Consider the following 72,089-nt stretch of genomic DNA (forward strand, 5'->3'; position numbering starts at 1 on the left):
GAACAAGAGAGTTTGTGTAGCCTATAATCAAATTCACTGAAAGGTATCCTTTAGCTGTTCCTCACATTGAGCCGACACGAAATTGAAGCGGATTCGAAAACGCGAATACTATTCCCTACGTTTGGGAAATGTATTAGTGGTCATGTTGCAAACTAACCGAAGGCTTGTTTAGCAGTGTAGGCCCTGTCTAGCTTTTGATGGCGTAGTGGGAGAAAAATCAAAAGTCTTATTCATGGTCCCAACATCCTTGCTTTCATTTCATGTTGATATTTTCGTAGGGATTTGGAGGTAATATCTGATAGGCCTAAGTAAATTCTTTGTAACAAAAAAACAATATATATTAATAAAATCCGTCAACCCTCCCCCGGGATACTGCTGTCTGCCTGCAGTTTGGGCAAATAGGGGCCCTTACTGGTCAACACCAATAGCCACTGGCGCGAATTGGGGGAATGGGATTGGAAAATTGTTAAGGGGTTACCTGTCTGGCCATGGATTACCATATGACACTATAGAGGGCGATGTAGGCATATGACTCGTAGTCCTGCAAACAGGACATCCAAAGTAGGTACTCGTGGCTTACTGGTGTGTTTTTTTCTCCCTTTTGAGTGTCAGTGAATACATTTTGATTGGGGATAATATATCCCCATCCCACAGAATTCTCACTCATGCCAGTAGCTCTATCCTGGAGAAGCCGAAGCCATGCTGGATTTTACAGTCATTTGCAAAAGTTGAAGGCCACCTTGAATTTTATCGGTATTTCTGTCACTGGGCCTACATTACACTGTCTCACTGAATGATAACTTAACATAATTTTACAGTGGTGCATAACATCAGTGTAGTGCTACATACCAACTTGAATGAAATGCTTTTGCAAAGGCAGGTCTTGTATGACATTTTGTCTGTAAGGCAGCTTGGGTAAAAAAAAAGCAGTTTAAGCGAACAGAAATAAGGGAGGGCACACTGAATATTAGACTGTTAACATGTCAAATCATGGAAATGTAGTCAAAAATGATCAACCAAGGTACCAAGGTTACACATTGAAAATAATGTATGTTTTGAAAACCTCCCTTTTTCAAACTCTTACTTGGTGTTTCAGATTTTTTTTTAACTTCAGAAATCCCACGTACAGACTAGGCTCAAAACATGGTGAGTGGGGCGTGAGCTGACTCCAGAGAATTCTACTCTTATAGTGAGAAACTTCTGTTCATCCAACCAAGCCCTTTGCATTATCCAGAGCAGTACCTTGGAGTAATGATCCACGGATTTTTGCTCAGTGCAGCTTGGGGTAAAACAAGACATTTGGATTTAAGTATTGCAAATCTGCTGTTTTATATGATTCAATTTAGGAATTGACAAGTTTTGAGTCGGCGTTAACCCTTCATGGATGAGGGTTATCCAGGAGTAGAGTAGTAACTTCAACGTTTAACTCTGTAGCCGTATAGCCGTCAGGTCTCTTATTTGCCATTTAGGCCTACTGTGGAAACTAACCAGACTTGACAACAGGTGGCAAAACAGCAGCCTTGCCATTACACAGGCTTGGCCGTTGGGCCATTATTCAGTCAACCATGTAGTGGAAGTAGTAACAGTTTGCCTTTAAAATTATTGACTTTGTTAAACTCTGGGGGTGAGCTTGCTGTTTGTCCGTATGCACATTTCCTGAAAAGACGGTTTTGTACTGACGTCAGTCAGTTTTTGTCTGGGCCAAAAAGGTGGCTGCGTCCTTGATATTGCTTTCAATTCAAAAGGTTAGATGCCTTCTTGTTTCAGATTAACACAATTCAGTATAAATATCCGACAAATTGAAAACACAACTAAGAGCCACAATAATGTTATCTATTTCTACTTTGATGCGGCCTATACTCGGCAAGGTTCAAGAGTCTATATTTAATTCCGAGGAAATTGATTACTTATAATTATAATGCTTATTATTAAGACCTCTTTTTTATAATACTTCTTAGTGACGCCGGCAACATACTGCGTGAATTAAAAAAAAAAAATACTTTTTGTTCACAACATACGTACAGTTTCAATATATGTACCAATATTTGGTTATACACAGTAACACACTGGACTTTTAATTCAAATTCATACGTTTCTTTGTCTTTAAATTATCCATGCATGCGGCATCTAGATTTTTTGCCGACTCTCCGAGTATATTTACGAGGAACATTATGCCACTTCATTGGTTCTTTAGAAACAAATGCCCGAATAGATGGAATTAAGCCAGGTACGAACAATGGTAATTCTTCTGACTGTCTTCTTAATCTGCTTTAAACAAATGCATAATTGTCAAGAGATTTTTTTGACAAGCTGTTTACATGCTAGCAGTTTTGATTCCACACCCCAACGACATGAATCGCCTTCAAAATGGGTTTTTAAGATACAGTAAATTATCTCAATACTGCCTTGCTCACTTGTTGCGATAGATTCAAAGAGTACTCTTGTGTGACCGTTTTTTAATTATTTTGTTTCCTACTTGTTTTTTTCAGAAGACTGTGCAGCACAATATACCATCATGCGTCACTCGTATTTTAATATCAACACTACTGTTACCATTACAAGCTTGAACCCACACAACATTGTGTGTCCATTCCGGGGGGGAATACATCCCCTATACACATGTTAATGTGGGGGATGAGCTATTGAATCACACCCCACTTTTGTGGTGAGCAAAAAAAATAGTAGAGTGTAAGAATTTTTCAGACTTCCAACGACTAAAATGCATTCAATATCACGCAAACAATGTAAACAATTTCAAAAGTCATAAATATACCATTTAGAATACATATTATAGATGTACATTAATATCATGAACATATCAACCTCTTTATGTGTCAACCCCTCCCTCTTTTCACACTTTAATGCCACTTTCCTCCCCACAACTTTCTCCTTCTCCAATCCCTCCCAATATCTTGAACAGATCTACGCCACTGCAATACAGGAATTAATATCAGTTAACAATTTAAATTGGTTTCTAATATAACTTAATCCAAAGATTATACAATTGTAAGTACATACAGACAAATCTGGGGAGTCGTTGTTAAGACTCACGCACGGGTTAATAGCTTCTGAGCTGCCTAGTGCTCGTGTGTTTGATGTGGAAAGTATTATAGCAATGCCTTCTAATTCTTGTCAACGTTTGAATTTATACTACAAGCACTCATTAATTCGACTCCTTTGGACTCAAGCTCATAAGCTCACGTGCATCCCTCGACCAGAAAAGGTCGTAAAAGGCCAAATCTCATCTTGAAATTTACAATTAACATCAGCACCCTCACTGGTAACAATTCCATCCAACCCTTAGAGGCCACTGTTCCCTTTTTCTTCAGGTAATGCTTTTTCGTTTACCTCCTACAAGTGCAAAAAGACTGAAAACTCGATGTTTGGCATAAAATGCAAAACTCTGAGTGATAACACGTGATGACAATGCATGTGCTACGCATATGCAGTGCATGTGCTCAGTGTGCCCCGCCAAACCATCCGTCTGAAAAGGGAGATCCATAATGTACTTCCAAGAAAGAACTGAGAAACATGATGTTTCAAGCATAGAAAGCTTTACACAGACCTAAAATGAATGTCTCAGTGAAATCATGTCCATCTACACGGCTGGCTTCCTTGTTTTCTTTGGACTGGCCCCCTCTTTTCAGATAATGCAATGAGTGTTTAACAGAATGGCTTACACAAGTTAGGGTTGCAGTAAGAAATTACATAATCTAACTTATGTAGGGGCACAAAGAATGCGGGACAAGTGTGCTGGTATCCAAGCGACATTTACATATTTGGTTACGTAGTTCTCCACTGGTGCAACTTTATGTTTTGTCTAGACTATGCCATGCTGCGCGTGGTGTAATCGGTGTCTGGCTGGTGTAGCCTGGCCTGGTGCGTGAACAGCGCTGTGTGTGTCCGAGAGAAAACGTAGTCTAGGAAAATCTACTAAAACGCATGACTGCATTTTGTGTACAAACAAATGTTACACTGAGGCTTCTTCCTGAGATGTCATCACAGTTTGGTCGTGAATATGGAAATACTCATTACCATAAAAAACCAAAAGGCATTAAAATACCCTTGAAAATAAGGTTTATTGAGGAATAAAGGTGAATTTTAGATGTTTGTTAATCAAAAACACTGATTGCAGCTACCCTTTAAGTAACCGTAACGTATCCGCAGTAGTTGACTTATTAGTCACGTGTACTGTTCTTAGTATCGGTAAGAAAGGATCGTGAATAGAACATCACTGACGTGTGGGTAGGGTTGTGGGCAGAGTTGCAGAGGTCTGCCCGAAGATCACCGTCTAGGAAGGTGGTGAAATACTGGACAGCCAGAGTGTCAGCAAACGCCAAGAGTTACCCTTTATGTTGACTTAGTTAGCACCCGCAATTGGCGGATATATCTTGTGTGCAGTCACCCGAGTGAGGAGTGCCCAGTTGCGGATACATGTTATAGGTTGCGGAGTGCGAACTATTGGCGGCACTCTGCGATGTGTGGAGTGCCGGTTATTCAAGTGTTCTTTTGTAATTGTCTTTTGTGTTATTTTTGTACAATATAAAACAAATTTCAAGTGTTGAAATATATTGGTTATATAAGATAAAGAAAAGTATATTAAATAAGTTCAGTTAAACTTGCCGTTATTTCATTTGCCCAAACATGCTCATTGTGTCAGTCGACCAGGTCACCCAACCAATTAACAATCGGTGGTATAGTTCAGCCAAAACGGCCCCTAACTCTGGACCTTAGATTGCTCGTCAAACTCATGGGCCAAAGCTGATAATTAAGAGTTAGGTCAGGTGACCTTCCTGTAGTCAGTATACGAACATGTCAACGCAACGCTCAAATAGTTGCAGACTTGAATTGGAGAGTGGAGAAGGACAGACTAAAGACATTTTTCAGTGAGAGTGCTAGTGCTGCACTCTGTAAAACACGCCGGTCAGATGGGAATCAGGTCAACTCGCCCCCTCGTCAAATCGCCCCCTTACCATCTTGCCCCTTTGCCAACTCCCCCCAACTGAGTCTCCCCCTTGCAAACTCGCCCCCTCAGAGGAGAGTCCGCTGCTTTGGACATCTACATTTCTATGTGTCCTTCAGAAGGTGGGATATTGAAGAGTTCACCTTGAGAATTATTCAATAAACTTGCATTCAGATGAGTCAGTCGCCCCCTTAGCGAAAGTCCGCGATTTGACCTACAATCGTTGACCCACAAAACCATCTAAAAATCACCTGAAAACAAGCCTCTGCCAGCCCTCTGATCGATAAACTAAATGGGGTGTCTCACGTTCTACTGAGTTCCTTTAGAAAAATGCCTAGAAATGATCGGAAACATTCGACTGCAGGTACAGAAGATCCAGAGGATCCAGGAACCGCGCCACTAACATCACGTGATCCGCTCGACCAATCACCAGACGCTGTGCGGTGCGAGTCTAACGCCATTGCAGCGCTACGACGAGAAATCAGAGGGCTGGCAAACGATCCAACTTCCGAGCTTGACAAAGCAATCCTCAACCAAGAAAAACTCATGAGTAGAATAACTGTTACTGAGAACTAACCGAGGGAAATGGAGGAATCTCTGTCTTCTCTTCCAAATCTATGGAAGAACTACAGGCGAAGAATGAATCCTTGATAGACAAGATGTCCAAGATGACTGTCGAATTGCAAACGGCGAGGATAAATGTCACAAACTTAAAGGAAACAACTCTTAGGCTGGAACGGCATTCCCGCAGTCATAGGCCGTGTCCAAAACGGGATCTCAGAGCTACGGATAGGTCTACTGTCTGCGCGTCTCCACGCATTTCCAATGGAGTGAGGACCTAGACCTAGCTCTAGACAACAGATTCGGATGCAGCCATAATCTCCGATTTGGTGGTATCCTCGAAACCAGATCCGAGGATCCCGATTTTTAAAAAAATTCAATATTAAGACGAAAGTTTAACAAGCTTTCTGCGTAACTCATGGTCTCGGAAGGGTCGAATTGCACGATCATTTTTGTAGGTTAAAAATGACCATTTTCCGAACCGTTGATTCCGCCTCACTTTGATATGATAGAAATCTGTTTATTCTGTGAGTCTGAACTTCTGCTTTGTACACGTGTTTGTTCGGGTTTGTTTTCTGCGTGTTTTGCTTACACTTGCAAGTTGTTTGCTTTGGATTTAGCTGCGCAACACACGGTGAAAAACGTATACAGGTAAGGATTGAGGGACGAGTTGATTGGCACAATCAAAACCGCGGTCCACGCGTAAATGCTAGATGATAGTTTGATCCTCCCTGTTTGAGACAGAATCCCCATGATTATTATTGGCATCCAACAGCTGAAATCGGTTAAAATGATCGACGACATCTTGATTGCCATTTTGATTTCACGTTCCCTGTGTGCATTTACTCGGACAGATTTTGCCGTCCGCTTCACACTGATGAAAATGGCTACGTAGCAAAATAGCACAATCAGGAAAGCAACCAGATTTACGCCAAGAAAGAGAACGATTGACAAGATCCAAGATGGTTTCTCTCCTGAAGGTTTAGGAATGTTTTTTTCAAATGCCCAAAGCCAATTCACGTCAGAAATAGGTGGGGGCTCAAATCGGACGTATGCTGCCTTAGTGCTGAGAGGAAGGCCGATACATACATCCGAAAGTCCATATACGTCCGAATTAGTCCCAACAGAAAGTGTTGGCACTAAACTCAAACAAAGCGCTGAACACCATGAGACCACAACAAGGATTTTAGTTGTTTTGTCCTTGAAACCGATTTTTTTAAACGGAAAGGCAATGCCAAGAAAACAGTCAATGCTGATAAGTGTAACAAAAAACACCGAAGCCTCACTAGACAGAACTGACAAAACTCCAGCGACTTTGCACGGTATGCTGACGCGCCAGTCTGGGGCATAGAGATAGTACTGGTCGCCATATATTAGATCTGCCCCTGCTACGATTAACATGTACACACCCATCAGAAAGTCTGCTGCGGCCAGATTGCAAACCATAAGCGACAATGTCTTTTTTGTCCCTTCTTTCCCTTTCCGCTTAAGCCTCCAAATCAGCACAGAAAAATTACCGATGAGGGCGCTTATTCCTAACACCCATAATGCCACTCGCAATATGACGTTTGGCATAAGGCTGTCGCACAGGTTCAAAGTTGGTTTAACCTTTGTTGTCAGGCAGTCGTCCTCGATGGAAAAATTCGGTAGCTCAGAAACGACACAGCATAGGCGGTAATCATCAACGATCGTCAAACTGCAATGTTGATCAAAAAGACACACCTTAATGCACTTTGAAGAATTGTAAACATAAGTCGTCTTAGGTTTGATAAGAAAAATGAAAAAGTACAAACAAAATAATATATAAGCACCAACATCGTCTGAGGAAAACACTACTGCTTCCGTTGATATTAATCAAATTAGCAGTCACTCCCAAGGAAGCAACAATTTGTCTTGCGCGACACAGAAAGCAGTTCGTATCAATGTTTAATAATTTTAACACTAAAAGAGCCGGGTTACCAGTTATGTTGGCCCCCTTTCATAGCTGTGTGGGGGGATCCCTCCCATCCAGTTGAGGTACCTTTTTGAATCCTGGCATAAACCTACAGATGCTCACCTCATTGTAAATCTGAAGTTTGAACTCGAGCAGAAATAAATCGTTTTGTTGTTACGATTCCTTAAAACATTCAAGGATGCGTGCCACAGCGCGTGCAGTGAGCACCACATACACTTTTGGCTGACCTGTCTCGGAAAACGGGTACTGCGCCACATTCATGTGTTTGATTTTCACAAAACTGGTGTCGAAATACCCAAGCACTTCGACAATATTGGTAAAGGTATCATCATGGATGGTGGATTCCTCCCCCAAGGTCCTTTAGGGTTAAAACAGTTTAGACAACTCTCATGGCAACTCTCTAACAAATTTATCCTATCTTCTAATTCAAAGAGCAAATCCATTGATGAGCATAACCCAGATATTCCATGACATACTGTGTCATTCAAATCCATTTCTGGGCATACTTTATGTCACATGGGTGTTACCTAAGTAGACTGAAGCAGTTATGACCTGTTGTTTTTAATGGTAACAGATCGCAATTTTATCGGTTGGGAAGTGGTCACTTTGTATATCACATATTACAATATGTTCCGGATCGCAAGAACATAAGCGACGTCCACCGTGGTACATGAGAAATTACCTCATGCACCTTGAAACTGCTGTTTCCAAGGCCTTTCAAAGGGATGTCACACACTGTTTGCTTTTACACTTTACTTTTCTAACTGATCCGAAGTCTACATTCTCTCAACAGAAAGCTTTGATATTTGTATGAGACTTCCATATGACCACAAACTGTGGAAGTTTACGTAGGCCCTACTTCAGCTTGGTGGGAATGGCGCATCCTATTTTATGGAAAGGATTTGAAAAAAAAAATATAACAAAGCCAAACAAATTAAATAATCTGCAGTATTCAGCTGTTTGGGTGCAAATCGACCTGGAGCTTTTTTCCATTCTGCTTTTCTTTTTAAGTTTCGCTGATCCAGGAAAATAATGTACAAGCCTTGTCAATTTTTACTGTAAAACCCTTGTCAATTTCACGAAAATAATTGATTCCTCTATATGTTTACCACAAGTGGATCTCATACGGCTAAAACATGCGCGCCTGAAACAAATCAAAAAGGCTGAAATTAAACACAGGGTCAGCAAAATTATTACATTTGATATATTTCGCACAGAAAAGAAATTTAACGACTCACTTCAGGTGTGAAGTCCGTATCCCTCCAAAAGCACCCTTTTCGATGTTTGAAATTGTCTCGGTCTTGGTCTTTCCCGACACATTGAACAGCATACTGAATATATTGACATGATAGATCAACATTATTTTTAAGCAATTGCAGAAATAACATAGCAAGTCACATTTGTCGAAATGACCATTACGAGCACCACACTTTCCAAGTCATTGGCAATTCTTACCAAACCTTTCCCTGCATTTTTGTTGTTTTTTTTCGGCTGTTAAAGCAAGCAATCGGAGGCAAAAGTTGTATCTGCAAACGTAGTTCCACATCCAATATTTTTTTTGTCTATAGGGTAGGAGCTTGAACCTAAATTCATCCCTTCCCCTCGTAAAACAGCTGCTGATACACAAAAACATCAGCGGGCAGGTTTCAGCCCCCCCCCTACTTCGGTTTGCCACTGCAGCTCCAAGGTTAGAAGTCTTCGACCCACAAGAGGTCTTTTGATGTATTATGCGTAATGAAATAGGCAGATTAAATATTTACCACAAAAATATGTAATGAAACAGGCAGATTAGATATTTACCACAAAGCAGCATAAAACTAACACAAAACAGAGACAACCTCATACTTACAGCGACTGGAGGTTGGAAAGTCCGCTGAAGGCGTTGCGTGGAATATGATCAATTGTCAGACTTGCCACCCAACTGTCAAATCAAGTGAATAATAACTTAATAAATATTCTGTACAACTAGCTATAGATCTTCAAGCATTTTCCGCACGAAGACTTCTTTAAGGGAGAACAGTCAACAACTGACTTTCTGACAGGTTCTGAATGGGCCTGCTGACCCTTAACTTTGGCTTTTCAAGGGAGAACACACAAATTTTTATTAGTCATAAGAATGCAATTGGAAACATTAAACAAGTGCATCAAACTTACTAAAAGTCAAACAGTATCAAGGGTGTAAATAAAGTGATTCTGCATGTCAACCCTTCCCCTTTCATATTACAAAACCAAGGTCAATAGGCAGAAATATACGGATACTTATCCCATTTCGCTTGTCGGGGTATTATTGATTTAAATAAGTATGACTCTTAAGCATTTAATTTTCACATTAAAACGATGACCATAACTCGTGAATTTGTAAACGGTCAAATAAGTGATAAATTACCCTTACCTTTCTTGAAACAATGGTAATAATAATAATTTTGTGTGGTTCATGGTTTGTTTCTTAGCACTTAGTTGAAAATGTTTATCAAAAAAACTTACAGCTGCTGGAGATGTGAGAGATTACTGAAAGCATGGGATCTGATGGTATTGACGCTACCATTGTCTATGGCACTGTTAAATAAAGGGTACAGGAAACACATGAAATACACTATGCACTGTACGGTTTAGACAGAAGTTGGAAACGGAGGCTATAAAGCGCCACCAATAGTTTGGCACGGGAGGCGCTTTTTCATGTTTTCGGTAAGAAAAGCACGACCACCTTGCCCCAACTTGAATTTGAGCCTATGTGAACAGAAAACATGGCGAGTCTGAGGAAAATCGTTTAATATACATGTATTGAAACATTTCGTCACATAAAGGGAGAAAATAGAAGGATGACTGTTTAAATTCCTCGGACTGTCGGCCTAACCCTAACCCCACCTATTCAGTTCACATAACGTTGGGCCTAATCATAACCCTACTCTAACCCCTCCCGTTAGATTCATCTTCTGATCGACCTAACCCTCATCCCTACACAATCAGCCTAACCCTACCCGTTCAAGTCATTCAAAGGTCGGCCTAGCACTACCTGGCAAACTCATCCCACATTAGCCTAACCCCACCCATTAGAATCATCTAACGATCAGCCTAACCCTCATCCCTACACAATCAGCCTAGCCCTAACCCATCCATTAGATTCATCCCATGGTCGGCTTTGCCTTACCCCTAAACCTATTCGTTAAATAGATTCAAAGGTTGGCCTCACCCTACCTGGCAAATTCATCCCAAATCAGCCTAACCTTAACACTCCCCGTTAGAGTTTATCCAACGGTCGGACTAGAATTAACACTAACCCTAATCCTAACCCTAGCCGATTCATCCCACGGTCAACCTAACCCTAACCCTACTTGGAAAATTCAACCCACGTCAACCTACCGTACAAGTTAAATTCATCCAACGGCCGGACAATCCCTAACATTATCCGTTAAAAAGATCCAAAGGTAAGCCTAACCCTAACCCTAGCCCTAACCCAACAGTAAAATAGATCCAAAGGTCGACCTAACCCTAGCCTTAACCCTACCTTTCAAAGTCATCCCACAGCAGCCTCACCCTAACCCTATCGGTAAATTAAAACACTTCAGATTCAATGACATAGTCATGATGACGATGATGATGACTTTAGATACCGGTAGTAGTGGTGGGAAATCCTAGACAAGAGGGATTTGAATTTAAATCCCAAAGAAAAAAATTATACCAGATAAACTGATCTAATAGGATGGTTTCACAAGAGCGTGCCTCCAAGATGCCCGAAATCTGTCGACCCAATGTGCGTTTGGAAATGGTCGACAGATTTCGCGCACTGTGAGTGGCCAGAGCGTTGCAAATATTGATGGTGGGCTATTGTGAAACGCCCATATTCAGTGGTTTCGTTCGCGGCCCTCTTCAAAATGTGATTTTCACAACAGACTGCGGGAAAATTTGATCTCGCGATGTACCTCCGTCGTCCTGTTTCAAAATAATATCGAAACCGCCCGGCTTATTATTCACTGTTACATTCGAAGCCACCCTGCAATGGTTCTTCTTTTTATAAAGATGTGATATTGAAACCTACGTGGACGGCAACCCGTGCAGTGAAAAAAGACTGCTGTTACTATGCAAAGCACTAACGTTGCAGCCTTTCCATGAAGTTGGATCTGTTTACCGTACTTAATTGTCTGTGGCTTATACACCCACGCTATACGCCACGTACACGTGTAGCCCCAACTGGGAGCTGTTTTTAGTTATTTTATGGCATCCCAGCTTTGCCTTTTGCTGTTAAAAGTGTTTTTACAATGTTCTTTCGAAGTTTATTGTTGATTTCAAAATTTGCATATTGAATTGGCTGGGGAACCCCTGATCATGTATACCCAGCGATAAAAAAAACAAAAACAAAACGAGTGATACTTTCTGGTGTGCGCAAAAGAGGGCAGGCATCTGTATCAAGCCGAAAGGGGAATTATGGCAGCTGATGGACGGGGGGAGCAACTGCAAGGATTGAAGCTGTCAGTTCGCTAGATCGAATGTGTCCACGTGAGTAACATTGTCAAGGGAAGAGAGCATGACGCGTTCTCTCTGACGAAATAAATATATCGGGAATGTTTAACAACTCACAGCCTATTGAGTTTGGAGAGCCCACTGAAGGCATTTGACTCAATGTTACTGATGTTAAAGTCCAGGAGGTACCTGTCAAATGAAGGACAAAACAAACACGATTAAAAACATCAGTTAAAAGAAAATAAAAACAATATTTTAAAGTCGAAAAAAATTAATCACTTGAAGGTCACTTTCAAGGGTTGGACCTACCACTAACTGCTACGAGAAGAGGTTGACAAGACCTTGGTTTATAAGTGCATGCTGAAAACGTATCGGTAACAAGATTTCCTAAATACCCTCAGCTTACCTGTACAGGGCTAATTTACATTTCCATATTCCCGTAACAGCAGTTTCCATTCCCATGCGAGTTTGCGCCAATAGGATTTCCAGAGTACTATTTATCCTGAGCGAAAGATTACCTGACTCTTTTCTCTTAGGCAAATAAACCGTAATTTCAAGTACAGTCAGGAAACCGAGGTTGAGCCATTATAAAAGATAAAAATTGCTGTTCGTACCATCTAGACTGAAGGCACTGGATATTCAGCTTGCAGTGTTCTAGATATGACAACACGAATTAGACAGTACAAAAAACCTACAGTGTCTGGCGATTGTAGAGCCTACTGAACGCATTTGCCTCAATGCAACCGATGCTAACGCCTCTCAGGTGACAGCCAAATGAAAGGAAAAGTGTATAATGGTATTTAAAGTTGGAAAGAAATAAGCCGCTGGTCAATTTGCCAGTAAACATTTATCTATAACCGTTTGGTGAACGTTGAAATTATTCGGTATGAAACGATCTCCAAAGCTATCAAACTTGCTAAATCGACTGGAATCCGGCTACTACGTAATTTTAACTTGTTTTTTATGGGGTACCCTTGAGTAATATGTAAAGTAAATGAAACTCTCTAATTCCCCAAACATTTAGTGGGGGCTCTCTTTTTCCAGATGACGTCGTTTCTGTATGATTCATTTACATCTGGAAACCAGACAAACAAGATGGCTCTTATGTCCTGTGTACAAAGTAAAAAGTGTGGGGGTCAGTCTATTTTAGCGGCAGGCGTTACGTGCGCAAGCAGTTGCGATGGACATTGCGCGTAGTTCCAGGAGAAAGTGAGAGTAAAAAAAAGGCACGTGGCCACACCATGCTTGGAACCAGATCCTGACCCAAAACCGGAGACGTTTGGGGGTGGGCTAACCCAAATGGATCAAACTAGTGCAGAGATTAAAATTTCAGCACGAACTCCAACTTCCATTTAAGCAACGGCCACCCATGCACTCATATGGCATTAAGTTTCCTTTGCATCGTTTCACTAATCGATCATGTTTAATAAGCTCTGCCCCCGTGGGATTCTTGAACAAGAAACCAAGTCGATTACTCGGGTCAGGCCCTAATAAACGGGACACATCGTGCAAAAGTCAAATTAAACTCAGTCACATGATGAAGCCTTTTCCAAAAAATCTGTCTTTATAGCATGATTATTAAACGTTAAGAAGATAGCAGTCAGAGAACAGCGTTTGCGCCCAGGCAAACATCCATTCTTAGCACTCAGGTATAAAAGGTCAATTTAATTCAAGACGTAAAATCAAATTTTGTGGCACTTAGTTACCTGATGTGATACATATGTGACTGAGCATGATGTTTAATATTTGTTGAACATCTATTTTTCTTCTGTAGTTACGTAATAGGGGCACAAGGATTCAAAGAGTAATGTGTTACAGTTGGAAGTTGGGAGAAATGTCTGTATGATGTAATCAGGGGTCCTTGGGCGTGATCTTAAACGGTACATAATATTTTAGTGACTAAAAACTTTGAGTTTGATTGGGTTTTCTTTTGGAGTAAAGGTAGACAAACGGTGATGAGGTTTTGATGAAAACTGATGTTACTTCATTATCACATAACGACGCGTGGCTTTATCTTAACGGTACATGGCGACTCTTTAATCAGAGAACTGTCTGTTCGAATGGGTTCACCTTTAGAAAGTGGATAGACGGGAAGTGTTGTAGGTAAATATTAAAATGAAATTGTGATGACGTCAACATAGTAACGTTACGTCGGTTTAAAGCTGCATATTTCAAGGACTTATAACGAGATAATTATTTACAGTCCGATCTGGTTCAGAATTTTTATGCTAATAGGCATCAAAGGTGCACTTTCAGGGTGTTATAAATTGACAACTAGCACAGGTATGTCATGATTAAATGGATCACTTCTTGTAAAATATGGAGGAATGACATAAAACTCATCTTCCAGTAAGCAGTTGCAATGGACATCGCGTGTAGTTCCAGGAGAAAGTGAGAGTAAAAAAAGGCACGTGGCCACACCATGCTTGGAACCAGATCCTGACCCAAAACCGGAGACGTTTGGGGTTGGGCTAACCCAAATGGATCAAACTAGTGCAGAGATTAAAATTTCAGCACGAACTCCAACTTCCATTTAAGCAACGGCCACCCATGCACTCATATGGCATTAAGTTTCCTTTGCATCGTTTCACTAATCGATCATGTTTAATAAGCTCTGCCCCCGTGGGATTCTTGAAAAAGAAACCAAGTCAGCGGGTCGTGCAAAAGTTAAATTGAACTCAGTCACATAATGAAGCCTTTTCCAAAAAATCTGTCTTTATAGCATGATTATTAAAAGTTAAGAAGATAGCAGTCAGAGAACAGCGTTTGCGCCCAGGCAAATATCCAATCTTAGCACTCAGGTATAAAAGTTTAACTTAATTCAAGACGTAAAATCAAATTTTGTGGCACTTAGTTACGTGATGTGATACTTATGTGACTGAGCATGATGTTTAATATTTGTTGAACATCTCTTTTTCTTCTGTAATTACGTAATAGGGGCACAAGGATTCAAAGGGTAATGTGTTACAGTTGGGAAAAATGTCTGTATGATGTAATCAGGGGTCCTTGGGCGTGATCTTAAACGGTACATAATTTTTTAGTGACTAAAAAATTTGAGTTTGATTGGGTTTTCTTTTGGAGTAAAGGTAGACAAACGGTGATGAGGTCTTGATGAAAACTGACGTTACGTCACTATCATATAAAGACGCGTGGCTTTATCTTAAGGGTGCATGGCGACTCTTTAACCAGAGAACTGTCGGTTCGAATGGGTTCACGTTTAGAAAGTGGATAGACGGGAAGTGTTGTAGGTAAATCTTAAAATGAAACTGTGATGACGTCAACATAGTAACGTTACGTCGGTTTAAAGCTGCATATTTCAAGGACTTATAACGAGATAATTATTTACAGTCCGATCTGGTTCAGAATTTTTATGCTAATAGGCATCAAAGGTGCACTTTCAGGGTGTTATAAATTGACAACTAGCACAGGTATGCCATGATTAAATGGATCACTTCTTGTAAAATATGGAGGAATGACATAAAACCATCTTCCAAATTTACTGCAATGTATTAGTTTGTATGAAAAATAAACGTTGGAAGGACGGAAACCACAGAGTTTCTTTGCTTTTTTGAAAAACAATATTTGTAACACAAGAATTATTAGTTTTGACTACTTAAAGACGTCAAGGAAGACGCCACGTATATAATCTTGCAAGTAAAATCTACAGAGATATGTCGCTCAAGACATTGCATTTATGCTGAACAATGACGTGAACTCACAAAGTTTTTAAGTCTTTTTCATTTTACAAAGATCAGGGCAACGTTATTGATAGGGCACCTGATGTTGTTAATTCATACAAGTTGTGGCATATATCAAGTTTACGGTGTTCTCTCTGACAACAAAACTGGTACCCAAAACTCCCGACTCGACATTGGTATAAAATTACATAGCTTGTCATGGAAAAACAGCTTGCAGTGCTCTCGGTGACAACGCAAATGAGAAATTACAGAAAACTCACAGTGTTTTGAGACTGTAGAGCCCACTGAAGGCATCGAATTCTAAGGTGCCGATGCTTACACTGTTCATTATCCTGGCAAATGAAAGGGAGTACAAAAATGATATATTCAAAATTCGAAAGAAAGAATCATTTTATAAATTGATCAAATACTTAATTAACATTCAATCAAGTAATATAGCCGGTGGTACCTATGCCACCAATAGATATTTGGTAAACATCGACCTCTGTCTACAAATAATGTTCATTCGATGTTGATTTCACTGAAAAACACTGGTGCCCGATCAATGCGCTGCACCAAAATTTAAATGTTTATTGGGAAATGATACTGCAGACGCTTTTTTACGTGAATTTTGCAAAGTCACTTTCAGGTGCTTTTGAGGGCTGTAACTGATAACATTTATAATGATTCGCTTTAAAAGCCATCAAAACAAAGCTTTTCCCGTGTCTTGCATGAAAATTCCCACACAGACCACGAGGTACCCTTTGCCTCAAGTCTGCAAAGCAAGAGATCCAGAATGATAAAGTTAGCCTTGAATTGGTGATAAAGTGAGGACATGATGTAATGATGTAATTCCATTTTCCGGGAAATTACAGCTACTGACTGACCACTTAGCGACCTTTGCCCCCTGTTCTGGCAGCAAAACATATTTTCTATTACCTCCCTGCTTCAGGTTTGATTGTTTTTTTTTTTTTATACCAGAGATAAACATGTATGTCGGTTCCTAAGCCGCCAACCTCTTCCATAGCACATTGACCAACTGGGGAATACGAGTATTCATCCAACTAGTTTGAAGAAACAGCACAGCCCCGACCAGCCGGAGTTTTGAGGCTTAATCAATGGAGAAAAATGTTGCTGGCAAGTTTGGAATTAAAGAACTAAGAACAAACACGCACCAAGCGCACTCAGGATAGGGCCCCACCAGCAGCGGTCGTACGTCAGTCCTGATTTCGATAATAGGACGATACAACCCTGCAAAACTCCTATCGGCACGCTATCATCTTACGAGGTCCCGGCAACCCACGCGCGCAGCCAGCACCAGGAACTAAGATAACGCGCTCTTCTGATTAGTTGCCGTGCAAGTTTAATGCATAATTTCCACGGGCATGAATTATTAATAGCCCAGACTTAACACAAGTCTACACAGTTACCCTATTTTGCCACAATATTTCCGCATATGAAGTGGCAAATCTGCACCTATAAGTTATTGCCAAACCTTGGACTAAAGAGCTTATGTCTTAATTAACAAATAGAAGGGAATGAGATTGCTTATATTACATTTGTGGACACCATGACCCCAATCTCTAAGAAATCAACACATTCGCTGTAGAAACGCATGGGAATGTTCAATTTCTCCAAACCGAGGCATTCGCTGCAGAAACCCATGGGGATGTCCAATTTCTCCAAACCGAGATATTTGATGCAGAAACCAATGGGAATGTTCAATCTCTCTATAACCGGGGCATGCGCTGCAGAAATCCATCCATGTTCAATTTCTCCAAACCGAGACATTCGCTGCAGAAACCAAAGGGAATGTTCAGTCTCTCTAACCGAGACATTAGCTGTAGAAACGCATGGGAATGTTCAATCTCTCCTAATCGAGACATTCGCTGTAGAAACCTACGAGAATGCTCATTCTCCAATATCCCATATCCAACTAAACTTACTGTAATACCCACTAGACATGTATAATGAAAGGAATAGCCCTTGGCCAATTTGGAAGCATTTCCTATCTTTTCCTAGCATTTTCCTATCCTCTCCGTCTTTGTTCACGGGCTTTCTTTGATGTCCCAAAGATCGTGAGCGTTGCGCCTGGCTTCAGCAATCGTGCAACTCTGACCCCAAACGAGTTATAGATATTCGGGAGAAAACACCGTGGCTCGAAATGTAGACTGAACAGTTTGGAGCTCGCTGTCGGTCCTGACCATTTGGCCCTGGTCACCCTGACTTCCAATCGCCAATTTAGCCTAAATTTCGCTTATAGTTGGAAAGTGAGGCATTCTTGTCCCATCTTTATAGGTGTTGCCACAGGCTGCGCCAGCAGATCTGGTCGGCGTGATCTCTTAATTCACAAAAAAGCTAGAAGGAATGTTCTAAACTATACCCATGGCAAGCATTGACTCGCTTGCGGCACACAACTATGTCTTCTCAAATGAGCGTCACAGATATGCAAATTGTCTATGTTATGTGATACGTCTCCATGGACCGTTTGTTAAAAAAAAAACTTTACATTTTTTCCCTCCCATTTATTCATCAAAAGCAGCAACTTTTACATACTGAATATCGTTTTAAAACGGAAATTTTTCGAATTTAAATAATAAAAACCTCTTTTCATGGGCCCTTTGAAACGTATCCTCTCAAGGAGATGTTGTTTCCGACGTCAGCTTATAGAATCCGCGCATAATTGAAGAAAAGGCATTGAGACTAAATGACGTGGAATCACATTTCTAACAGTCTTAGTTTGACGCGTCATGATATCCTGCTTTTGTGATGAAACTGATTATTTTCTTCATCTTTCCTGCGTTTGTTCACCTATTTCGTGCAAAGTGGCGGATTGAATAGCATGGAGTTTTCAAAATTTATTTTGGACCAGACACGTGAGCGCAAAACTGTAAGAAAAAAATTGTAGTTGGCAGAAGATCTTGGTTTCTGAAAGCCTGCCGTCAAAAATCAAGGACGCAGCAAATTTAGAAATGCAGCAGTTTTTCATCAGCGTTACATGTTTACAGCCACGACACTCGCATGATTGTATACTCCTCACTGCAGGGTTCAATTCGCTCAGAGTTGGAACAACTGACGCTAATATTCTGTTATAATTAGCAAGTCCAATCAGCATGAGGAAGCCGCTCCAGACATTTCACCAAATGACCGTTCGTCACCGGTAGGTAACGTTTAACTTAATTCTATGTAAATCCTACACGAGGCTTGGTCTATGGTCTTGGTCTATGGAACTGACCAAGTTTGGCTGACAAAAAGACGAAACACTCAGCTGACATAACAAGTGGATGAAATAGTGAACAGCGGTTCATGATGCGGATGCATATATCTGAATGTATTTCACTACAGGCTTATGTGCGTGAACCTTTCAGGGCACATTTTCTAGTTTTTCGCAAAACAAAAACACAGGTGCCTTGATTAAACGGGCCACCCCCCTTTTCAAAGAGAGGGGAAAGATGCATGTTCAATCAACTGGATTTGCAAGTGTATTTGAGAAATTAATCGTTGGAGGGACGAAACACTGTAACGTTTATGTCGACGAAAAATTTCGTATCGATATTGGTATTGACTTCAACTTTGCGGAAAATACGAGAATATTGAACACAATGGCATTTGCTTTTAAACGCTTTTAAACAACAAGCTTTATATGCAAGAGGGAAATTCCATTTAACTTGGAGATGATTAGGGGCTTCAACATTAATTGGTAGTTTAACGAGAATAATCTCCTAAATTTTTAGTAAAGAGGCATCGTGTTGTGTCTATGGGGCATACAATGTCGTATCTCAGCCTGCAGGTTATGATGTTTGACCGGAATATGCATAGCGCCGTTTATGCTAATTGTGGTTCCATTAAAAAACCTAATTCACTAAAACTCGATGAAGACACCAAAGCTCAGAGAGAAAAAATGATTTTAAATATGTTACCTACGACAAGTTACATTTCCCGGCATAGAGTACTTCAGCAAAACACAATTACTGTGAGAACAGAAACCATTTCATGCGTTTTTATCAGAAGTACTCCAAACCGAGATAGGACTTTTTGCACTGAAAAACGATTGGCTCGTTGTGGAAAGAAGCATACACCGGGTTTCTCTACGACAAAAATGACAAAATACATACAAAAATCGCAGAGAACTTACATAAATACGAGAGAAGACATCCCACTGAACGCATTGGACTCAATGTTACTGATGTTAGCGTATAGCAGGAACCTGTCAAATTAAGGGGTAACATCATTGAAAATTAGTGAAAAAAGTATTAAATGCAAAGTTGGAAAGAAAATTGATATTTTGCAGGCCATTTTCCGTAGAGAAATATTGCAGATAATTACAAAGCTCATCCTCTTGGGAAAAATAGAGCGGAAATGAGCACCTTTAAACAAAATTTATGGAAAGAGAAAGCCACTTCCGTTGCGCTGTGATGGCACAACTTGGTATAGAAAGGCGCGTCGAAGGGCTGAGGCTCCAGGCTAAGTATCTTAAGACAGGGCTGGGCCTCAGCAATTAAACATATTTTTTGGTATACGGGATGCATTGTCGGATCGGTTTCTAAATTTGTATGCCTTTTTTATTTGTCTGTATTTAATCTAGAAATGCTCGCAACTCCCTTCCGTTTTCAAAACACAAACAGTGATGAATTCCTCTTCGTTACTTCCCATCCCATTTACACGGGCCAGTATTCTTCCACTCTGCTCTCTTTTGGTTCGAAGAAATAGATTCACGATTGATATGCCAGGGTCTCCCAAAACAAGTTTCCTCGCGTAAAGGTGTCGAATGCACCAGGGAATGTAAATAACATTTCTAACAATATTAATATAGAAGTCATCAGTGACACCAAAAGTATATGTAAACAGCAATTCCTTGTGACTTAAATGACATTTGGACATTTGCAAAAAACACAGACAGATCCACAACGTATGAGAGCCAGGGGAAGGGCAAGCCAAAGGCCTTTAATTGCTTCTGGAATAGGACGAAAACTAACATTACGTCTTAAAATAACGCAAGGTAGGTTATCTCTACAAAGGGATGGACTGTGTTTAATATATAACCGAGAAATTTCCACGTGTGCTAAAAAAGGCACAACGTCACTCATGTGATGTTCTGATGTACACGTATGCGATGTAGATTACCTGTTCGTTTTCAACTTCATTCGTTAAAATCTGTCTGTGTGAGAAAGACGTCATCTCTAACAACGAAGTTGGAGTTAATTTCTGTTCTTGTTTTCAATATTCTATTGTTGACTTTCACTGTGCTGTTTATGCCATAATATTTTGGGCTGTTTTCCAGGTTAACGGCAAAGATTTGTTCGACATGGTCTGCTCATTAGCGCTTCGCACGGTGTGGTGTTAATCGCTGGGTGTGGGTGTGAATGGTATCCGATGAGCATCTCCGGGATGATGGTGTTTCCCTAACTCATCTGGAGACGGGCGATCTCCTGTGCTTTGTTCAGCGACTTCGTGACATTTTTCAGCTTCTCTGTTTACTCTGGCATTATCCACTGTAGATCTAGGCTTGGAAAATGCGTCTTCGTTGGCAAATTCAGAAAGTTTCGTGGAACAGAAGAGGGGCCCTTTGTCGCTTTCCTTCAGCATTGAGGCGCGTCGATACAGACAAATCTAAATCAAAGTCTGTAGACCTCCTTTCGGGTTACGAATGAATAAAGGTAGGTCCCCTTGTGGGGTTTTTCCAAACTTAAGCGCATATTTTTTGGTCGCAGTTTCTGGATTTGTTTTCTTTCTTTCGTTTGGTCAATGACAACTGCATGATCTGCTTCTAGGACTTTCTATACCATCTTCTTAAGGCCATCTGTTCCAGTCTCCTGCGAGGGGTGTCTGGAAAAGTGTCAAGCAGAGCTGCTTCGTCTAGACTGGTTCATAGACCACTTCAAAGTTGACATCTGTGTCATGTTTCCCACTTCTTGATTCAGATAGAGAGTTTGGCCGCTTTATCCCTAACACGGGTATCTGGGGTTTGTGACAGAGGTGGTAGCAAGTCAGTATTTGTAAGTCCAAGCGTGATCTCTTAATTCACCAAAAAGCTAGAAGGAATGTTCTAAACTGGACCCATGGCAAGCATTGACTCGCTCGCAGCACACAACTATGTCTTCTCAAATGAGCGTCACAGATATGCAAATTCTCTATGTTAATGTGATACGTCTCCGTGGACCGTTTGTTAAAAATATTTACATTTTTTCCCTCCCATTTATTCATCAAAAGCAGCAACTTTTACATACTGGATATCGTTTAAAACGGAATTTTTTCAAATTTAAATAATAAACTACTTTTCATGGGCCCTTTGAAATGTATCCTCTCAAGGAGATGTTGTTTCCCGACGACGGCTTATAGAATCCGCGCATAATTGAAGAAAAGCATGAGACTAAATGACGTAGAATCACTTTTCTGACAGTCTTAGTTTGACGCGTCATGATATCCTGCTTTTGTGATGAAACTGAATATTTTCTCCATCTTTCCTGCGTTTGTTCACCTATTTCGTGCAAAGTGGCGGATTGAATAGCATGGAGTTTTCAAAATTTATTTTGGACCAGACACGTGAGCGCAAAACTGTAAGAAAAAAATTGTAGTTGGCAGAAGATCTTGGTTTCTGAAAGCCTGCCGTCAAAAATCAAAGACGCAGCAAATTTAGAAATGCAGCAGTTTTTCATCAGCGTTACATGTCAACAGCCACGACACTCGCATGCTTGTATACTCTTCACTGCCGGGTTCAATTAGCTCAGAGTTGGAACAACTGACGCTAATATTCTGTTATAATTAGCAAGTCAAATCAGCATGAGGAAGCCGCTCCAGACATTTCACCAAATGACCGTTCGTCATCGGTAGGTAACGTTTAACTAAATTCTGTGTAAATCCTACACGAGGCTTGGTCTATGGTCTTGGTCTATGGAACTGACCAAGTTTGGCTGACAAAAAGACGAAACACTCAGCTGACATAACAAGTGGATGAAATAGTGAACAGCGGTTCATGATGCGGATGCATATATCTGAATGTATTTCACTACAGGCTTATGTGCGTGAACCTTTCAGGGCACATTTTCTAGTTTTTCGCAAAACAAAACACAGGTGCCTTGATTAAACGGGCCACCCCCTTTTCAAAGAGAGGGGAAAGGTGCAGGCTCAATCAACTGGATTTGCGAGTGTATTTGAGAAATTAATCTTTGGAGGGACGAAACACTGTAACGTTTATGTCGACAAAAATTTCGTATTGATTTTGGTTTTAACTTCAATTCAGAGATGCCCCACACAAAACAAAGCAGATATTATTAACAACATTGCATGCATGCTGCAGTGGTGACAAAATTACACGATCTTAAGAACTTCCGTTTTTTTGGGATTCCACATTGTAAAAGGCTATATTCAGCTTTCTGAACGTGGAGCCTCATGCTTATTCTTTGTGACTACATTTAGCACCGAGGAAATTCCTATGAGAGCTGGTGTTCGGATTTCATTGTCTTCTATAATAGCACAAATCAATCATCACAGTAAACTTACAAACTACGAAGCGAGGAGAGCCCACTGAATGCATTAGATTTTATGTTACCGATGTTCACAGCTTCCAGGTACCTGTCAAACAAAAAGAGTGTAACACAATCGAGAAATCAATGAAAAGATGTAACGTATATTTTAATTAAAGATCACACTGCGGGGGACAGCCAACTAATAGTTAAGAAAAGCAAAAACATCTCTGATCCGTGTTGCATTATATCAAAACCGTAGATAAGGAATATAAGGGCATCCAGTCCGCTCAACGAAACAAGGCCTGTAGCCGTTGTGTACTCAACTTACAGATAAACCGAACAAAATCAAACAACAGACAAATCAAAATATAAGAATGAATCAAGTAAAATCCACTACGTGGCAGACATTGGAGCTTATAGATTTGTCCCTGATAGTAAAATCGGCAGCCAAACGAAACGAAACAAATCGCTATGGGACTAGTGTTGATGTTGATACGTCGTCAGAGCAAAAACATCATAACTCCATTTCTTAAGTTAAATGTGTGGTTTTCAAGATTCAGCCAATGATTACTGGCGTATTTCATTGATATATACTGATTACAAGCCACAGAGAAGGCATTTTTTTAATCTTATTCCCTGAGATTTATCGTATTCAATGTAATCTATTACAGTGGGTTGGTGTCAGGCTATTTGGGAATCAAAATCTCCCTTTTATTTTTTTTTATAAGGCTTTAAACATTCAGAAATCATTGAACACAAATTCTAAATTGTTCTAAACAAAATCTGGCATGAATTTGTATGAACGTTTACTGCGTTGATTTATTCTTATTCTCATCATGTTCCCGAACTGAAAACTTCTGCATCAGTTTCAATTCAAGGTAGCCTGATACATGAATACAGTCTATTTATGTTCAAAAGTAACTCGCCTTCCAGTTTGTGCTAAAACGTCGTTATCTGGGCGAACTTAATGCAAACTGCCATTTAAAGCCTTCTTTGTTCAAAACGTTGAATCTTAAAATTCGTCAGAGTTCATTTCTTTGCAGTGAGACAACTTGAAGAACGTTATTCGAAAAGCCCCTAAGTCAAGCCTATTGATCAAGGTTAAATACTTGCTTAATATGGTTAGTTTTTTACAATTGAAAAATGCTCAAGTGTAGAGAATATTATGAGAAAAAACGCAAACTTTGCGGAAAATACGAGAATATTGAACACAATGGCATTTGCTTTTTAAACGCTTTTAAACAACAAGCTTTATATGCAAGAGGGAAATTCCATTTAACTTGGAGATGATTAGGGATTCAACATTAATTGGTAGTTTAACGAGAATAATCTCCTAAATTTTTAGTAAAGAGGCATCGTGTTGTGTCTATGGGGCATACAATGTCGTATCTCAGCCTGCAGGTTATGATGTTTGACCGGAATATGCATAGCGCCGTTTATGCTAATTGTGGGTTCCATTAAAAAACTTCATTCACTGAAACTCGATGAAGATACCAAAGCTCAGACAGAAAAAAATTGATTTTAAATATGTTATTTACCACAAGTTACATCTCTCTGTATTGAGTAATTCAGCAAAACACAATTACTGTGAGGACAGAAACCATTAAATGCGTTTTTATCAAAAGTACTCCAAACCGAGATAGGACTTTTTGCACAAAACGATTGGCTTGTTGTGGAAAGAAGCAAACACTTGTAATTGTCTTCTCTCCGACAAAAAAGACAAAATATATAAAAAAAATCGCAGAGTACTTACATTGTTTGGAGATGAGACAGCTCACTGAACGCATTAGACTCAATGTTACCGATGGTAACGTTTGTCAGGTGCCTGTCAAATTAAGGGGTAACATCAATGAAAATTAGTGGAAAAGGTATTACATGCAAAGTTCGAAAGAAAATTGATAATTTGCAGGCCATTTTCCGTAGAGAAATATTGCAGATAACTACGAACCTCATCCTCTTGGGAAAAATAGAGGGGAAATGAGCACCTTTAACCAAAATTTATAGAAAGAGAAAGCCACTTCCGTTGCGCTGTGATGGCACAGCTTGGTATAGAAAGGCGCGTCGAAGGGCTGAGGCTCCAGGCTAAGTATCTTAAGACAGGGCTGGGCCTCAGCAATTAAACATATTCTTTTTGTATACGGGATGCATTGTCGGATCGGTTTCTAAATTTGTATGCCTTTTTTATTTGTTTGTTTTTAATCTGGAAATGCTCACAACTCCCTTCCGTTTTCAAAACACAAACAGTGATGAATTCCTCTTCGTTACTTCCCATTTACACGGGCCAGTATTATTCCACTCTGCTCCCTTTTGGTTCGAAGAAATAGATTCACGATTGATATGCCAGGGTCCCAAAACGAGTTTGCTCGCGTAAAGGTGTCGAATGCACCAGAAAATGTAAATAACATTTCTAACAATATTAATATAGAAGTCATCAGTGACACCAAATGGATATGTTAACAGCAAATCCTTGTGACTTAAATGACATTTGGACATTTGCAAAAAACACAGACAGATCCACAACGTATGAGTGCCAGGGAAGGGCAAGCCAAAGGCCTTTAATTGCTTCTGGAATAGGACGAGAACCAACATTACGTCTTGAAATAACGCATGGTAGGTTATCTCTACAAAGGGATGGACTGTGTTTAATATATAACAGAGAAATTTCCACGTGTGCTAAAAAAGCAGAACGTCACTCATGTGATGTTCTGATGTACGCGTATGCGATGTAGATTACATGTTCGTATTCAACTTCATTCGTTAAAATCTGTCTGTGTGAGAGAGACGTCATCTCTAACAACGAAGTTAGAGTTAATTTTGTTCTTGTTTTCAATATTCTATTGTTGCCTTGCACTGTGCTGTTTATGCCAAAATATTTTGGGTTGTTTTCCAGGTTAACGGCCAAGATTTGTTCGACTTGGTCTGCTCATTAGCGCTTCGCACAGTGTGGTGTTAATCGCTGGGTGTGGGTGTGAATGGTATCCGATGAGCATCTCCGGGATGATGGTGTTTCCCTAACTCATCTGGAGACGGGCGATCTTCTCTGCTTTGTTTAGCGACTTCGTGACATTTTCAGCTTCTCTGTTTACTCTGACATTATCCACTGTAGATCTAGGGTTGGAAAATGCGTCTTGGTTGGCAAATTCAGAAAGTTCTGTGGAACAGAAGAAGGGCCCTTGGTCGCTTTCTTGTAGCAATAAGGCGTGTCGATACAGCCAAATCTAAATCAAAGCCTGTAGAGCTCCTTTCGGGTTACAAACGAATAAAGGTAGGTCCCTTGTGGGGTTTTTCCAAACTTAAGCGCATATTTTTTGGTCGCAGTTTCTGGATTTGTTTTCTTTTTTTCGTTTGGTCAATGACAACTGCATGGTCTGCTTCTAGGACTTTCTATATCATCTTCTTAAGGCCATCTGTTCCAGTCTCCTGCGAGGGGTGTCTGGAAAAGTGTCAAGCAGAGCTGCTTCGTCTAGACCGGTTCATAGACCACTTCAAAGTTGACATCTGTGTCATGTTTCGCACTTCTTGATTCAGATAGAGAGTTTGGCCGCTTTATCCCTAACACGGGTATCTGGGGTTTGTGACAGAGGTGGTAGCAAGTCAGTATTTGTAAGTCAAAGCGTGATCTCTTAATTCACCAAAAAGCTAGAAGGAATGCTCTAAACTGGACCTATGGCAAGCATTGACTCGCTCGCGGCACACAACTATGTCTTCTCAAATGAGTGTCTCAGATATGCAAATTGTTTATGTTAATGTGATACCTCTCCGTGGACCGTTTGTTAAAAAAAATTACATTTTTTCCCTCCCATTTATTCATCAAAAGTAGCAACTTTTACATACTGGATATCGTTTAAAACGGAAATTTTTCGATTGTAAATAATAAAAACCACTTTTCATGGGCCCTTTGAAACGTATCCTCTCAATGAGCTGTTGTTTCCCGACGACGGCTTATAGAATCCGCGCATAATTGAAGAAAAGCATGAGACTAAATGACGTAGAATCACTTTTCTGACAGTCTTAGTTTGACGCGTCATGGTATCCTGCTTTTGTGATGAAACTGATTATTTTCTTCACCTTTCCTGCGTTTGTTCACCTATTTCGTGCAAAGTGGCGGATTGAATAGCATGGAGTTTTCAAAATTTATTTTGGACGAGACACGTGAGCGCAAAACGGTAAGAAAAAAAATTGTAGTTGGCAGAAGATCTGTGTTTCTGAAAGCCTGCCGTCAAAAATCAAGGACGCAGCAAATTTAGAAATGCAGCAGTTTTTCATCAGCGTTACATGTCTACAGCCACGACACTCGCATGATTGTATACTCCTCATTGCCGGGTTCAATTCGCTCAGAGTTGGAACAACTGACGCTAATATTCTGTTATAATTAGCAAGTCCAATCAGCATGAGGAAGCCGCTCCAGACATTTCACCAAATGACCGTTCGTCACCGGTAGGTAACGTTTAACTTAATTCTATGTAAATCCTACACGAGGCTTGGTCTATGGTCTTGGTCTATGGAACTGACCAAGTTTGGCTGACAAAAAGACGAAACACTCAGCTGACATAACAAGTGGATGAAATAGTGAACAGCGGTTCATGATACGGATGCATATATCTGAATGTATTTCACTACAGGCTTATGTGCGTGAACCTTTCAGGGCACATTTTCTAGTTTTTCGCAAAACCAAACACAGGTGCCTTGATTAAACGGGCCACCCCCTTTTCAAAGAGAGGAGAAAGATGCATGCTCAATCAACTGGATTTGCGAGTGTATTTGAGAAATTAATCTTTGGAGGGACGAAACACTGTAACGTTTATGTCGACGAAAAATTTCGTATGGATTTTGGTATTGACTTCAATTCAGAGATGCCCCACACAAAACGATGCAGATGTTATTAACAACATTGCATGCATGCTGCAGTGATGACAAAATTACATGATCTTAAGAACTTCCGTTTTTTGGATTCCACCTTGTAAAAGGCTACTTTCAGCTTTCTGAACGTGGAGCCTCATGCTTATTCTTTGTGACTACATTTAGCACCGAGAAATTCCTATGAGAGCTGGTGTTCGGATTTCATTGTCTTCTATAATAGCACAAATCAATCATCACAGTAAACTTACAAAATACGAAGCCAGGAGAGCCCACTGAACGCATTAGATTTAATGTTACGGATGTTCACGGCTTCCAGGTTCCTGCAAACAAAAAGAGTGTAACAAAATCGAGAAATCAGTGAAAAGATGTAACGTATATTTTAATTAAAGATCACACTGCGGGGGGCAGCCAACTAATAGTTAAGAAAAGCAAAAACATCTCTGATCCGTGTTGCATTATATCAAAACCGTAGATAAGGAATATAAGGGCATCCAGTCTGCTCAACAAAACAAGGCCTGTAGCCGTTGTGTACTCAACTTACAGATAAACCGAACAAAATCAAACAACAGACAAATCAAAATATAAGAATGAATCAAGTAAAATCCACTACGTGGCAGACATGGGAGCTTATAGATTTGTCCCAGATAGTAAAATCGGCAGCCAAATGAAACGAAACAAATCGCCATGGGACTAGTGTTGATGTTGATACGTCGTCAGAGCAAAAACATCATAACTCCATTTCTTAAGTTAAATGTGTGGTTTTCAAGATTCAGCCAATGATTACTGGCGTATTTCATTGATATATACTGATTACAAGCCACAGAGAAGGCATTTTTTTTATCTTATCCCCTGAGATTTATCGTATTCAATGTAATCTATTACAGTGGGTTGGTGTCAGGCTATTTGGGAATCAAAATCTCACTTTTATTTTTTTATAAGGCTTTAAACATTCAGAAATCATTGATCACAATTTGGCCGCTTTATCCCTAACACGGGTATCTGGGGTTTGTGACAGAGGTAGTAGCAAGTCAGTATTTGTAAGTCAATGCGTGATCTCTTAATTCACCAAAAAGCTAGAAGGAATGTTCTAAACTGGACCCATGGCAAGCATTGACTCGCTCGCGGCACACAACTATGTCTTCTCAAATGAGCGTCACAGATATGCAAATTGTCTATGTTAATGTGATACCTCTCCGTGGACCGTTTGTTAAAAATCTTTACATTTTTCCCTCCCATTTATTCATCAAAAGCAGCAACTTTTACATACTGGATATCGTTTAAAACGGAAATTTTTCGAATTTAAAATAATAAAACCACTTTTCATGGGCCCTTTGAAACGTGTCCTCTCAAGGAGATGTTGTTTCCCGACGACGGCTTATAGAATCCGCGCATAATTGAAGAAAAGCATGAGACTAAATGACGTAGAATCAGTTTTGTGACAGTCTTAGTTTGACGCGTCATGATATCCTGCTTTTGTGATGAAACTGATTATTTTTCTCCATCTTTCCTGCGTTTGTTCACCTATTTCGTGCAAAGTGGCGGATTGAATAGCATGGAGTTTTCAAAATTTATTTTGGACCAGACACGTGAGCGCAAAACGGTAAGGAAAAAAATTGTAGTTGGCAGAAGATCTGTGTTTCTGAAAGCCTGCCGTCAAAAATCAAGGACGCAGCAAATTTAGAAATGCAGCAGTTTTTCATCAGCGTTACATGTCTACAGCCAAGACACTCGCATGATTGTATACTCCTCACTGCCGGGTTCAATTCGCTCAGAGTTGGAACAACTGACGCTAATATTCTGTTATAATTAGCAAGTCAAATCAGCATGAGGAAGCCGCTCCAGACAATTCACCAAATGACCGTTCGTCACCGGTAGGTAACGTTTAACTAAATTCTGTGTAAATCCTACACGAGGCTTGGTCTATGGTCTTGGTCTATGGAACTGACCAAAGTTCGCTGACAAGAAGAAGAAACCCTCAGCTGGCATAACAAGTGGATGAAATAGTGAACAGCGGTTCATGGTACGGATGCATATATCTTAATGTATTTCACTACGGGCTTATGCGCGTGAACCTTTCTGGACATATTTTCTAGTTTTTCGCAAAACAAAACACAAGTGCCTTGATTAAACGGGCCCCCCTTTTTTAAAGAGAGGGGAAAGATGCATGCTCAATCAACTGGATTTGCGAGTGTATTTTAGAAATTAATCGTTGGAGGGACGAAACACTGTAACGTTTATGTCGACGAAAAAATTCATATCGATATTGGTATTGACTTCAACTTTGCCGAAAATACGAGAATATTGAAAACAATGGCATTTGCTTTTAAACGCTTTTAAACAACAAGCTTTATATGCAAGAGGGAAGTTCCATTTAACTTGGTTAGGGGCTTCAATATTAATTGGTGATTTAACGAGAATAATCTCCTAAATTATTAGTAAAGAGGCATCGTGTTGTGTCTATGGGGCATACAATGTCGTATCTCAGCATGCAGGTTATGATGTTTGACCGGAATATGCATAGCGCGCCGTTTATGCTAATTGTGGTTCCATTAAAAAACATCATTCACTGAAACTCGATGAAGATACCAAAGCTCAGACAGAAAAAAATGATTTTAAATATGTTATCTACCACAAGTTACATTTCCCTGTATAGAGTAATTCAGCAGAACACAATTACTGTGAGGAAAGAAACCATTTAATGCGTTTTTTTCAAAAGTACTCCAAACCGAGATAGGACTTTTTGCACTGAAAAAACGATTGGCTTGTTGTGGCAAGAAGCACACACTTGTCTTCTCTCCGACAAAAAGTGACAAAATGCATTTAAAAAACGCAAAGAACTTACATCTCGTGGAGACTAAACATCCTACTGAACGCATTGGACTCAATGTTACTGATGTTAGCGTTTCGCAGGGACCTGTCAAATTAAGGGGTAACATCATTGAAAATTAGTGGAAAAAGTATTAAATGCAAAGTTGGAAAGAAAATTGATATTTTGCAGGCCATTTTCAGTAGAGATATATTGCTGATAACTACAAAGCTCATCCTCTTGGGAAAAATAGAGGGGAAATGAGCACCTTTAAACAAAATTTATGGAAAGAGAAAGCCACTTCCGTTGCGCTGTTGTGGCACAGCTTGGTATGGAAAGGCGCGTCGAAGGGCTGAGGCTCCAGGTTAAGTATCTTAAGACAGGGCTGGGCCTTAGCAATTAAACATATTTTTTGTATACGGGATGCATTGTCGGATTGGTTTCTAAATTTGTATGCCTTTTTTATTTGTCTGTATTTAATCTAGAAATGCTCGCAACTCCCTTCCGTTTTCAAAACACAAACAGTGATGAATTCCTCTTCGTTACTTCCTATTTACACGGGCCAGTATTATTGCACTTAGCTCCCTTTTGGTTCGAAGAAATAGATTCACGATTGATATGCCAGGGTCTCCCAAAACAAGTTTCCTCGCGTAAAGGTGTCGAATGCACCAGGGAATGTAAATAACATTTCTAACAATATTAATATAGAAGTCATCAGTGACACCAAATGCATATGTTAACAGCAATCCATTGTGACTAAAATGACATTTGGATTAGCAAAAAAACACAGACAGATCCACAACGTATGAGTGCCAGGGAAGGGCAAGCCAAAGGCCTTTAATTGCTTCTGGAATAGGACGAGAACTAACATTACGTCTTAAAATAACGCATGGTAGGTTATCTCTACAAAAGGATGGACTGTGTTTAATATATAACAGAGAAATTTCCACGTGTGCTAAAAAAGCAGAACGTCACTCATGTGATGTTCTGATGTACGCGTATGCGATGTAGATTACATGTTCGTTTTCAACTTCATTCGTTAAAATCTGTCTGTGTGAGAGACACTTCATCTCTAACAACGAAGTTAGAGTTAATTTCTGTTCTTGTTTTCAATATTCTATTGTTGCCTTTCACTGTGCTGCTTATGCCATAATATTTTGGGTTGTTTTCCAGGTTAACGGCCAAGATTTGTTCGACATGGTCTGCTCATTAGCGCTTCCACGGTGTGGTGTTAATCGCTGGGTGTGGGTGTGAATGGTATCCGATGAGCATTTCCGGGATGATGGTATTTCCCTAACTCATCTGGAGACGGGCGATCTCCTGTGCTTTGTTCAGCGACTTCGTGACATTTTCAGCTTCTCTGTTTACTCTGGCATTATCCACTGTAGATCTAGGCTTGGAAAATGCGTCTTCGTTGGCAAATTCAGAAAGTAATGTGGAACAGAAGAGGGGCCCTTTGTCGCTTTCCTTCAGCATTAAGGCGCGTCGATACAGCCAAATCTAAATCAAAGCCTGTAGAGCTCCTTTCGGGTTACGAATGAATAAAGGTAGGTTCCTTGTGCGGTTTTTCTAACCTTAAGCGCATGTTTTTGGTCGCAGTTTCTGGATTTGTTTTCTTTCTTTCGTTTGGTCAATGACAACTGCATGATCTGCTTCTAGGACTTTCTATATCATCTTCTTAAGGCCATCTGTTCCAGTCTCCTGCGAGGGGTGTCTGGAAAAGTGTCAAGCAGAGCTGCTTCGTCTAGACTGGTTCATAGACCACTTCAAAGTTGACATCTGTGTCATGTTTCCCACTTCTTGATTCAGATAGAGAGTTTGGCCGCTTTATCCCTAACACGGGTATCTGGGGTTTGTGACAGAGGTAGTAGCAAGTCAGTATTTGTAAGTCAAAGCGTGATCTCTTAATTCACCAAAAAGCTAGAAGGAATGTTCTAAACTATACCCATGGCAAGCATTGACTCGCTTGCGGCACACAACTATGTCTTCTCAAATGAGCGTCACAGATATGCAAATTGTCTATGTTATGTGATACGTCTCCATGGACCGTTTGTTAAAAAAAAACTTTACATTTTTTCCCTCCCATTTATTCTTCAAAAGCAGCAAATTTTACATACTGGACATCGTTTAAAACAGAAATTTTTCGATTTTAAATAATGAAAACCACTTTTCATGGGCCCTTTGAAACGTATCCTCTCAAGGAGATGTTGTTTCCCGACGACGGCTTATAGAATCTGGGCATGATTGAAGAAAAGCATGAGACTAAATGCCGTAGAATCACTTTTGCGACAGTCTTAGTTTGACGCGTCATGATATCCTGCTTTTGTGATGAAACTGATTATTTTCTCCATCTTTTCTGCGTTTGTTCACCTATTTCATGCAAAGTGGCGGATTCAATAGCATGGAGTTTCAAAATTTATTTTGGACCAGACACGTGAGCGCAAAAGGTAAGAAAATATTTGTACTTGGCAGAAGATCTTGGTTTCTGAAAGCCTGCCGTCAAAAATCAAGGACGCAGCAAATTTAGAAATGCAGCAGTTTTTCATCAGCGTTACATGTTTACAGCCACGACACTCGCATGATTGTATACTCCCCTTCCGCCGGGTTCAATTCGCTTAGAGTTGGAACAACTGACGCTAATATTCTGTTATAATTAGCAAGTCAAATCAGCATGAGGAAGCCGCTCCAGACATTTCACCAAATGACCGTTCGTCACCGGTAGGTAACGTTTAACTAAATTCTATGTAAATCCTACACGAGGCTTGGTCTATGGTCTTGGTCTATGGAACTGACCAAGTTTGGCTGACAAAAAGACGAAACACTCAGCTGACATAACAAGTGGATGAAATAGTGAACAGCGGTTCATGATGCGGATGCATATATCTGAATGTATTTCACTACAGGCTTATGTGCGTGAACCTTTCAGGGCAATATTTTTTAGTTTTTCGCAAAACAAAACACAAGTGCCTTGATTAAACGGGCCACCCCCTTTTCAAAGAGAGGGGAAAGGTGCAGGCTCAATCAACTGGATTTGCGAGTATATTTGAGAAATTAATCGTTGGAGGGACGAAACACTGTAACGTTTATGTCGACGAAAAAATTTCGTATCGATATTGGTTTTGACTTCAATTCAGAGATGCCCCACACAAAACAAGGCAGATATTATTAAGAACATTGCATGCATGCTGCAGTGATGACAAAATTACATGATCTTAAGAAACTTCCGTTTTTTTGGATTCCACCTTGTAAAAGGCTATTTTCAGCTTTCTGAACGTGGGGCCTCATGCTTATTCTTTGTGACTACATTTAGCACCGAGAAATTCATATGAGAGCTGGTGTTCGGATTTCATTGTCTTCTATAATAGCACAAATCAATCATCACAGTAAACTTACAAACTACGAAGCGAGGAGAAGCCCACTGAACGCATTAGATTTAATGTTACCGATGCTCACCGCTTCCAGGTACCTGTCAAACAAAAAGAGTGTTACATAATCGAGAAATCAGTGAAAAGATGTAACGTATATTTTAATTAAAGATCACACTGCGGGGGGCAGCCAACTAATAGTTAAGAAAAGCAAAAACATCTCTGATCCGTTTTGCATTATATCAAAACCGTAGATAAGGAATATAAGGGCATTCCAGTCCGCTCAACGAAACAAGGCCTGTAGCCGTTGCGTACTCAACTTACAGATAAACCGAACAAATTCAAACAACAGACAAATCAAAATATAAGAATGAATCAAGTAAAATCCACTACGCGCCAGACATGGGAGCTTATAGATTTGTCCCAGATAGTAAAATCGGCAGCCAAACGAAACTAAACAAATCGCCATGGGACTAGTGTTGATGTCCATACGTCGTTCGAGCAAAAACATCATAACTCCATTTTCTTAATTTAAATGTGTGGTTTTCAAGATTCAACCAATGATTACTGGCGTGTTTCATTGATATATACTGATTACAAGTCACAGAGAAGGCATTTTTTTTATCTTATCCCCTGAAATTTATCGTATTCAATGTAATCTATTACAGTGGGTTGGTGTCAGGCTATTTTGGAATCAAAATCTCACTTTAATTTTATTATAAAGCTTTAAACATTCAGAAATCATTGAACACAAATTCTAAATTGTTCTAAACAAAATCTGGCATGAATTTGTATGAACATTTACTGCGTTGATTTATTCTTATTCTCATCATGTTCCCGAACTGAAAACTTCTGCATCAGTTTCAATTCAAGGTAGCCTGATACATGAATACAGTCTATTTATGTTCAAAAGTAACTCGCCTTCCAGTTTGTGCTAAAACGTCGTTATCTGGGCGAACTTAACGCAAACTGCCATTTAAAGCCTTCTTTGTTCAAAACGTTGAATCTTAAAATTCGTCAGAGTTCATTTCTTTGCAGTGAGACAACTTGAAGAACGTTATTAGTTTTTTACAATTGAAAAATGCTCAAGTGTATAGAATATTATGAGAAAAACGCAAACTTTGCGGAAAATACGAGAATATTGAAAACAATGGCATTTGCTTTTAAACGCTTTTAAACAACAAGCTTTAGATGCAAGAGGGAAGTTCCATTTAACTTTGAACTGATTAGGGGCTTCAACATTAATTGGTGATTTAACGAGAATAATCTCCTAAATTATTAGTAAAGAGGCATCGTGTTGTGTCTGTGGGGCATACAATGTCGTATCTCAGACTGCAGGTTATGATGATTGACCGGAATATGCATAGCGCGCCGTTTATGCTAATTGTGGTTCTATTAAAAAACCTCATTCACTGAAACTCGATGAAGATACCAATTCTCAGACAGAAAAAATTGATTTTAAATATGTTATCTACCACAAGTTACATCTCCCTGTATAGAGTAATTTAGCAAAACACAATTACTGTGAGGACAGAAACCATTTAATGCGTTTTTATCAAAAGTATTTTAATCATCGTTAAAATCTGTCTGTGTGAGAGAGACGTCATCCCTAACAACGAAGTTAGAGTTAATTTCTGTTCTTGTTTTTCAATATTCTATGTTGCCTTTCACTGTGCTGTTTATGCCAAAATATTTTGGGTTGTTTTCCAGGTTAACGGCCAAGATTTGTTTCGACATGGGCTGCTCATTAGCGCTTCCACGGTGTGGTGTTAATCGCTGGGTGTGTGGGTGTGAATGGTATCCGATGAGCATCTTCGGGATGATGGTGTTTCCCTAACTCATCTGGAGACGGGCGATCTCCTGTGCTTTGTTCAGCGACTTCGTGACATTTTCAGCTTCTCTGTTTACTCTGGCATTATCCACTGTAGATCTAGGCTTGGAAAATGTGTCTTCGTTGGCAAATTCAGAAAGTTCCGTGGAACAGAAGAGGGGGCCCTTTGTCGCTTTCCTTCAGCATTAAGGCGCGTCGATACAGCCAAATCTAAATCAAAGCCTGTGGACCTCCTTTGGGGTTACGAATGAATAAAGGTAGGTTCCTTGTGCGGTTTTTCTAAACTTAAGCGCTCTTTTTTTGGTCGCAGTTTCTGGTTTTGTTTTCTTTCTTTCGTTTGGTCAATGACAACTGCATGATCTGCTTCTAGGACTTTCTATATCATCTTCTTAAGGCCATCTGTTCCAGTCTCCTGCGAGGGGTGTCTGGAAAAGTGTCAAGCAAAGCTGCTTTCGTCTAGACTGGTTCATAGACCACTTCAAAGTTGACATCTGTGTCATGTTTCGCACTTCTTGATTCAGATAGAGAGGTTTGGCCGCTTTATCCCTAACACGGGTATCTGGGGTTTGTGACAGAGGGTGGTAGCAAGTCAGTATTTGTAAGTCCAAGCGTGATCTCTTAATTCACCAAAAAGCTAGAAGGAATGTTTCTAAACTGGACCCATGGCAAGCATTGACTCGCTCGCGGCACACAACTATGTCTTCTCCAAATGAGCGTCACAGATATGCAAATTGTCTATGTTAATGTGATACCTCTCCGTGGACCGTTTGTTAAAAAAAATTACATTTTTTCCATCCCATTTATTCATCAAAAGCAGCAACTTTTACATACTGGATATCGTTTAAAACGGAAATTTTTCGAATTTAAATAATAAAAAACCACTTTTCATGGGCCCTTTGAAACGTATCCTCTCAAGGAGATGTTGTTTCCCGATGACGGCTTATAGAGTCCGGACATAATCGAAAAAAAGCATGAGACTAAATGACGTAGAATCAGTTTTGTGACAGTCTTAGTTTGACGCGTCATGATATCCTGCTTTTGTGATGAAATTGATTATTTTCTCCATCTTTTCTGCGTTTGTTCACCTATTTCATGCAAAGTGGCGGATTGAATAGCATGGAGTTTTCAAAATTTATTTTGGACCAGACACGTGAGCGCAAAACGATAAGAAAAAAATTGTAGTTGGCAGAAGATCTTGGTTTCTGAAAGCCTGCCGTCAAAAATCAAGGACGCAGCAAATATAGAAATGCAGCAGTTTTTCATCAGCGTTACATATCTACAGCCACGACACTCGCATGATTGTATACTCCTCACTGTCGGGCTTAATTCGCTCAGAGTTCGAACAACTGACGCTAATATTCTGTTATAATTAGCAAGTCAAATCAGCATGAGGAAGCCGCTCCAGACATTTCACCAAATGACCGTTCGTCACCGGCAGGTAACGTTTAACCAAATTCTGTGTAAACCCTACACGAGGCTTGGTCTATGGTCTTGGTCTATGGAACTGACCAAGTTTGGCTGACAAAAAGACGAAACACTCAGCTGACATAACAAGTGGATGAAATAGTGAACAGCGGTTCATGATGCGGATGCATATATCTCAATGTATTTCACTACCGGCCTATGTGCGTGAACCTTTCAGGGCACATTTTCTAGTTTTTCGCAAAACAAAACACAAGTGCCTTGATTAAACGGGCCACCCCCTTTTCAAAGAGAGTGGAAAGATGCATGTTCAATCAACTGGATTTGCGAGTGTATTTGAGAAATTAATCGTTGGAGGGACGAAACACTGTAACGTTTATGTCGACGAAAAATTTCGTATTGATTTTGGTATTGACTTCAATTCAGAGATGCCCCACACAAAACAATGGAGATGTTATTAACAACATTGCATGCATGCTGCAGTGGTGACAAAATTACATGATCTTAAGAACTTCCGTTTTTTGGGTTCCACCTTGTAAAAGGCTATTTTCAGCTTTCTGAACGTGGAGCCTCATGTTTATTCTTTGTGACTACATTTAGCACCGAGAAATTCCTATGAGAGCTGGTGTTCGGATTTCATTGTCTTCTATAATAGCACAAATCAATCATCACAGTAAACTTACAAACTACGAAGCGAGGAGAGCCCACTGAACGCATTAGATTTAATGTTACGGATGTTCACGGCTTCCAGGTTCCTGTCAAACAAAAAGAGTGTAATACAATCGAGAAATCAGTGAAAAGATGTAACGTATATTTTAATTAAAGATCACACTGCGGGGGACAGCCAACTAATAGTTAAGAAAAGCAAAAACATCTCTGATCCGTTTTGCATTATATCAAAACCGTAGATAAGGAATATAAGGGCATCCAGTCCGCTCAACGAAACAAGGCCTGTAGCCGTTGCGTACTCAACTTACAGATAAACCGAACGAAATCAAACAACAGACAAATCAAAATATAAGAATGAATCAAGTAAAATCCACTACGTGACAGACATGGGAGCTTATAGATTTGTCCCAGATAGTAAAATCGGCAGCCAAATGAAACGAAACAAATCGTCATTGGACTAGTGTTGATGTTGATACGTCGTCAGAGCAAAAACATCATAACTCCATTTCTTAAGTTAAATGTGTGGTTTTCAAGATTCAGCCAATGAATACTGGCGTATTTCATTGATATATACTGATTACAAGCCACAGAGAAGGCATTTTTTTAATCTTATCCCCTGAGATTTATCGTATTCAATGTAATCTATTACAGTGGGTTGGTGTCAGGCTATTTGGGAATCAATATCTTTTTTTTATAAGGCTTTAAATATTCAGAAATCATTGAACACAAATTCTAAATTGTTCTAAACAAAATCTGGCATGAATTTGTATGAACATTTACTGCGTTGATTTATTCTTATTCTCATCATGTTCCCGAACTGAAAACTTCTGCATCAGTTTCAATTCAAGGTAGCCTGATACATGAATACAGTCTATTTATGTTCAAAAGTAACTCGCCTTCCAGTTTGTGCTAAAACGTCGTTATCTGGGCGAACTTAACGGAAACTGCCATTTAAAGCCTTCTTTGTTCAAAACGTTGAATCTTAAAATTTGTCAGAGTTCATTTCTTTGCAGTGAGACGACTTGAAGAACGTTATTCAAAAAGCCCCTAAGTCAAGCCAATTGATCAAGGTTAAATACTTTCTTAATATGGTTAGTTTTTTACAATTGAAAAATGCTCAAGTGTAGAGAATATTATGAGAAAAACGCAAACTTTGCGGAAAATAGGAGAATATTAAACACAATGGCATTTGCTTTTAAACGTTTTTAAACAACAAGCTTTAGATGCAAGAGGGAAGTCCCATTTAACTTCGAGCTGATTAGGGCTTCAACATTAATTGGTGATTTAACGAGAATAATCTCCTAAATTATTAGTAAAGAGGCATTGTGTTGTGTCTATGGGGCATACAATGTCGTATCTCAGACTGCAGGTTATGATGATTGACCGGAATATGCATAGCGCGCCGTTTATGCTAATTGTGGTTCCATTAAAAACATCATTCACTGAAACTCGATGAAGATACCAAAGCTCAGACAGAAAAAAATGATTTTAAATATGTTATCTACCACAAGTTACATCTCCCTGTATAGAGTAATTCAGCAAAACACAATTACTGTGAGGACAGAAACCATTTAATGCGTTTTTATCAAAAGTACTCCAAACCGAGATAGGACTTTTTGCACTAAAAAAAACGATTGGCTTGTTGTGGAAAGAAGCACACACTTGTAATTGTCTTCTCTCCGACAAAAAAGACAAAATATATCAAAAAATCGCAGAGAACTTACATTGTGTGGAGATGAAACAGCTCACTAAACGCATTAGACTCAATGTTACTGATGGTAACGTTTGTCAGGTGCCTGTCAAATTAAGGAGTAACATCAATGAAAATTAGTGGAAAAGGTATTACATGCAAAGTTCGAAAGAAAATTGATAATTTGCAGGCCATTTTCCGTAGAGAAATATTGCAGATAACTACGAAGCTCATCATCTTGGGAAAAATAGAGGGGAAATGAGCACCTTTAACCAAATTGATGGAAAGAGAAAGCCACTTCCGTTGCGCAGTGGTGACACAGCTTGGTATAGAAAGGCGCGTCGAAGGGCTGAGGCTCCAGGCTAAGTATCTTAAGACAGGGCTGGAGCTCAGCAATTAAACATATTCTTTTTGTATACGGGATGCATTGTCGGATCGGTTTCTAAATTTGTATGCCTTTTTTATTTGCCTGTATTTAATCTAGAAATGCGCACAACTCCCGTTCCGTTTTCAAAACACAAACAGTGATGAATTCCTCTTTGTTACTTCCCATTTACTCGGGCCAGTATTATTGCACTCAGCTCCCTTTTGGTTCGAAGAAATAGATCCACGATTGATATGCCAGGGTCTCCCAAAACGAGTTAGCTCGCGTAAAGGTGTCGAATGCACCAGGGAATGTAAATAACATTTCTAACAATATTAATATAGAAGTCATCAGTGACACCAAATGGATATGTTAACAGCAATTCCTTGTGACTTAAGTGACATTTGGATTAGCAAAATCACAGACAGATCCACAACGTATGAGTGCCAGGGAAGGGCAAGCCAAAGGCCTTTAATTGCTTCTGGAACAGGACGAAAACCAACATTACGTCTTAAAATAATGCATGGTAGGTTATCTCTACAAAGGAAATGGACTGTGTTTAATATATAACAGAGAAATGTTAAAAAAGCAGAACGTCACTCACGTGATGTTCTGATGTACACGTATGCGATGTAGATTACATGTTCGTTTTCAACTTCATTCGTTAAAATCTGTCTGTGTGAGAGAGACGTCATCTCTAACAACGAAGTTGGAGTTAATTTCTGTTCTTGTTTTCAATATTCTATTGTTGCCTTTCACTGTGCTGTTTATGCCAAAATATTTTGGGTTGTTTTCCAGGTTAACGGCCAAGATTTGTTCGACATGGTCTGCTCATTAGCGCTTTGCACGGTGTGGTGTTAATCGCTGGGTGTGGGTGTGAATGGTATCCGATGAGCATCTCCGGGATGATGGTGTTTCCCTAACTCATCTGGAGACGGGCGATCTCCTCTGCTTTGTTCAGCGACTTCGTGACATTTTCAGCTTCTCTGTTTACTCTGGCATTATCCACTGTAGATCTAGGGTTGGAAAATGCGTCTTCGTTGGCAAATTCAGAAAGTTCCGTGGAACAGAAGAGGGGCCCTTTGTCGCTTTCCTTCAGCATTAAGGCGCATCGATACAGCCAAATCTAAATCAAAGCCTGTAGAGCTCCTTTCGGGTTACGAATGAATAAAGGTAGGTTCCTTGTGCGGTTTTTCTAACCTTAAGCGCATATTTTTTTGGTCGCAGTTTCTGGATTTGTTTTCTTTCTTTCGTTTGGTCAATGGCAACTGCATGATCTGCTTCTAGGACTTTCTATATCATCTTCTTAAGGCCATCTGTTCCAGTCTCCTGCGAGGGGTGTCTGGAAAAGTGTCAAGCAGAGCTGCTTCGTCTAGACTGGTTCATAGACCACTTCAAAGTTGACATCTGTGTCATGTTTCCCACTTCTTGATTCAGATAGAGAGTTTGGCCGCTTTATCCCTAACACGGGTATCTGGGGTTTGTGACAGAGGTGGTAGCAAGTCAGTATTTGTAAGTCCAAGTCAAGTCCCTTGTAAATTGTTGCAATCTAAACCAAGTCACAAGTCATTTGGTCCAGTCACAATTCAAGTCGCAAATCAGTTTGGTCCATAAAAAAGCAAGCCACATGTGTTTTCCTTCATGTCTACAAGGTAAGTTTTGCCTTATTTCATCTCACTGTTAAAAGTAAACAGGGCCTGGCATCAACTGAAGATTTATAATTTGAGACAGATGAGTTTAACTCGCTTGAGTTACAAATACACGTACGCACGTACTGTTTATTATGCCATAACAATTTCCATGTGTACCACTACACTTTTAAGGTACATGTACATGTCCAGTAATTCTTTAAGAACTGTCAAGTGCTACCAAATGTCTGCCACTGTGTCTGCCCAGTTAGATTATAGCTGACTGCCAGCAATTAGACAAGGGCTTAGTTTCTATTCATGAAATTTTCCTTTTATTTATTTTCCTTTTAATTATTTTCAAGCCACAGCCAAGTGATCAGTCCTAGCCTTGGGCACAGAAGACCGATGTGGAAGTCCAAAGGAAGTCTATGCCAATTATTTCAAGACCACAATTGGTGTAAGAAGATAAGGCTGAAGGTAATACCCAGGTGTGGGGCTCTCTGCAAGCTTGCTTGTAGTTTCGTGAATCTTTCGATGTTTCTCCCACCCCACCCCATAGAATGTCGTCTAACTGAGTTTGGAATGTACCCATAGATTTTGAAGGTTGTTTCGTCAAAGAGGACTTGAAATGACTTGGCACAAAAGATTTTTTCCGATTTCCCCTCCCAGTGGTAGGCTGCAGGTTACTACTCCTACCGATTTTGCGTCAAGTAAGTGCTCGTGGCATAGGCCTAGACCTATTTTATCTCAAGATGAGAGAAGACTGTGCAGTCGTGGAACGTATACTTGAAATCCTCAACAACTAGCCCTTTAGTGATCATTTTCCCTTAAATGAATTTGTTTGGAATGCGTAGATCGACACTGGTTCTGCCTATGTCTAGGCTTGTTCATCGCTCGACGTCCTTCTGAATGCCGGCTTTGATTGCATAACGAGTGGGGAACGAGTGTCGCTGGCTCGCCTCGATAACTGTCTCAAAGTTGCCTCCCTCGATACATACGGCCTACCACTGTATTTCTGAAGATTGGCAACAGCTTTTGGGCAAATTGTATTGCTTCTGGTTTCATGCCGAATTTGACAAAGATTTGTTTGTCATTCTTAATATCGTGGGTCAGGCTTTTACTCCGAAGTACATTTTAGTATTTCCTAGTCAATTTCTGTGTGTAGTGTTGTGCTGTATGTAGCGTGCTGGTGATTGTCGTGACACTCTTGTCTGGAATCCGAAGGTCATTCGTTTTGGCAAGGAAGTCATCTGGTTGGAGTTTCGTTGTTCTATGTTATGAGTTTTAATGTAATATAGTGATCAATTTGACGTAAAGTATTAGTAAGGTTTTTATTATGTTGCTATCAACTATTGACACTTAAAATTTGTATTTGTAATTTATATTTGTTTTACGTGTGCAAAAAGGCCAAAGTAATTCCCTTTAATGGGATAATAAAGTTATATTGAATTGAACTGAATTGAACGTGGGGCCGAGTTGTTTCTCATGTTGCGGACAACAGATTTTGCTGTAGTTCCACATATATTTTTTACTGATTATCGTCTGGAATTTCCTTTCACAGGTAAAGTCGTTCTGAAAGGTGTGTAGCTTGATTTGACTGGCCTGTAGTCTTTGTGGTTTATTCGGTCTGTACTGTGGTGTCTTGTGATGGTGTTCGTCTATGATGTTAACGTCTGCTCTACGCTCTGGGTCAATGCATAGACCTGAAGGAGAAAATACAACGGACTGCCAACTCCAGCGGGCGCACCGAGCATTGCGCGTAAACATGTTCCGTCAGCCGGAAGCTCTGGAGTTGCCGGCACAAGAAACTTCCGGTTGACCTTTTTAGCGTTGTTCACGTGCGATGAACGATAGCGACAGGCACTGCGCTCGTAACTTTTCTTTTCCTGGAAAAAACAATCGCAAAATGGACGAGATAGACAACATACAAGTGTGTTATGACATTGTGATAATTATAAGTATACTAACGTAAGCATTAATGACAATTACTGAGCCTTTAGACAGGGAAAGCTGTGTATGTAGTCTTTTCTCATGCACGATCGTGACAATCGGCAAACATGATTGAGTATTCTCAGCCCAACCGACACTACCAGTTCTGGTTGGCTTGACCCAGCAAAACCTTTTTTTTCTGACTCGTAAAGCAATTTTTAGAGTTATAAATACTCATCTGGTGGGGTTGTCGGATTTTTCAAGGGGAAAAAAATAGTAAGTGTTTCCCCGTTCATATTCAAGTCTTTTAAAAAATATTGCCAATGCTAGGGCTATGAGCAAATTTGTGTTTTTCTACAAGATTTAAATTTAAGGGACATCGTGTTATATTAGAAAAATGAGTGGGAAACATGAAGGCCCATAGCATAATTTCCGCAATGACTTCGTACATGTACATGCCATACTTCATAACTGTATGTAACACTAATAGGATCTTTATAAGCTGATTTTATACAGTCAGAATTGTTTTGAGGCAAAAAAAAGTGACAACATGCATCGGCTTGGTAAATTTTCAGGCAGAATATTAATGACGGGTTTCTGGCTTCCCTTGGTCAGAGGAGCATCCAAAACTTCTAAACATAACTCAAATTGGTTTGTAAACGACCAAATCCCCCAAAATTCTGAATTACAAAATGTAAAAAAAAGAGATTTACAATGTACACATACAAAAGTTATATTTTTTCAAGTACTTCATTTATTATATAATAGTTTCAAAGTTGTCTCTATCAATTTTGTCCAATAAAACTGAGGTTTCATTAAAGCATCCTGTAAGATGCCTTTCTTTATTAGTTGAATTTGTCCATATTCACGACAGGCTTTTATGTAGGTGGCGTAACTGAGGGCAGTGGTATCCCCAAAGATATGGAATAGAGCAGAGTTCTTAAAGATTCTGCAGGTACTCGTGTACAACATTATGTGACACATTTGAAATGTGTAATGTGCACAAGTCACCATGATACTTGACCTTTGGACTCTGGCACTAATATTAGTGATTAAAGAACGCCTCCTAAAATCTTCATTCTTTAAAATCAACTACTTCAGTGTTCAAGGAGGTAAGATGAAACGAATGAGGAAATTGCAATGTAAAGTAAGCTTGTGATTTCTTTCCTGCAACATAACTTTATCATCAATAAATATTGCTTCCCTGAGGAAAAATGCCACAGTGTGCCAGGCTGGGATCAAGCACACAACATCCTGCATATACGATTAAAGCATGTGGTCTGCTAAAGTTTTATGCTCCTTATGGGTGTTGCAAGTGCTGAAAAGATCAATCAGTTTCCTGCTTGCAGTCTGCTGTCAGTAGCTGTTGTGTCCTCAACATTGTGGCGCCCCTTCGTACATTGTTCAAGTCCATGTGAGCCACCAAGTCAGGGGATGGTGTAATTGATGCTGGCACAACCTAAAGGACTGGGATTCGACGAAGTATGAGTGAATAAAAGCCCGCTTGAATGGGGTTCAAACCCAACGTTCTTTTATCACATTCAAGAATGTATTGCACTTGCATTGTTTTTTTCATTTTAAATGCCAGTTTTGAAGGATCACCAAAAGACCATGTTCCAATTAGTGTGAAGGAACGTACATTAGTCACTCACAAGATGTTCATTAACAGTAACATTTTATTCATAATTTACAGAAAAATATTAAACTATGCAAAAATGCTTTCATAACTACCCTTAAAAATAAATAAAAACTAAAGGGGTTGAGATCTGCTTGGTTGGATTGGCCCAATTTGATGACATGAACCTAAGATCTGGCATTTGGCCAAGAATTACTTTTGAACAAGAGTTAAAATCTGACTTTTTACTTTTGAATGGTTATAGCATGCATACAATTCTGGTTACTACTCAACAAACATTTACAGAGCGGTTAACAGGAGGGCTTTTAATACATGTGAACATCAACAGAAAAGGATGCATTGCAGTGCAATGTGGATTAAACATCCAAACATGGAGCCAGACGCAAGAGAATGCAAAAAAATGAAACTTGTTAAAATTGCAATTTAAGAAATCAAATTTCAAATATTTAACACTGGAAATCTCAAGTCAACGACCAACTCAAACAACCATCTCAATGCACTTACCAGGACCAGAATGATTAACTTATGATGCGAGCAGAAATTCAGTGGGTAGGCTAAGTTGGCACCTGCACATACCACAAAATGAAATATAAGGAGAATTACTGTGAAGTGAAAAGGAATACTGGACCAAACCACAAGCAAACCAACTCATTTTTTCTTATCAATTTTTATTTTTTTCTTTATTTTTTTATAATGTTAATATTATCACCAAACTCTTTGGCACTACTTCTACATGTTTGTGATAAGCTGACGATATTTCAACTAAGCTGAAGAAGAAAAACACTTTGGTATTAAAACCCTAATGGACCGATAGTCACATTTTATGAACTCACCTATCATGCCTACTATAAAACAATGTTATCTTCAGATCTTGACGATTCCTAACTAGGCCTGCATGGTGTTGCCTCCATTGTCGTCTTTTCGCTGTTTTTGGGCTGAATCTGGCCTCTTCGGTACACCATAGAAACTCAACCCGCCTATTTTTGTCTTTGGGCACTGCTGTCAGCAACTGCACAATCATTACCTGAAACTTTATGCCATTTTGAGGAGGAAATATCAACACCTTATCGACGCAGCACGATCATGTACACGAACGACAGTAAAACGGAAGTTGTCTGTGCCGATAACTTCGGCACTTCCGCTTGACGCAAGATCGACGTGAGCCCGCTGGAGTTGGCAGTCCATTGTATTTTCTCCTTCAGGTCTATGGTCAATGCATACATCATCGTGGTCAACAATTGACTGCGCTGCCAACATGGATGTTTTTTGCGTTTGTTTTAGCTGTATTAAGGCGACTATTGAAATCTCGTCGCCAGACGACATTTACTTGTTTTCATGCTCGTCTTTTTGTTTTCGTAGATTGGGGGGGGGGGTGACTGGTTGCTTTGTTCGCGTGGTCGATCAGCTTGGCAAGCGGAAAAGCGGTTTTATTTCCGGGGTTTGTTGAAAGTCTTGCTGTGGGCTGGGCGTTTTTACTCTGCGGTGGTTGTCGGTCAGGCCAAAGTGAGCGCACGGTTGTGATCTATACGGAATTGTAACTTCCATATTGTCCTTCAGTTGATTCCTTCTTGTATTGTGGCTGATGAAATGATGGTTCACTCAACCTAATATCAGGGCATCTTAGAGAGAGGAATACATTCCATTTGCTCTTCCTATAACCCAATTTGAACAGACGTTTCACTAAATATCGCCACATCGACGTCACTACTGCCACAAAGGCTCCCCAACCCCCTGTTGTCCCACATTTTAACCTAACTACTATGAGACTGCAATCAGTCAGATGGGATGATATGCAGGGAAGGCATGCAAAAGGATCATTTACATCCAAAGTGTAATTATATTGGCCTTAAACTGCACCTTGCGTCAGAATCAATCTGTTCGTGTTTTTCAGGCTTCTAAAACATCATCACTCGCCAAAAATGAACCGACTCCTTAGATAATTGCTGTTGAGTTGATCAAAGGAATTCAACCCCATCTGTTAGAAACCCTTGCGCAGTTAGGACAAGATGACTATTTAATACATATCTTCCCTCCGTAAACATCAAAACTGCGATGAGTTTTGTTTTCTGTGACAACAAAATTGCTAACCAAGGGAGCGTCGGAACCAGAGCGAAGCCAATGGAAATTCGTGTTAATGTGCATAGCTTGTTATGGATATTCAGCTTGCAGTGTCCTAGATATGACAACAAGAATTAGACAAACCTACAGCGTTTGGAGATTGTAGAACCTACTGAAAGCATTTGCCTCAATGCAACCGATGCTGACGCCTCTCAGGGACCTGCCAAATGAAAGGAAAAAAGGAATTCTGGTATTTAAATTTGGAAAGAAATAAGCTGCTCGTCAATTTGCCAGTAAACATTTATTGTTAACCGTTCGTGAACGTTGACGTTATGTGGTATGAAACGATCTCTAAAGCTATCAAACTTGCTAAATCGACTGGAATCCGGCTACTGCGTAATTTTAACAAGTTTTCATGGGGAACACTTGAGTAATATGTAAAGTAAAGGAATCTCTCTAATTCCCCAAACATTTAGTGGTGGCTCTCTTTTTTCAGATGACGTCGTTTCTGTATAATTCATTTACATCTGGAAACCAGACAAACTAGATGCTCTTATGTCCTGTGTACATGTACAAGCTGAAAAGCTTTTACACAGTACAAAGTGTGGGGGTCAGTCTATTTTAGCGGCCGGCGTTACGTGCGCAAGCAGTTGCGATGGACATTGCGCGTGCATGAGGGTAAAAGAAGGCGCGTCGCCACACGATGCTTGGAAACAGCTCCTGACCCGAAACCGAAGACGTTTGGGGGAGGGCTAACCCAAATGGATCAAACTAGTGCAGAGATTAAAATTTCGGCACGAACTCCAACTTCAATTTAAGCAACGGCCACCCATGCACTCTACAGGTGTGACTAGTGTAGGGGTGGAGGCACCTCGTTTTTCATTAGAGGCCATGCCCCATTAAGAAAAAAAAAGGGAAAAAATCACGTGTTCGTCCGCCGTGGTGGTTGTGTTACCTTTTATCTCATGAGAACGAAGTAGTTAAGATCCTGAGGATCCCCTTCCAGAAATTACAATGCTTCCTGTGAAACGTACCCTATCGCTCCAGCGACACACACCTTTCTTACCTATAAAGCATTATGCACAATCTTTGCTGAACTGTTTATTATGGCATTAAGTTTCCTTTGCATCGATTAACTAATCGATCATGTTTAATAAGCTCTGCCCCCGTGGGATTCTTGAACAAGAAACCAAGTCAGCGGGTCGATTACTTGGGTCAGGCCCTAATAAACGGGACACATCATGCAAAAGTCAAATTGAACTCAGTCACATTGAAATCAAACACGGTGTTTTGTTGCAAGTCAGAATAATGGGGTTGCACTACTTTTTGGTGATCTGTTTTTTAATTACGTTTAGTTCTCTGCCCATTGTTCTGTGTTCAGTATGTTTATAAAGAGATTTCCTGTAATCGATTTCCTTTTGCAGATTTAGCACCCACTTAAGCTACTTCAGTTAAACAATATCTAAATCACACAAGTTATTTTCTCGATTTATCACGAATCCCAAGCAAAATATTTTGCTTTTTATTGACCACACGTCACTTGTCCGAAAGCATCCAGCCAACGAAGAGGCAAGCTTATTTCAAAAGGAACCCCTAAAGGCTTTAAACAGCTCTATTTCTATATTGCCAACTATCACCTCTTGCCAATTTCTCATCTGGCTTGATTTATGACAGTGCATTCAACAAAGGAATTGTCTACTGGCTTGGCAAAGTCATATTGACTGGGGGTAAAATTGAAGAATTCATCATCAGTACTGATGGTAAAGGAAGAGTTGCCATTCAATCAAAAATCAAAGGGCGGGCGGAGTACCACCCGTGGCGAAGCTGTTCTAAGTGGAGAAGGGAGCTGACGTAATTTGTCTCCTTATATATTTGCATATTTAACAATTTAGGGATTGATCAGTACATAGATAAAATATCGAACTGCAGCGTCAACCTTTTACTGACAGTAAAGAAAATAAAAGAAATTGGACTACTTGGCAGAGCTTCGTAGGAGTCACTCTCCGCTTTTTTATTAATGAATTCATTATGATGCATATCTGCGCTATCTATCAGTTATCTATTATGATTGAAATACCATTGAAATCTGCTTTTTCGACGAACGATTTCAGATTGTAGGCCTAATAAATATAACCAACCAAGGAAGTCGACCCGAAAATGTTGCAAATAATGTCCAAATTTACGGTACAATGCCCAAAAAGTAACAGTTGTTTATAACCAACAAAATGTTACTTCCACTTAAGCTTATATTGATGACGCCACCTTTAATCCGGTATAGGGAGAATAGGGTTCATTCAAATAATTTGTTGAAAGAGAGGGGGTGCTTTACAATCATCTATAAGCACCTAATCAGTTTTCCTATATAAGTTCATAATATATGTTCAACAAGCCGTATCCTCTTTGAGTGAGGCCTGTTCACCACTTCCCAGGTTGTATCGTGTTACTGGAGTATGATCCCTGGCTACATAGAGTTTCAGGTTTAATGGCTCCTGACTAGCAGCCCCCGAACAGAGATATTGGCAATTGGGAAGAGCCACCAACATAGGGCTGGATAGCTCAGTTGGTAGAGCACTGGTACGGTATTCCAGAGGCCGCAGGTTCAAATCCCGCTCCAGTCATTTTCTTTGTTCATCTTTATTATCATTTATAAGCACCTAGTCAGTTCCCCCTATATAGTTTCTTTCATAATATATGTTCAAAAAGCCGTATAATCAAATAATGTATTTCAAATCAGCTGTCATTGTTCTCTGTAACGACAAGGATCATAAATTACTGAACACTTACAGTTCCTCCAGAGAGGAGAGTCCACTGAAGAAATTTGAATCAATGGAGATGTTGTGAGCAGTCATCTTGAACCTAAAAAAGGATGGAAGAACTGTAGCATAACTCACATTGTGTGTGCTGAGGAAACAAGACGTCCTGAATAGGTTAACTTGACACCAGCCCCTAATCGAATGCCTTAGTTCGATGGTTTTAACTAGGCCAACAATTTTTTGTTCTCCTTAAATACTAACAGGAAAGAAAACTGCACGGCAATCCTTCCGAACAATGCTTAATCATATCACCAACTGAAACAGAATCAAGTAGCTTTCGAAATAAAGGTAATTGTCCAGTCAAATGATGCCCACAATGTACGCGGGACGGGCAAAATCTCAGATAAAAACTTGATGTACGGAATTCTTAAAGATTGTCGGAGGGGCGTATCTTAGTCAAGTTAGTGTCTTTTTCGACGCAGGGTAATAACATGGTTCTTTGAACAACGTGTTTCATGCTTACTGGTGTCATCATTGCGTAATCCTGGAATCTATTGTTAGTTTTAACATTTTTCCCACTGAAAATTAAAATTGGTTTAATCAAAATACCATTAAGCTGTGGTCTTCGCCGAACTTTCTAAGATTATCACCTCCTTTGGATTGCTCAAGAAGAAATCTCGCAAAATCTTGCAATTAATGAAATCCAAATACATAGTCCAAACAAATTGCTTTATTTTCAATTTCTTCCTTTTTCAATCATGAAAAATCTTTCCTTCTAATAAAAGCAGCTCAGCCCAGTTTTATGACGAAAGACGATGCTTATTAAAATAGTGCGTTTGCGATGGTTACGTTACACATTGGGATGTTGCTCAATATGAGAACACCTGGAGCCACACGACACTTACAGGCTTAGAAGACTGGAGAGTCCCATAGAGTCATTTGATTCAATGGAGTCAATGCTAACAGTATCAATGGTCCTGCAAAAAGCGAAACCAATAACTTAATTGAAACACACTGAAAAGGTCATGACAGTATTTAAAATTCGAGGGAAGGTGGTTAGTTTTAGAATCCTTGACAGGATAATGAAGCCTTTTCCAAAAAACCTGTATTTATAGCATGATTATTAAAAGTTAAAAAGATCGCAGTCAGAGAACAGCGTTTGCGCCCAGGCAAACATCCATTCTTAGCACTCAGGTATAAAAGGTCAATTTGATTCAAGACGTGATATCAAATTTTGTGGCACTTATGTTACGTGACGTGATACTTATGTGACTGCGCATGATGTTTAATATTTGTTGAACATCTCTTTTTCTTCTGCAGTTACGTAATAGGGGCACACGGATTCAAGGAGTAATGTGTTACAGTTGGAAGTTGGGAGAAATGTCTGGATGATGTAATCAGGGGTCCTTGGGCGTGATCTTAAAAGGTACATAATTTTTTAGTGACTAAAAACTTTGGGTTTTATTGGGTTTTCTTTTGGAGTACAGGTAGACAAACGATGATGAGGTCTTGATGAAAACTGACGTTACGTCATTATCATATAACGACGCGTGGTTTTATCTTAACGGTACATGGCGACTCTTTAACCAGAGAACTGTCGGTTCGAATGGGTTCACGTTTAGAAAGTGGATAAACGGGAAGTGTTGTAGGTAAATATTGAAATGAAATTGTGAGGACGTCAACATAGTAACGTCACGTCGGTTTAAAGCTGCATATTTCAAGGACTTATAACAAGAGAACTATTTATAGTCTGATTTGGTTCAGAATTTTTATGCTAATAGGCATCAAAGGTGCACTTTCAGGGTTTTATAAATTGACAACTAGCACAGGTATGGAATGATTAAATGGATCACTTCTTGTAAAATATGGAGGAATGACATAAAACCCATCTTCCAGATTTACTGCAATGTATTAGTTTGTATGAAAAATAAACGTTGGAAGGACGGAAACCACAGAGTTTGTTTGCTTTTTTGAAAAACAATTTTTGTAACACACGAATTATTAGTTTTGACTACCTAAAGACGTCAAGGAAGACGCCACGTATATAATCTTGCAAGTAAAACCCACAGAGATGTCGCTCAAGACATTGCATTTATGCTGAATAATGACGTGAAGTCGCAAACTTTTTAAGTCTTTTTCATTTTACAAAGATCAGGACAACTTTATTGATAATAATGTTGTTAATTCATACAAGTTGTGGCCTACATCAAGTTTACGGTGTTCTCTGTGACAACAAAACTGGTACCCATAACTCCCGACTCGAGCACTTTCCCTGGACATTGGTATTAAATTACATAGCTTGTCATGGAAAAAACAGTTTGCAATGCTCTCTGAGTCAACGTAAATGAGGGATTACAGAAAACGCACAGTGTTTTCAGACTGTACAGCCCACTGAAGGCATTGGATTCTAAGGTGCCGATGCTTAAACCTTTCATTCTCCTGGCAAATGAAACGCAGTACAAAATTGATATATTTAAAATTCGAAAGAAAGAATCATTTTATAAATTGATCAAATACTTAATTAACATTCCATCAAGTAATATAGCCGGTGGTACCTATGCCACCAATAGAAATTTGGTAAACATCGACCTCTGTCTACAAATAATGTTCATTCGACGTTGATTTCACTGAAAAACACTGGTGCCCAATCAATGCGCTGCACCAACATTTGAACGTTTATTGGGAAATGATACTGCTGACGCTTTTTTACGTGAATTTTGCAAAGTCACTTTCAGGTGCTTTTGAGGGCTGTACCTGATAACATTTATAATGATTCGCTTTAAAAGCCATCAAAACAAAGCTTTTCCCGTGTCTTGCATGAAAATTCCCACACAGACCACGAGGTACACTTTGCCCCAAGTCTGCAAAGCAAGAGGTCCAGAATGATAAAGTTAGCCTTGAATTGGTGATAAAGTGAGGACATGATGTAATGATTTCCATTTTCCAGTAAATTACAGCTACTGACTGACCACTTAGCGACCTTTGCCCCCTGTTCTGGCAGCAAAACATATTTTCTATTACCTCCCTGATTCAGGTTTGAGCCTAAATTTCGCTTTTAGTTTGAAAGTAAGGCAGGCTTGTCTCATCTTTATAGGTGTTGCCGCAGGCTGCGCCAGCAGATCTGGTCGGCGTGATCTCTTAATTCACCAAAAAGCTAGAAGGAATGTTCTAAACTGGACCCATGGCAAGCATTGACTCGCTCGCGGCACACAACTATGTCTTCTCAAATGAGCGTCACAGATATGCAAATAGTCTATGTTAATGTGATACCTCACCGTGGACCGTTTGTTAAAAAACTTTACATTTTTCCCTCCCATTTATTCATCAAAAGCAGCATTTTTTACATACTGGATATCGTTTAAAACGGAAATGTTTCGATTTTAAATAATAAAAAACACTTTTCATGGGCCCTTTGAAACGTATCCTCTCAAGGAAATGTTGTTTCCCGACGACGGCTTATAGAGTCCGGGCATAATTGAAGAAAAGCAAGAGACTAAATGCCGTAGAATCACTTTTGTGACAGTCTTAGTTTGACGCGTCACGATATCCTGCTTTTGTGATGAAACTGATTATTTTCTCCATCTTTTCTGCGTTTGTTCACCTGTTTCACGCAAAGTGGATGATTCAATAGCATGGAGTTTTCAAAATTTATTTTGGACCAGACACGTGAGCGCAAAACGGTAAGAGAATATTTGTACTTGGCAGAAGATATTGGTTTCTGAAAGCCTGCCGTCAAAAATCAAGGACGCAGCAAATTTAGAAATGCAGCAGTTTTCCATCAGCGTTACATGTATACAGCCACGACACTCGCATGATTTTATACTCCTCACTGCCGGGTTCAATTCGCTCAGAGTTCGAATAACTGACGCTAATATTCTATTATAATTGGCAAGTCAAATCAGCATGAGGAAGCCGCTCCAGACATTTCACCAAATGACCGTTCGTCACCGGCAGGTAACGTTTAACCAAATTCTGTGTAAACCCTACACGAGGCTCAGTCTATGGTCTTGGTCTAAGGAACTGACCAAGTTTGGCTGACAAGAAGAAGAAACACTCAGCTGACATAACAAGTGGATGAAATAGTGAACAGCGGTTCATGATACGGATGCATATATCTTAATGTATTTCACTACAGGCTTATATGCGTGAACTTTTCAGGGCACATTTTCTAGTTTTTCGCAAAACAAAACACTGGTGCCTTGATTAAACGGGCCACCCCCTTTTCAAACAGAGGGGAAAGATGCATGCTCAATCAACTGGATTTGCGAGTGTATTTGAGAAATTAATCGTTGGAGGGACGAAACACTGTAACGTTTATGTCGACGAAAAATTTCGTATCGATATTGGTATTGACTTCAATTCAGAGATGCCCCACACAAAACAAGGCAGATGTTATTAAGAACATTGCGTACATGCTGCAGTGGTGACAAAATTACATGATCTTAAGAACTTCCGTTTTTTTGGATTCCACCTTGTAAAAGGCTATATTCAGCTTTCTGAACGTGGAGCCTCATGCTTATTCTTTGCGACTACATTTAGCACCGAGAAATTCCTATGAGAGCTGGTGTTCGGATTCCATTGTCTTCTATGATAGCACAAATCAATCATCACAGTAAACTTACAAAATACGAAGCAAGGAGAGCCCACTGAACGCATTAGATTTAATGTTACCGATGTTCACGGCTGTCAGCTTCCTGTCAAAACAAAAAGAGTGTAACACAATCGAGAAATCAGTGAAAAGATGTAACGTATATTTTAATTAAAGATCACACTGCGGGGGACGGCCAACTAATAGTTAAGAAAAGCAAAAACATCTCTGATCCGTGTTGCATTATATCAAAACCGTAGATAAGGAATATAAGGGCATCCAGTCCGCTTAACGAAACAAGGCCTGTAGCCGTTGCGTACTCAACTTACAAATAAACCGAACAAAATCAAACAACAGACAAATCAAAATATAAGAATGAATCAAGTAAAATCCACTACGTGGCAGACAAGGGAGCTTATAGATTTGTCCCAGATAATAACATTGGCAGCCATGCGAAACTAAACAAATCGCCATGGGACTAGCGTTGATGTCGATGCGTCGTTAGAGCAAAACCATCATAACTCCATTTTCTTAATTTAAATGTGTGGTTTTCAAGATTCACCTAATGATTACTGGCGTATTTCATTGATATATACTGAGTACAAGCCACAGAGAAGGCATTTTTTTATCTTATTGCCTGAGATTTATCGTTTTCAATGTAATCTATTACAGTGGGTTGGTGTCAGGCTATTTGGAAATCAAAATCTCACTTTTAACTTTTTTATGAGGCTTTAAACATTCAGAATTCATTGATCACAAATTCTAAATTATTCTAAACCAAAACTGGCATGAGTTTGTACGAACGAATACTGCGTTGATTTATTTTTATTTTCATCATGTTCCCGAACTGAAAACTTCAGCATCAGTTTCAATTCAAGGTAGCCTGATACATGAATACAGTCTATTTATGTTCAGAAGTAACTCGCCTTCCAGTTTGTGCTAAAACGTCGTTATCTGGGCGGACTTACTTAACGCAAATTGCCATTTAAAGCCTTCTTGGTTCAAAGCGTTGAATCTCAAAATTCGTCAGAGTTCATTTCTTTGGGATGAGACAACTTGAAAAACGTTATTCGAAAAGCCCCGAATTCAAGCCTAATGATCAAGATTAAATACTTGCTTAATATCGTTTATTTTTTACAATTGAAAAATGCTCAAGTGTAGAGAATATTATGAGAAAAAAACGCAAACTTTGCGGAAAATACAAGAATATTGAACACAATGGCATTTGCTTTTAAACGCTTTTAAACAACAACCTTTAGATGCAAGAGGGAAGTTCCATTTAACTTCGATCTGATTAGGGGCTTCAATATTAATTGGTGGTTTAACGAGAATAATCTCCTCAATTATTAGTAAAGAGGCATCGTGTTATGTCTATGGGGCATACAATGTCGTATCTCAGCCTGCAGATTATGATGTTTGACCGGATATGCATAGTGCCGTTTATGCAAATTGTGGTTCCATTAAAAAACCTCATTCACTGAAACTCGATGAAGATACCAAAGCTCAGACAAAAAAAAAATGATTTTAAATATGTTATCTACCAGAAGTTACATTTCCCTGTATAGAGTAATTCAGCAAAACACAATTACTGTGAGGACAAAAACCATTTAATGTTTTTTATCAAAAGAACTCCAAACCGAGATAGGACTTTTGGCACTAAAAAACGATTGGCTTGCTGTGGAAAGAAGCACACACTTGTCTTCTCTCCGACAAACAGTGACAAAATACATAAAAACTCGCAGAGAACTTACATTTTTCGGAGGTGAGACAGCCCAATAAACGCATTGGACTCAATATTACCGATGGTAACGTTTGTCAGGTGCCTGTCAAATTAAGGGGTAACATTCATTGAAAATTAGTGAAAAAAGTATTACATGCAAAGTTGGAAAGAAAATTGATGATTTGCAGGCCATTTTCCGTAGAGAAATATTGCAGATAACTACGACGCTCATCCTCTTGGAAAAATAGAGGGGAAATGAGCACCTTTAAACAAAATTTATGGAAAGAGAAAGACACTTCCGTTGCGCTGTGATGGCACAACTTGGTATAGAAAGGCGCGTCGAAGGACTGAGGCTCCAGGCTAAGTATCTTAAGAAGGGGGTGGGCCTCAGCAATTAAACATATTCTTTTTGTATACGGGATGCATTGTCGGATCGGTTTCTAAATTTGTATGCCTTTTTTTATTTGTCTGTATTTAATCTAGAAATGCTCACAACTCCTGTTCCGTTTTCAAAACACAAACAGTGATGAATTCCTCTTTGTTACTTCCCATTTACTCGGGCCAGTATTATTGCACTCAGCTCCCTTTTGGTTCGAAGAAATAGATTCACGATTGATATGCCAGGGTCTCCCAAAACAAGTTTCCTCTCGTAAAGGTGTCGAATGCACCAGGGAATGCAAATAACATTTCTAACAATATTAATATAGAAGTCATCAGTGACACCAAATGCATATGTTAACAGCAACTTCTTGTGACTTAAATGACATTTGGATTAGCAAAAAACACAGACAGATCCACAACGTATGAGTGCCACGGAAGGGCGAGTCAAAGGCCTTTAATTGCTTCTGGAATAGGACGAGAACCAACATTACGTCTTAAAATAACGCATGGTAGGTCATCTCTACAAAGGGATTGACTGTGTTTATTATATAACAGAGAAATTTCCACGTGTGCTAAAAAAGCAGAACGTCACTCATTCGTTAAAATCTGTCTGTGTGAGAGAGACGTCATCTCTAACAACGAAGTTGGAGTTCATTTCTGTTCTTGTTTTCAGTATTCTATTGTTGCCTTTCACTGTGCTGTTTATGCCTTAATATTTTGGGTTGTTTTCCAGGTTAACGGCCAAGATTTGTTCGACATGGTCTGCTCATTAGCGCTTTGCACAGTGTGGTGTTAATCACTGGGTGTGGGTATGAATGGTATCCGATGAGCATCTCCTGGATGATGGTGTTTCCCTAACTCATCTGGAGACTGGCGATCTCCTCTGCTTTGTTCAGCGACTTCGTGACATTTTCAGCTTCTCTGTTTACTCTGACATTATCCATTGTAGATCTAGCGTTGGAAAATGGTTGGCAAATTCAGAAAGTTCTGTGGAACAGAAGAGGGGCCCTTTGTCGCTTTCTTGTAGAAATAAGGCGTGTCGATACAGCCAAATCTAAATCAAAGCCTGTAGAGCTCCTTTCGGGTTACGAATGAATAAAGGTAGATCCCTTGTAGGGTTTTTCCAAACTTAAGCGCATATTTTTTGTCGCAGTTTCTGGATTTTTTTCTTTCTTTCTTTTGGTCAATGACAACTGCAGGGTCTGCTTCTAGGACTTTCTATATCATCTTCTTAGGGCCATCTGTTCCAGTCTCCAGCGAGGGGTGCCTGGAAAAGTGTCAAGGAGAGCTGCTTCGTCCAGACTGGTTCATAGACCACTTCAAAGTCCACATCTGTGTCATTTTCCCACTTACTGCTTCAGATAGAGAGTTTGGCCGCTTTATCCCTAACACAGGTTTCTGGGGTTTGTGACAGAGGTGGTAGCACGTCAGTATTTATTAGTCCAAGTCAAGTCACTTGTAAATTGTTGCAATATAAACAATATATGCAAACAATATGCAATATAAAAGTCACAAGTCATTTTGTCCAGTCACAATTCAAGTCGCAAATCAGTTTGGTCCATAAAAAAGCAAGCCACATGTCTTTTCCTTCAAGTCTACAAGATAATTCCGCCTTATTTCATCTCAATGTAAAACGTAAGCAGGGCCTGGCATCAACTGAAGACTTATAATTTGAGGCAGATGAGTTTAACTCGCTTGAGTTACAAATACACGTATGCACGTACTGTTTATTATGCCATAACAATTTCCATGTGTACCACTACACTTTTACAGTATATGTACATGTCAAGCAATTCTTTAAGAACTGTCAAGTGCTACCAAATGTCTGCCACTGTGTCCGCCCTGTTAGATTATAGCTGACTGCCAGCAATTAGACAAGGGCCTAGTTTCTATTCATGAAATTTTCCTTCTATTTATTTTCATTTTAATTATTTTCAAGCCACAGCCTTGGGCACAGACGACCGATAGGGAAGTCCAAAGGAAGTCTTATGCCAATTATTTCAAGACCACAATTGGTGTAAGAAGATAAGGCTGAAGGTAATACCCAGGTGTGGGGCTCTCTGCAAGCTTGCTTGTAGTTTCGTGAATCTTTTGATGTTTCTACCCCCCTAGAATGTCGTCTAGCTGATTTTGGAATGTACCCATAGATTTTGAAGGTTGTTTCATCAAAGAGGACTTGAAATGACTTGGCACAAAAGATTTTTCAGATTTCCCCTCCCAGTGGTGGGCTGAAGGTTACTACTCCTACCGATTTTGCGTCAAGTAAGTGCTCGTGACATAGGCCTAGACCTATTTTATCTCAAGCTGAGAGAAGACTGTGCAGTCGTGGAACGTATACTTGAAATCCTCAACAACTAGCCCTTTAGTGACCATTTTCCATTAAATGAATTTGTTTGGAACGCGTAGATCGACACTGGTCCTGACTATGTCTAGGCTAGTTCATCTCTCGACGTCCTTCTGAATGCCGGCTTTGATTGCGTAAGGAGTGGGAAATACCGTGTCGCTGGCTCGCCTCGATAACTGTCTCAAAGTTGCCTCCCTCGATACATACGGCCTACCACTGTATTTCTGAAGATTGGGAACAGCTTCTGGGAAAATTGTATTGCTTCTGGTTTCATGCCGAATTTGACAAAGATTTGTTTGTCGTTCTTAATATCCTGGGTCAGGCTTTTACTCCGAAGTACATGTTAGTATTTCCTAGTCAATTTCTGTGTGTAGTGTTGTGCTGTATGTAGCGTGCTGGTGATTGTCGTGACACTCTTGTCTGAAATCCGAAGGTCATTCGTTTTGGCAAGGAAGTCATCTGGTTGGAGTTTCGTCGTTCTCTGTTTATAACTTTTAATGTTGTATAGTGATCAGTTTGTCGTATATTATTAGTAAGGTTTTTATTATGTAGCTATCAACTATTGACACTTAAAGTTTGTATTTGTAATTTACATTTGTTTCACGTGTGCAAAAAGGCCACAGTAATTCCCTTTAATGGGATAATAAAGTTATATACTGAATTGAACTGAATTGAACGTGGGGCCAAGTTGATTTTGCTGTTGCTGACAACAAATTTTGCTGTAGTTCCACATATATTTTTACTGATTATCGTCTGGAATTTCCTTCCACAGGTAAAGTCGTTCTGAAAGGTGTGTAGCTTGATTTGACTGGCCTGTAGTCTTTGTGGATTACTCGGTCTGTGCTGTGGTGTCTTATGATGGTGTTCGTCTATGATGTTAACGTCTGCTCTACGCTCTGGGTCAATGCATACACCTGAAGGAGAAAATACAATGGACTGCCAACTCCAGCGGGCGCACCGAGCATTGCGCGTAAACATGTTCCGTCAGCCGGAAGCTCTGGAGTTGCCGGCACAGGAAACTTCCGGTTGACCTTTGTAGCGTTGTTCACGCGCGATGAACGATAGCGACAGGCGCTGCGCTCGTAATTTTGCCTCGGAACTTTTCTTTTTTGTGGAAAAACAATCGCAAAATGGACGAGATAGACAACATACAAGTGTGTTATGACATTGTGATAATTATAAGTATACTAACGTGAGCATTAATAACAATTAGTGAGCCTTTAGACAGGGAAAGCTGTGTATGTAGTCTTTTCTCATGCCCGATCGTGACAATCGGCAAACATGATCGAGTACTCTTAGCCCCACCGACACTACCAGGTCTGGTTGGCTTGACCCAGCAAAACCTATTTTTCTGACTCGAAAAGCAATTTTTAGAGTTATAAATACTCATCTGGTGGGGTTGTCGGATTTTTTAAGGGGAAAACATAGTAAATGTTTCCCCGTTCATGTTCAAGTCTTTAAAAAATATTTTCAATGCTAGGGCTATGAGCAAATTTGTGTTTTTCTACAAGATTTAAATTTAAGGGACATCGTGTTATATTAGAAAAATGAGTGGGAAACATGAAGGCCCATAGCATATGTAGCGGCGTAAAACTGTTATAGCGCCCTCTTTCGGGTGATTAGTGAAATGCACCGTTCGGTTCTTCCACCCGATGATCCGCTACGTACATGAGCGACATCTTTCCTTTCGATTAAGTAAACCCCCAGGAATGCAACAGTTGGTAAGACAAAGGAATTCTCCCATATTATGTGTCATAAAGGGATATTAGAATAAGCTTAAGGGTCATCTGGAGAATAAGGGTTAATTTGGGAGGAATAATGGGACGTTGTAACGCTAGTAAATTATGAAGGGCCGTTATTATACTGGGTTCATGTATTACACTACTGCTCGGATTTACATGTACAGGTACTTATATCATAAGTCACGTGGTCATTTGGCATTTACACAGTAAGACAGTTTATGGGGCACATAGTAAGTGTAAATTTATTCATAGGGATGTGTTGTCAACTGTTTCTTTATTTCATCATAACGGATTTTGACTAAGGTTTATGTACATGTATTGCTACATAAGTTGTACTTCTATTTCTCTATCCATTGTAGCGAACCGCTGACTTGGGACTTGGAATGGGCTGCCATCATTAAGGGTAGCGAATAAACAGTTCAAGTTCAAGTTCTGGAGAGAGCTGTTCCACGGGCCAAGTTTTTTATCAGTGTGTTCACACTTGCGTTCCTTGTGTAATTTAAGAGGTTACAGCATAATTTCCCCAAATGACTTCGTACATGTACATGCCATACTTCATAACTGTATGTAATACTAATAGGATCTTTATAAGCTGATTTTATACAGTCAGAATTGTTTTGAGGCAAAAAAAAAGTGACAACATGCATCGGCTTGGTAAATTTTCAGGCAGAATATTAATGACGGGTTTCTGGCTTCCCTTGGTCAGAGGAGCAAGCAAAACTGCTAAACATTACTCAAATTGGTTTGTAAATCCCCCAAAATTCTGAATTACAAAATGTAAATAAACAGATTTACAATGTACACATACAAACATTATATGTTTTTCAAGCACCCCATTTATTATATAATAGTTTCAAAGTTGTCTCTATCAATTTTGTCAAATAGAACTGAGGTTTCCTTAAAACGTCCTGTAAGACGTCTTTCTTTATTAGTTGAATTTGTCCATATTCACGACAGGCTTTTATGTAGGTGGCGTAACTGAGGGCAGTGGTATCCCAAAGATATGGAATAGAGCAGAGTTCTTAAAGATTCTGCAGGTACTCATGTACAACATTATGTGACACATTTGAAATGTGTAATGTGCACTAGTCACCATGATACTTGACCTTTGGACTATGACACCAATATAAGTGATTAAAGAACGCCTCCTAAAATCTTCATTCTTTAAAATCAACTAATCAGTTTTCAAGGAGGTAAGATGAAACAAATGAGGAAATTGCAATATAAAGTAAGCTTGTGATTTCTTTCCTGCAACATAACTTTATCATCAATAAATATTGCTTCCCTGAGGAAAAAAGCCACAGTGTGCCAGGCTGGGATCAAGCACACAACATCCTGCATATACGGTTAAAGCATGTGGCCTGCTAAAGTTTTATGCTCCTTATGGGTGTTGCAAGTGCTGAAAAGATCAATCAGTTTCCTGCTTGCAGTCTGCTGTCAGTAGCTGTTGTGTCCTCAACATTGTGGCGCCCCTTCGTACATTGTTCAAGTCCATGTGAGCCACCAAGTCAGGGGATGGTGTAATTGATGCTGGCACAACCTAAAGGACTGGGATTCGACGAAGTTTGAGTGAATAAAAGCCCGCTTGAATGGGGTTCAAACCCAATGTTCTTTTATCACATTCAAGAATGTATTGCACTTGCATTGTTTTTTTTTTTCATTTCAAATGCCAGTTTTGAAGGATCACCAAAAGACCATGTTCCAATTAGTGTGAAGGAACGTACATTAGTCATTCACAAGATGTTCATTAACAGTAACATTTTATTCATAATTTACAGAAAAATATTAAACTATGCAAAAATGCTTTCATAACTACCCATAAAAATAAATAAAAACTAAAGGGGTTGAGATCTGCTTGGTTGGATTGGCCCAATTTGATGACATGAACCTAAGATCTGGCATTTGGCCAAGAATTACTTTTGAACAAGAGTTAAAATCTGACTTTTTTACTTTTGAATGGTTATAGCATGCATAAAATTCTGGTTACTACTCAACAAACATTTACAGAGCGGTTAACAGGAGGGCTTTTAATACATGTGAACATCAACAGAAAAGGATGCATTGCAGTGCAATGTGGATTAAACATCCAAACATGGAGCCAGACGCAAGAAAATGCAAAAAAATGAAACTTGTTAAAATTGCAATTTAAGAAATCAAATTTCAAATATTTAACACAGGAAAACTCAAGTCAACGACAAACTCAAAAACAAGCAACTCAATGCACTTACCAGAACCAGAATGATTAAACTTATGGTGCAGGCAGAAATTCAGTGGGTAGGCTAAGTTGGTACCTGCACATACCACAAAATGAAATATAAGGAGAATAACTGTGAAGTGAAAAAGAATACTGGACCAAACCACAAGCAAACCAACTCATTTTTTCTTATTAATTTTATTTATTTATTTTTTTTTCAATGTTAATATTATCACCCCACTCTTTGGCACTACTTCTACATGTTTGTGATAAGCTGACGATATTTCAACCAAGCTGAAGAAGAAAAAGACTTTGGTATTAAAACCCTAATGTACCGATAGTCACATTTTATGAACTCACCTATCATGCCTACTACAAAACAATGTTATCTTCAGATCTGACGATTCCTAACTAGGCCTACATGGCGTTCTTTGGGTGCTGCTGTCAGCAACTGCACAATCATTACCTGAAACTTTATGCCATTTTGAGGAGGAAATATCAACACCTTATCGGCGCAGCACGATCATGTATACGAACGACAGTAAAACGGAAGTTGTCTGTGCCGGTAACTTTGGCACTTCCGGTTGACGCAAGATCGACGTGCGCCCGCTGGAGTTGGCAGTCCATTGTATTGTCTCCTTCAGGTCTATGGTCAATGCGTACATCATCGTGGTCAACAAGTGACTGCGCTGCCAACACGGATGCTTTTTGTTTTAGCTGTATTAAGGCGACTATTGAAATCTCGTCGCCAGACGACATTTACTTGTTTTCATGCTCGTCTTTTTGTATTCGTAGATTTGGGGGGGGGGGGGACTGGTTGCTTTGTTCACGTGGTCGATCAGCTTGGCTAGCGGAAAAGCGGTTTTATTTCCGGGGTTTGTTGAAAGTCTTGCCGTGGGCTGGGCGTTTTTACTCTGCGGTGGTTGTCGGTCAGGCCACAGTGAGCGCACGGTTGTGATCTATACGGAATTGTAACTTCCATATTGTCCTTTAGTTGATTCCTTCTTGTATTGTGGCTGATGAAATGATGGTTCACTCAACTTAATATCAGGGCATCTTAGAGAGAGGAATACATTCCATTTGTTCACTCAACCTAATATCAGGGCATCTTAGAGAGAGGAATACATTCCATTTGTTCTTCTCGAACCCAATTTGAACAGACGGTTCACTAAATATCGCCACATCGACGTCACTACTGCCACAAAGGCTCCCCACCCCCCTGGTTGTCCCACATTTTAACCTAACTACGCTGACACTGCAATCAGTCAAATGGGCTGACATGCAGGGAAGGCATGCAAAAGGATCATTCACATCCAAAGTGTAATTATATTGGCCTTAAACTGCACCTTGCGTCAGAATCAATTTGTTCGTGTTTTTCAGGCTTCTAAAACCTCATCACTCGCCAAAAATGAACCGACTCCTTAGATACTCGCTGTTGAGTGGATCAAATGAATTCCACCCCATCTGTTAGAAACCCTTTCGGAATTAGGACAAGATGGCTATTTAACACATATCTACCCTCCGTAAACATCAAAACTGCGATAAGGTTTGTTTTCCGTGACAACAAAATTGCTAACCAAGGGAGCGTTGGGATCAGAGCAAAGCCAATGGAAATTCGTGTTAATGTGCATAGCTTGTTATGGATATTCAGCTTGCAGTGTTCTAGATATGACAACACGAATTAGACAGTACAAAAAAACCTACAGCGTTTGGAGAATGTAGAGCCAACTGAAAGCATTTGCCTCAATGCTACCGATGCTGACGCCTCTCAGGGACCTGCCAAATGAAAGGAAAAAAGGAATTCTGGTATTTAAATTTGGAAAGAAATAAGCCGCTGGTCAATTTGCCAGTAAACATTTATTGTTAACCGTTCGGTGAACGTTGACGTTATTTGGTACGAAACGATCTCCGAAGCTATCAAACTTGCTAAATCGACTGGAATCCGGCTACTGCGTAACTTTAACAAGTTTTCATGGGGAAGCCTTGAGTAACATGAAAAGTAAAGGAATCTCTCTAATTCCCCAAACATTTAGTGGTGGCTCTCTTTTTTCAGATGACGTCGTTTCTGTATAATTCATTTACATCTGGAAACCAGACAAACAAGATGCTCTTATGTCCTGTGTACATGTACAAGCTGAAAAGCTTTTACACAGTAAAAAGTGTGGGGGTCAGTCTATTTTAGCGGCCGGCGTTACGTGCGCAAGCAGTTGCGATGGACATCGCATTTACATGAGGGTAAAAGAAGGCGCGTTGCCACACCATGCTTGGAAACAGCTCCTGACCCGAAACCGGAGACGTTTGGGGGTGGGCTAACCCAAATGGATCAAACTAGTGCAGATATTAAAATTTCAGCACGAACTCCAACTTCCATTTAAGCAACGGCCACCCATGCACTCTACAGGTGTGACTAGTGTAGGGGTGGAGGCACCTCGTTTTTCATTAGAGGCCTATGCCCCATTAAGAAATAAAAAAGAGAAAATCACGTGTTCGTCCGCCGTGGTGGTTGTGTTACCTTTTACTTCATGGGAACGAAGTAGTTAAGATCCTGAGGATCCCCTTCCAGAAATTACAATGCTTCCTGTGAAACGTACCCTATCGCGCCAGCGACACACACCTTTCTTACCTATGAAGCATTATGCACAATCTTTGCTGAACTGTTTATTATGGCATTAAGTTTCCTTTGCATCGATTAACTAATCGATCATGTTTAATAAGCTCTGCCCCCGTGGGATTCTTGAACAAGAAACCAAGTCAGCGGGTCGATTACTTGGGTCAGGCCCTAATAAACGGGACACATCATGCAAAAGTCAAATTGAACTCAGTCACATTGAAACCAAATACTGTGTTTTGTTGCAAGTCAGAATAATGTGGTTGCACTACTTTTTGGTGATCTGTTTTCTAATTACGTTTAGTTTTAAGCCCATTGTTCTGTGTTCAGTATATTTGTAAAGAGATTTCCTGTAATCGATCTCCTTTTGCAGAATTAGCACCCTACTTCAGCTACTTAAGTTAAACAATATCTATATCACACAATATATTTTCTTGATTTATCATGAATCGCAAGCAAAATATTTTGTTTTTTATTGACCACACGTCACTTGTCCGAAAGCATCCAGCCAACGAGAGTCAAGTGGCCGGCTTATTTCAAAAAGGAATCCCTAAAGGCTTTAAACAGCTTTATTTCTATATTGCCAACAACCACCTCTTGCCAATTTCTCATCTGGCTTAATTTATGACAGTGCATTCAATAAAGGAATCGTCCACTGGCTTGGCAAAGTCTTATTGACAGGAGGGGGGGAAATTGAAGAATTCATCATCAGTACTGATGGTAAAGGAAGAGTTGCCATTCAATCAAAAATCAAAGGGCGGGGTGGGCGGAGTACCACCCGTGGCGAAGCTGTTCTAAGTGGAGAAGGGAGCTGACGTAATTTTTCTCCTTATATATTTGAATATTTAACAATTTAGGGATTGATCAGTACATAGATACGATATCGAACTGCAGCGTCAACCTTTTACTGACAGTGAAGAAAATAAAAGAAATTGGACTACTTGGCAGAGTTTCGTAGGAGTCACTCTCCGCTTTTTTATTAATGAATTCATTATGATGCATATCTGCGCTATCTATCAATTATCAAAAATTATTGAAATACCATTGAAATCTGCTTTTTCGACGAACGATTGCAGATTGCAGGCCTAATAAATATAACCAACTAAGGAAGGGGACCCGAAAATCTTGCAAATGATGTCCAAATTTACGGTACAATGCCAAAAAGTAACAGTTGTTTATAACCAACAAAATGTTACTTCCACTTAAGCTTATATTGCTGACGCCACCTTTAATCCGGTATAGGGAGAATAGGGTTCATTCAAATAATTTGTTGAAAGAGAGGGGGTGCTTTACAATCATTTATAAGCACCTAATCAGTTTCCCTATATAAGTTCATAATATATGTTCAACAAGCGGTATCCTCTTTGAGTGAGGCATGTTCACCACTTCCCAGGTTGTATCGTGTTACTGGAGTATGATCCCTGGCTACATAGAGTTTCAGGTATAATGGCTCCTGACTAGCAGCCCCCGAACAGAGATATTGGCAGTTGGGAAGAGCCACCAACATAGGGCTGGATAGCTCAGTTGGTAGAGCACTGGTACGCAGGTTCAAATCCCGCTCCAGTCATTTTCTTTGTTCATCTTTATTATAATTTATAAGCACCTAGTCAGTTCCCCTATATATAGTTTCTTTCATAATATATGTTCAAAAAGCCGTATAATCAAATAATTTATTTCAAATCAGCTGTCATTGTTCTCTGTAACGACAAGGATCATAAATTACTGAACACTTACAGTTCCTCCAGAGAGGAGAGTCCACTGAAGAAATTTGAATCAATGGAGATGTTGTGAGCATTCGTCTTGAACCTAAAAAAGGATGGAAGAACTGTAGCATAACTCACATTGTGTGTGCTGAGGAAACAAGACGTCCTGAATAGGTTAACTTGACACCAGTCCCTAATCGAATTCCTTAGTTCGATGGTTTTAACTAGGCCAACAATTTGGCCTAACAGGAGAGAAAATTGTACGGCAATCCTTCCGAACGATGCTTAATCATATCACCAACTGAAACAGAATCAAGTAGCTTTCGAAATAAAGGTAATTGTCCAGTCAAATGATACACACAATACACAGGCAAAATCTCAGACAAAAACTTGATATACGGAATTCTTAAAGATTGTCAGAGGGGCGTCCAAACGGCGATAAGCAAATTCTTGTGCTGGTGTCTTTTTCGACGCAGGGTAATAACATGGTTCTTTGAACAACGTGTTTCATGGTCACTGATGTCATCATTGCGTAATCCTGGAATCTATTGTTAGTTTTAACATTTTCCCAATGAAAATTAAAATTGGTTTAATCAAAATACCATTAAGCTGTGGTCTTTGCCGAACTTTATAAGATTATTACCTTTTTTGGATTGCTCAAGAAGAAATCTCGCAAAATCTGGCAATTAGTGAAATCCAAATAGATAGTCCAAACAAATTGCTTTATTTTCAATTTCTTTCTTTTTCAATCATGAAAAAATCTTTCCTTCTAATAACAGCAGCTAAGCACAGTTTTATGACGAAAGACAATGCTTATTAAAATAGTGCGTTTGCGATGGTTACGTTACACATTGGGATGTTGTTCAATATGAGAAAAACCTGGAGCCACACGACACTTACAGACTTAGAAGACTGGAGAGTCCCATAGAGTCATTTGATTCAATGGAGTCGATGCTAACAGTAGCAATGGTCCTGCAAAAAGACGAACCAATAACTTGATTGAAACACACTGAAAAGTTCATGACGGTATTTAAAATTCGAGGGAAGGTGATTAGTTTTAGAATCCTTTACAGGATAATGAAACCTTTTCCCAAAAAAATGTATTTATAGCAAGATTATTAAAAGTTAAGAAGATAGCAGTCAGAGAACAGCGTTTGCGTCCAGGCAAACATCCATTCTTAGCACTCAGGTATAAAAGGTCAATTTGATTCAAGACGTGATATCAATTTTGTGGCACTTATGTTACGTGACGTGTACTTATGTGACTGCGCATGATGTTTGATATTTGTTGAACATCTTTGTTTCTTCTGCAGTTACGTAATAGTGGCACACGGATTCAAAGAGTAATGTGTTACAGTAGCAAGTTGGGAGAAATGTTTGGATGATGTAATCAGGGGTCCTTGGGCGTGATCTTAAAAGGTACATAATTTTTTAGTGACTAAAAAGTTTGATTGGGTTTTCTTTTGGAGTAAAGGTATACAAACGGTGATGAGGTCTTGATGAAAGCTGACGTTACGTCAGTATCATATAAAGACGCGTGGCTTTATCTTAACGGTGCATGGCGACTCTTTAACCAGAGAACTGTCGGTTCGAATGGGTTAACGTTTAGAAAGTGGATAGACGGAAAGTGTTGTAGGTAAATATTAAAATGAAATTGTGATGACGTCAACATAGTAACGTTACGTCGGTTCATAGCTCCATATTTCAAGGACTTATAACAAGAGAACTGTTTGAAGTACGATCTGGTTCAGAATTTTTATGCTAATAGGAATCAAAGGTGCCTATTGACAACTAGCACAGGTATGCAATGATTAAATGGATCACTTCTTGTAAAATATGGAGGAATGACATAAAACCCATCTTCCAGATTTACCGCAATGTATTAGTTTGTATGGAAAATAAACGTTCGAAGGACGGAAACCACAGAGTTTGTTTGCTTTCTTGAAACAAAAAATTGTAACACAAGAATTATTAGTTTTGACTACTTAAAGACGTCCAAGGAAGACGCCACGTATATAATCTTACAAGTAAAACCCACAGAGATGTCGCTCAAGAGATTGCATTTATGCTGAAAAATGACGCGAACTCGCAAAGATTTTAAGTTTTTTTCATTTTACAAAGATCAGGACAACTTTATTGATAATAATGTTGTTAATTCATACAAGTTGTAGCATACATCAAGTTTACGCTGTTCTCTGTGACAACAAAACTGGTACCCAAAACTCCCGAATCGAGCACTTTCCCTGGACATTGGTATTAAATTACATAGCTTGTCATGGAAAAACAGCTTGCAGTGCTCTCTGTGGCAACGTAAATGAGGGATTACAAAAAAACGTACGGTGTTTTGAGACTGTAAAGCCCACTTAAAGCATTGGATTCTAAGGTGCCGATGCTTAAGCCTTTCATTCTCCTGGCAAATGAAAGGAAGTACAAAACTGATATATTTAAAATTCGAAAGAATCATTTTATAAATTGATCAAATACTCAATTAACATTCCATCAAGTAATATAGCCGGTGGTACCTATGCCACCAATAGATATTTGGTAAACATCGACCCCTGTTTACAAATAATGTTCATTCGATGTTGATTTCACTGAAAAACACTGGTGCCCAATCAATGCGCTGCACCAACATTTGAACGTTTATTGGGAAATGATACTGCTGACGCTTTTTTACGTGAATTTTGCAAAGTCACATTCAGGTGCTTTTGAGGGCTGTACCTAATAACATTTATAACGATTCGCTTTAAAAGCCATCAAAACAAAGCTTTTCCCGTGTCTTGCATGAAAATTCCCACACAGACTACGAGGTACCCTTTGCCCCAAGTCTGCAAAGCAAGAGGTCCAGAATGATAAAGTTCGGCTTGAATTGGTGATTAAAGTGAGGACATGATGTGATGATGTCCATTTTCCAGGAGATTACAGCTACTGACTGACCACTTAGTGACCTCTGCCCCCTGTTCTGGCAGCAAAACATGTTTTCTAGTACCTCCTTGATTCAGGTTTGTTTGTTTATACGGGAGATATACATGTAGGTTCCCTATGTCGGTTCCTAAGCCGCCAACCTCTTCCATTATACATTGACCAACTGGGGAATACGAGGATTCATCCAACTAGTTTGAAGAAACAGCACAGCCCCGACCAGCCAGAGTTCTGAGGCTTTATCAGTGGAGAAAAATGTTGCTGGCAAGGTCGAAATTAAAGAACTAAGAACAAACACGCGCCAAGCGCACTCAGGATAGGGCCCCACCAGTAGCGGTCGTACGTCAGTCCTGATTTCGCTAATAGGACGATACAACCCTGCAAAACTCCTATCGGCTTACTCCTATCATCCTATCCTATCATCTTACGAAGTCCCGGCAACCCACGCGCGCAGCCAGCACCAGGAACTAAGATAACGCGCTCTTCTGATTAGTTGCCGTGCATGTTTAATGCACGATTTCCAAGGGCATGAATAATTAATAGCCCAGACTTAACACAAGTCTACACAGTTCCCGTGTTTTGCCACAATATTTCTGCATATGAAGTGGCAAATCTGCACCTATAAGTTATTGCCAAACCTTGGACTAAAGAGCTTATGTCTTAATTAACAAATAGAAGGGAATGTGATTGCTTATATGACATTTGTGGACACCATGACCCCAATCTCTAAGAAATCAACACATTCGCTGTAGAAACGCATGGGGATGTTCAATTTCTCCAAACCGAGATATTTGCTGCAGAAACTAATGGGAATGTTCAATCTCTCTAACCGAGACATTAGCTGTAGAAACTTATGGGAATGTTCAATCTCTCCTAATCGAGACATTCGGTGTAGAAACCTACGAGAATGCTCATTCTCCGATATCCCATATTCAACTAAACTTACTGTAATACCCACTAGACATGTATAATGAAAGGAATAGCCCTTGGCCAAATTGGAAGCATTTCCTGTCTTTTCCTGGCATTTTCCTATCCTATCCGTCTTTGTTCACGGGCTTTCTTTGATGTCCCAAAGATCGTGAGCGTTGCGCCTGGCTTCAGCAATCGTGCAAATCTGACCCCAAACGAGTTATAAATATTCGGGAGAAAACACCGTGGCTCGAAATGTAGACTGAATAGTTAGGAGCTCGCTGTCGGTCCTGACCATTTGGCCCTGGTCACCCTGACTTGCAATCGCCAATTTAGCCTAAATTTCGCTTTTAGTTGGAAAGTAAGGCAGGCTTGTCCCATCTTTATAGGTGTTGCCCCAGGCTGCGCCAACAGATCTGGTCGGCGTGATCTCTTAACTCACCAAAAAGCTAGAAGGAATGTTCTAAACTGGACCCATGGCAAGCATTGACTCGCTTGCGGCACACAACTATGTCTTCTCAAATGAGCGTCACAGATATGCAAATTGTCTATGTTAACGTGATACCACTCCGTGGATCGTTTGTTAACAAAGTTTACATTTTTTCCCTCCCATTTATTCATCAAAAGCAGCAACTTTTACTTATGGGATATCGTTTAAAACGGAAATTTTTCGATTTTTAATAATAAAAACCACTTTTCATGGGCCCTTTGAAACGTATCCTCTCAAGGAGATGTTGTTTCCCGACGACGGCTTATAGAATAGGCCTACGGGCATAATGGAGAAAAGCAAGAGACTAAATGACGTAGAATAACTTTTGTGACAGTCTTAGTTTGACGCGTCACGATATCCTGCTTTTGTTATGAAACTGATTATTTTCTCCATCTTTC

At 39.7% G+C, this 72,089-nt stretch overlaps 1 protein-coding gene, 2 long non-coding RNA genes and 1 other non-coding gene across 4 annotated transcripts; 2 read left to right on the top strand and 2 right to left on the bottom strand.

Moving 5' to 3' along the window:
* Positions 1-5,939: 5,939 nt before the first annotated feature.
* Positions 5,940-32,330, bottom strand: LOC147800402 (G protein-coupled receptor GRL101-like). Its single transcript, XM_087144040.1, has 11 exons — positions 32,320-32,330; positions 30,782-30,853; positions 28,188-28,259; positions 24,833-24,904; positions 23,114-23,185; positions 15,895-15,966; positions 12,054-12,125; positions 9,963-10,034; positions 9,328-9,399; positions 8,717-8,809; positions 5,940-7,220 (listed from the first exon to the last, which is right to left on the bottom strand). The coding sequence occupies exons 1-11, from the start codon at positions 32,328-32,330 to the stop codon at positions 6,113-6,115; spliced, it is 1,788 nt and encodes a 595-aa protein (XP_087000166.1). The 3' UTR covers positions 5,940-6,112.
* A 17,552-nt stretch (positions 32,331-49,882) lies between these two features.
* Positions 49,883-49,955, top strand: Trnat-ggu (transfer RNA threonine (anticodon GGU)). Its single transcript has one exon. It is a non-coding gene; the product is annotated as a tRNA-Thr (tRNA).
* Positions 49,956-60,548: 10,593 nt separating this feature from the next.
* On the top strand, positions 60,549-62,471 carry LOC147800404 (uncharacterized). Its single transcript, XR_015427563.1, has 2 exons — positions 60,549-60,844; positions 61,225-62,471. It is a non-coding gene; the product is annotated as an uncharacterized LOC147800404 (long non-coding RNA).
* A 1,310-nt stretch (positions 62,472-63,781) lies between these two features.
* LOC147800405 (uncharacterized) lies at positions 63,782-68,359 on the bottom strand. Its single transcript, XR_015427561.1, has 3 exons — positions 68,271-68,359; positions 67,402-67,473; positions 63,782-64,835 (listed from the first exon to the last, which is right to left on the bottom strand). It is a non-coding gene; the product is annotated as an uncharacterized LOC147800405 (long non-coding RNA).
* Between the last annotated feature and the right edge of the window lie 3,730 nt (positions 68,360-72,089).

The sequence above is a fragment of the Acanthaster planci genome, linkage group LG01 (assembly GCF_054643075.1).
Source record: "Acanthaster planci isolate LZ-2023a linkage group LG01, COTS_SCS, whole genome shotgun sequence".
Classification (NCBI taxonomy): domain Eukaryota; kingdom Metazoa; phylum Echinodermata; class Asteroidea; order Valvatida; family Acanthasteridae; genus Acanthaster; species Acanthaster planci.

Coding starts and splice junctions, on each gene's coding strand:
- LOC147800402 (XM_087144040.1), bottom strand. Junction 12,126..15,894: donor CTCTACAGTCTCAAAACACT/GTGAGTTTTCTG, acceptor TTCATTTGACAG/GTACCTCCTGGACTTTAACA. Junction 10,035..12,053: donor CTCTCCAAACTCAATAGGCT/GTGAGTTGTTAA, acceptor TTTATTTAACAG/TGCCATAGACAATGGTAGCG.